Source organism: Sorghum bicolor, chromosome 1 (genome assembly GCF_000003195.3).
Source record: "Sorghum bicolor cultivar BTx623 chromosome 1, Sorghum_bicolor_NCBIv3, whole genome shotgun sequence".
NCBI classification, from domain to species: domain Eukaryota; kingdom Viridiplantae; phylum Streptophyta; class Magnoliopsida; order Poales; family Poaceae; genus Sorghum; species Sorghum bicolor.
Window position 1 is genome coordinate 58765552 of NC_012870.2, and position 60948 is coordinate 58826499.

The window sequence follows — 60948 nt, forward strand, 5'->3', positions numbered from 1 at the left end:
ACTCATAGGAATAGATATTTTGGGTAGAAAGATCTTTAAATAATGCACCATCTATTTCTAGTTTCTTGCTCGCTAAAGATAAAAAGCGTGGATATATAGCTCTCTAAAGTGTTACAAGATATAGAGAAGCTGTTGGAAGAGAGAAAGTTATAAAGATCAAATTTTATTTAAATTAAAAGAAAAATGAGAGTGAGTTTAAGAAAGACGGAGACGATGCAACTGGGTCATGCGGCCCACCGCACTTTCCAGGTGACGACAGTTCGGCCCATGACCCCTAGCCCATACACAATCAGACCGAGTTCCTTCTAACCCATCACGGCACTTCGACGGGCCACACACACTTTTCCTTTGAGGACCACTCCTCCTCCTTGCACTGTAGAGTCCAAAACCCTACGATCCGCGCCACCATGCCGCGCCTCGCCGCCGCCGCCGCCGTATCACGCCGCGCCGGCGAGGCCCTGCGCCGCGGCGCGCTTGGGAGACTGCGGCTTCTCTCCTCCCTCCAACCGTCGAACGCCGCCTCCAGCGACGAGGTAACCAAGCGCCTGGTCCGCCGATCCCACCGTCGTGGCATCCTCCTTCGGCATCGGAGGCGCGGGGGTTCCGTCGCTGACACCGTATTTTGCGCAGGTGCTCGTGGAAGGAAAGGCTACTGCGCGCGCCGCCGTGCTCAACCGCCCCGGCTACCTCAATGCCCTCACCACCACCATGGTTCGTCCCCATTTCCTCGCGTTGGTGCGCAGTTTTGTTTTGGTGGTGATTGGAAGGCTCTTTGTTCGACGAGATGCTTTACATAGTTGTGTGGTGATGGGGTTTGGGCTCACAGCTCACTGAGCTGTAGGTGTATTGTTTGATGAAATGAGTCGGTGATCATGCTCCATAGCAGTTTGGTGAATTATGCTCTCTTTTAGTCCCCTGCTATCTTTTTGCGGAGCATGTGTATAATGTAATGCCCACACAGTCATTTATGCGTGCTGGGCGCCTTGGTGTTGGGACTTGGGTGAACTATCCTTTTCTTCAACAAAGGCGGAGCTTCCACAGATTGATTCTGTCCCTTCCTTGCAGTGCAAATGATTTTTAGCCTTAGTTTATTCGTGTGTTGATATTGCTGACTTCATTTGTTTTTTCTGTCCATGGCTGTATGGATTATAGCTTACAGATTTACATTGGAAACAGTTGATCTGATTCTTGGTGAAATGTGTGTCTTGATAGGGAGCTAGGCTTAATAAATTTTATGAATCATGGGAGGACAACCCAGACATTGGCTTTGTCATGATGAAGGTATGGTGCTTCATCATTTCAGTTCTGCTAATATTGCTGACCAAATATAAATTGAGTTGTTCATTGCATGAAGGGCAGCGGCCGAGCATTCTGTGCTGGTGGGGATGTTGTTAGATTACGTGAACTTATCAGTGAAGGTGGGTGGTTAGGCCTTGCATAGCATATAGTTTGTATCCCATTGCGAACTGTTGATAGTAATCATTCCGTTATATTTCTGTCACCTGCTTATCCTTTTTAGTAAACTGTCTGTCAATGCTTGTTTTTGCTTTCACAAAACAACAGCAAGTTATTATGATGACACAATTTGTCAAAACAACTCTCCATTTGCTTGCTTGCTGAATCTGCTTTATTTGTCTCTAGAAAAGGTCGATGGAAAGAACGAAAATCAAAGGTTTTTTTTTATCCAATTTATTGTACAAGAAGTTCCTTAAATTTGGATGGTCCGCTGTAAACTTGTGCATTGTAAAAATGTTTTGTGCTGTTCAAGTTTACCTTAAATTTAATATTTTTCCTTATCAGGCAAGCTGGAGGAATGCAAGGATTTTTTCAAGACTTTGTACATGTTCATTTATTTTCTGGGCACATACTTGAAACCACATGTAAAGTATATTGATCCAGAACTATTTTCTTGTTACAATTCATTGTAATATTTTTGATTTTACATCTGAGATTGCATTTATCTGCTAATATAGATTGCCATTCTTGATGGTGTTACTATGGGTGGTGGTGGAGGTGTTTCCATTCCTGGAACGTTCCGCATTGCAACTGATAGAACAGTATGTCAATATATTTTTACTCATTCGCTTATATTTTCCATAGATTTCTGTGGCGAGCTTATGCTATTTTCCTCTTTGTGCTTCCTCTATTTCTTGCATAGTTTGCAGTCAGGTATTTGACATGTTTTTTTAATTTGCCGATTTTAGGTCTTTGCAACTCCAGAAGTTCATATTGGATTCCATCCTGATGCTGCAGCCTCATTTTATTTGTCGCATCTAACTGGTCATGTTGGTTAGTGCTCTTATGTGGAATTACATCTTGTCCCTGCTACTTTATTGGTGGTTGTGCTGTCCATTGCAGAATAGGAATATGTAATCAGTCTGCTAGTTTTCACACTGGGAGCCTTGCAGGGGAATATGTGGCCTTGACTGGTGAAAAGCTCAATGGAACAGATATGATTGCTCTTGGCCTTGCTACACACTATTCCATGAGTGGCGTAAGATTCTTTTACTATATATTTCATGTTTGAAGTCCAGATATTTCTACTGCGGTATTTTAAATTAACTTATGAACATTTTGTGTTTGTTTTTTGGGACAGCATCTGGATCTGATCGATGAACGACTTGCAAAGTTAGTAACTGATGATCCATCAGTTATTGATTCTTCCCTTGCACAATATGGAGACATGGTTTATCCAGACAAAGAAAGCATTGTTCATAGGTAATCTATTTTACCAAACATTGCTCATCAAACACTTTACCATGTGTCATCTCCAAAATCCGTTTTTGGGGTTTTTTTGGATACATAATTATTAATTACACACCCTGTAGAAAAAGGCAGAAATGTTAGGTTTATCCATTTATGAACAAGAATTGAAAGCATTGCTTGTTCTTTCCTGGAATAGATTTGAGCATGGCGGGCTTTGATCTGTCTTCCTTTCCTTCGTGCCATTACTTTTGGGCATGTCAGTTTATTTTCTTCATAAAAATGTTATATTGGTTGGATTTATATATGCGCTTGAGATGGTGAAATCTTGGTGCTGCATTATCTGCTCTTTAAAAAATAATCGACTGTTTCTTCTTTTTAGTTAAGAGTAGGTATTGGCCCATGTGTTGCTATGGGCACATAATAAAATTTAAACGATACTAATATTTTTTTTAAGTTTAAATCCTAACAAACAATAATTTGCTCATCCCTTGCCTCTTTATTTTGTAGCCCATTGCCTCTTTCTTTCTATAGAATCAATCGGTGGTGGCTGTATAAGCATGGGAAATGATGTCTAAATGCCCTGCCTCTTTTCTTCTGAACCTCTTTTCCCCTTTGGTCTTCCACTTTTGCATTTCAGGAAGCAATCTGCTCCGTAATATGGCCACTGTTATCTTGCCTGAAAGTAAATGTAAGGAACAAGTGTTGTAAGCACAAACATCTATACTTGATGATGAAATTAACTTGGCCACTATTGTCTTGCCTAAGTAACGTAAAGAACAAATATTGTAAGCACAGACATCTGTACCTGATGATGAAATTCACTAAAATCACTGCATGATCCAGAGCACTCACGGGAACCTAATTTCATATCAACAATATGAGACACCCGATGATATGAAGTCCATAAACTAAAGCACGGGCTAATAATCTGAGATAACAGGTGATAGTGTGGACTCTGGTTCAGACCAACTGCAAGACGAGAGCTTCAGTTTGTGGTGAAGCCACTGCCACCATCTGTGCTGGTGTCCAGGTCTTTCACCGCGACCACATCACAGTGTACACGAACACACGGACAGCCCAGAGCAGTGGATTCGGGTATGAGAAATAGCTCTCTGCCGGTGAGCAGGCCAGCCCGCTCCCTCTGCTCGTACTCATGCCTCCACTACCCCCGTGCTTAGCTCGCGCAGCTCTGCCACCAGGGTCGCGCACCTCACATCCCTGGCCTGATCTGTGGCCATCAAGCATCTTGCCGCAAGTCCAGTATCCGTGCCACCTCGGTGTGCGCTCCTCCACAACATGTGGCACAGCGCTCCGCCACAACACGGGGCACAGCGCTGTGCCGCAACACGTGGCGCAGCGCTCCCGGCAACCTCCAGACACAGATCCATGTCCACCACCACTGGCCTCTGCACCATGGCATCCTCACATCCAACATCCATTAACCTCGCTAGAGGCATTGGAGAGATCATCGCCGTCCACTCATTGCCATCCACTCCTGCCAAGAGCACACATAAACGGCTGAATACATTTACACAGTTCATCAGTAAGGCATGTGCAAAAGAAGAGCACCTTATGAAACTTTTTTTTTTCACCGAGTGTGTCAAGGGTCACACATTTTGAAGTAGGCAAGATGTGCTGTAAGGATCAAGAGTCTACCTTCATATTGCGGATTGCGTATATCATCTTGATTGTCATCCTCATTTTTCCATTTCTGTTACCTTAGGCTGGAGGTGATTGATAAATGCTTCAGTCACGACACAGTTGAAGAGATTGTTGATGCGTTGGTGAGTGATGATTCAGCTGCTTTTTACTATCCTAACATACATCATTGTTTGTTTGATTTGATAATGAGTGTAATATGAGATATTATTCATTCATGTATGCCATCTGTGGCTTGTTTTGTGACCTTTTGCTATCATCTCACTATTTACCGTGAAACTTTCATGAATCTTATAGTTAACCTATGATGAAACTTACCATAACTCCTTGCTCCTTGATACATTTTCATCATTGCAATTTTGCTGCCCTGAATGGTGCATGATTTAGTTTGTTGAGTTCAGTGTTTTTTTTTGCTTTTGTGACTGAAAGTTCTGTTCAATTTTCATACGATTTAAAACTGAGTACTGTCATAATCAGGAAAGTGAAGCAGCTAGCTCAAATGAAGAATGGTGTACCTTGGCACTGAAACGATTGAAAGAGGCCTCTCCGTTAGCTTTGAAAGTCTCACTGCGATCGGTAAGTAGAAGTTCTACAACCTCAGTTGTTTGTCCTTGTGCTGTTGACTGAGATTGTTTCTGGCCATGATGTAGATACGCGAGGGTAGATATCAGACACTCGATGAGTGCCTTGTCCGTGAGTACCGCATGTCCATGAATGGAATCTCAAAGCAATTTTCTCATGAATTCTGTGAGGTATGTTCTTAATGCTGCATTCTTTCCAGAAGTTCAGAGAATATCTGTAAACTATTATGCTCGATGAAGTGATCGTTGTTGCCACAAACTTTTAAAACTTGAAAGTGAATACTATCAAACTTAGTGATTTGGAAATTGAGAGGTTCCTGTCACTAAATTTGTGAAATTCTGGTTATAGAAGTGAACTTTGATCATTTTATTTTATTTTGCTGTTGCTGGTTAAAAGATTGCATCTTTTGTTATATACTACTCCCTCCGTTCCTAAAAGAATGCAATTCTGGAACACTATCATATTTTAGTATACAAGTTTGACCAATTATAGATAAAAAAGTATAAATATACTCCCTCCGTCCCTGAAAGAATCAATTTCTAGAGTTGTCCTAAGTCAAACTTTTTAAACTTTGACCAAATTTCTAGAAAAAAATGCTAAGATTTATAGTATCAAATTAGTATTATTAGATTCATCATAAAATATATTTTCATATAATGTGTATTTTATATTATAGATGTTGTTACTCTTTTCTATAAAGTTAGTCAAACTTTAAAAAGTTTGACTGGCACGGATCCTAGGAATTGATTCTTTCAGGGACGGAGGGAGTACCAAATAAATACCATTAGATTAATTATGAAATATATTTTCATAATAAATTGATTTGGAGCCATAAATGTGAATATTATTTACTAAAAACTTGGTCAAACGTAAAAAATTTAAACTGACAGGCATACCATAGTCATATTCTTTTAGGGACATAGTTAGTAGTTCTTATTTTCTCATCCCTGTGTAGGGTGTCAGAGCACGACTAGTCGAGAAGGACTTCACTCCTAAGGTAATTATTTTACTGTTTTGTTTGATCGGTTCTTAGTACTAGGTAAAACAATTCTGTTCTTTGTGATCTATATAAGTTGATTTATATGTATTTGTTGTCTCAGTGGGATCCTCCTGCCCTTGAATATGTTACAAATGACATGGTTGACGCTTACTTCGCACCTCTTGGTGATTTGGAGCCTGAGTTGAAGCTACCTACAGAATCGCGAGAGGCATTTGTATGATAAAAAAAAAATCATTCCAAGGTCCCAACCTGATAAACGTGTTATAATTTGTGTAGCCATTATTTTTGGCAGCACAACCAGCCCTGTTGGACCAACTACCCATGTGCTATATACACGTTTTGGCGTATTCAATTTTGAGCGCTAAAGGGAACTTTCAGTATTTGTCATGAGTTAGCTTTTCACCTTAAGACCTTGTTCGCTTCATTCCTAAACATGATTGAGGGGGATCGAGGAGGATTTTGACCTGTAGGTGATTTAATCCCCCTCAATCCCTCCGAACGAACAGGGGTTGCAAGTGCTTTCCATGAGAGCATCTCTATCAGGTTACTTATCCATCATCCTTTTTTTTTTTGAAACGGAATCCATCATCCTTTAAACATACATCTAAGTGATGTCTTATTATTAGTAGTGTACGTATATTTTTCCTTCCCCTATCCAACAAACTACCAAAACCCAATATCCTATACCCCCTCTTAGTATTAACACATAGGACCCATTCCTCTCACTTCTACGGACGTGGTGCGACTTGACGCCTCTTTCGTTTTTCCCCGTGCGGTGCACCCACCTCTCCTTTCTATGACTCCCTGAACGCCGCATGGGAAATTTTGATATTAACCCTGAGTTTGCAAGTCCCTCAACATTATTTGACACCTAATTTGTAAGCCTTTTGAAATTAAACCATGTGCACGCAAATTATTGGATATGAGTGTTTACTAGCAAAAATGTCCGTGAGTTATAACTGGACGCATGCTTTATTGTATGATTCTCGTGCTATAGTAATAAACTATCTATTTTTATTAAATTTATTAATTGGACTTGATCCAACCTTATGTAAATCAAATAAATTGTAAGGTTATTGAATTTATTAATTAGGCTTTACCCAAACTTAAGTAAATCAAATAAATTCTAAGGCCCGCCGCACTTGCTTGAATCTTTAGTTGGTGGAGACACGAGAAGATGGGTGAGTGAATCACTCGAATTACGGAAACCCGGCCCATCCCCTTTGACTCCTAACCAAATAACCCTAGATCAAAAGTTGTTCTATCCTATCCCCGTCATCCTCCTATTCAAATACATGGTTAGTTGCTAGAGCTTTAGGAGAAATGCCAATCTTCTCACATCAGTAAACAAGGAATGGATGTGCTTTCGAGACAGCTAATAACAAAGGAACCATTTGATAGGGCTTCTACCTGGCTCCGGCTCATCCAGAGGAGCCTTACCAAACATTTTGTAGGAAAATATGTTTTTAGTGAAAAACAGAGATTTTAGAACCATTTTGGAGGAGCCACCCCTCAAGAGGAGCCCTGTTATACACTCTCAAAGTATCTTGCATCCTATAGGGGCAAATATTGTAAATTTAGAATATTTATGGGAATATAGCCGTTGGGAAATAAGATATCACAACATTAGGACAAATATTGATTTGTCGACATTCATATTTATGGGAATATTTATTTGGCATAATTTATGGGAATATTTATGGGACATTAGGGCATTCATATTTATGGGACAAATATTAGGACAAACATTAGGACAAATATTTTATGGGAATATTTATTTGGCATAATTAACATTGGAGGAGAAGAAATGGACTGCACAAGACAAAAGTATATTTGTAGGGCATTTCATTTCACTAGTCAAAGGTTATGTAGAGAAGTGCATGGCCAGATTTAGGGTAGATGGCCATACTATCAACAGAGGCTAACTTGTTTGCATCAGTCATCTAGTGCCACTCGAGTGATCTAACCTTGCATACGTTGCTAGGATCGAGTGACATGGTAAAAAGAGTGAAAATCCTTTGGAAAAAATGTTTGTGAAAAGCTAACATATGTGCACAAGGTGTTGTTCACTTGGTGTTGGCATATTTACAAAGGAAAAGAAGTTGAAAGGAAGGGAGGTTCTTCTAGGGTCATCGGACCTTGGCCAAGGGGTGTTAAACCATTGGTGGTCGGGTTTGACAGAAAACCCTAGGTCTCGGGCAATAGTAGGGTGCCAGACCCTAGTGAGGGGAGGCGTTGGACCATTGGCCATGGGTTCGACAACTAACCCTAGACAGACTATGTTTTAGGCAAGCATCAGACTCGGCACTGGATGGGCGTTGGACCTTGGCCATGGGTTCGATAGTAGGAATTTGTAAGAGTCGGACCATGCCATTGGTCCAATGAAGAGCGTTGACCTAGGTATGAAAAGTTTTGGAGATCTCATGAGCTCTCAGTGTTGTTTTTGGAGGGCATCAAACCATGGACAATGTTTGGTCTAACAACCATCACACTAAGAGAATTATATGGCACACGTAGGTTACCCTTGAGATGTAACAGTTGTCTTCAAAGGAGCATGCCATGTGGCATGATCCTAGGGCATCGGACCCTTGGACAATGGTCCAATAGTCCTAACTAGGGTTCGGTCTGATGGTCGGTTGGCAGTTGTTGGCCAATGGCTCTCTTGGGTTTGTGGCTATAAATTGGGTGTGTGGCCAACCTTGGCCTGCTACTGAACACCTTGTGACTTTGTGGCTTTGCGTAGGTGTGCTTGTAAGCCCTCTAAATCACTTGTGTGCATTATGATTGCATCTGATTGCGAGTGAGTGATTCTAGTCCATTGCATTGAGAAATTGCAAGTGTTGGCACTAGGTGAACAAGTTGGAAGCTAGTGATAATTGTTGCTCTTAGAGGTTGCCACCTCCTAGATGGCTTGGTGGCATGTCTTCATCCTAAAGCCCACAAAAAGCATGTACTTTGCTCCGAAGAAGAGCTTTGTGAGGGGTGTTGTACTCGCCCTATAGGAGATGTGAAGAGAAACTCTAGTAGAGCGAGATATGAAGAACATCAAGTGGTCTGACCATGTAAAGTGCTAGAGCTTGTGGTAAGCAATCCACATGGGAGTGACTTGTTGGTCATCACCACTAGCAAGAGGACGAACAACAACCTTGAGCTTGTCTTAATGGGGATTAAGTGTGGTTAGCAAACCACCAAACCTTAGCATAAAAATCATCATCTCATCATCTTCCCATTACCTTCTCGTTGCTTTGCAATATCCATACACAAGCTTATTCATTTTGTTTGCATATTGTGCTTGTGTGGTTTCTTTTGTAATAACTAGTTAGCTTGAGTAGTTTGCTGCTTCTTTGCTTGTGTAGCTTAGTAGTAGCTCCCTCATATAACTAGTTAGCTTGAGTAGCCTTGCTAGTTACATTGCTTAGTTTCTGTAGCTAAGTAATTGTTGAGCTCTCTAGTTTGGCTTGTGTAGCCTTGCTAGTTGAGAACTACTAGTTGGCTTAGGCTTTGTGTGTTTTTCTCACTAGCATGTGTAGCAAATCCCTGATTATTTAAGTACTAGTTGCATAGGTTTGTATGACCTTGCTAACTAGCCTGGCACCTTGGTTGCTTAACTTGGATCTTTTTAAGATGCTTGAGAATATAGATAGAGGGGTGTAGTCTTAGCTAGACAAAAAAAATTTTATCCACACTTATTTTGGTTTGTCGATGTGATTATTTTTTAAAAAGGACTATTCGCCCCCGTCTAGTCCACCATCTCAACACCATACTAGTACATTGATGGTTCATATGCCCAAGTAACATTGATGTTCACCTTGATATAGACATAGACGTCAAAGTGATGTGGAACCCGCACTACACACAGTCAGGTCATGCTGTAGGGCAGTGATGATGATGACCAATACACAAACAGATCATTGACCAATACAATGTTATTTAGTGTACCTCAAGAAACGATGATGAACTGGACTATAACTACCGACCATTTATTATCGAGGCCAAAAACCAGTTGTGATGGGGGATTATGAATCGACTATGATAGGACTGCCAAAGTAGTGGGGAGGAGAAGGGGGTACAACCAACTAAGTGGGCTAGGTTACCAAGCTCCTCTAATTTGATTACCCCTTGATTTATTTTTGTTACCTAAAACATACATATGTGTTTGTCACACACACCTCGAGAGAAGAAGAATAAACATTAGGACAATGTAGTGTGGTTGAACATATGGAAATGGAGAAGAATAAATAAATTTACATTTGTAAATGTTTTATTTATTACCATAAATGATTCTCGGACTAGGACTGGCAGAAGCCATTGAATTAGCATTGATGTGCTAACTAAAAGGTATCATGAAGCATAAGCCATCTCTATAGGTGTTCGATGCACTGACCCTTGAGTTATTTTCCTTGCTTCAACTAGTATCTTGTTCACCTTCTCTTTGAATGCATCGTCCACTACTTCAAGACACTTTTGGAACACTTGGATCTCAACTAAACCCAATTTCAAGACATTAGCATTCAACCACTACATCAGGTCTTCGCCCATTTTCTTCACAAAAGCCTCTTGCTACATCTCCTTAATTTTTCTTCTTTTTAGACTTAAGAGACTATTATAGCTCTAAGTAATCCATGTTTAGGCTATTGACAATATCCGTTACTGCACCTAGTACTCCAAGTTCAGCCCTCCTCTTCTTTGCTTACCTCTCATTTTATTTCTATTACCAAAAACATGCACATGTGTTTACACACACACACGCACTCTAGGAGAAGAAGAATAAATATTAGGACAATGTAGTGTGGTTGAACATATAAAAATAGAGAATAAATAAATTTACATTTATAAAGTTTTATTTCTTACCATTAACGAATTCATTGCTCAAACTAGGACCTATGGAAGCCATTAAGTCAGCATTGATGTGCTGACCAAACTGGTACCGTGAAGCATAAGCTATCTCCATAGGTGGTTGAACACTGACCCTTAAGTTATTTTCCTTGCTTGAACTAGTATCTTGTTCACCATCTCTTTGACTAAATCGTCCACTATTTCTAGCCACTTTTGGTACTCTTGTAGGTCAACTAAACCCAATTCTATGACATTAGCATTCAACAACCGCATCATGTGCTTGCCCATTTGCTTCTCAATAGCCTCTTGAAACCTCTTCTTTTTCTTCTTTTCGTAGTCTAGATACTGCTGCAGCTCTAAGTACTCCTTGTTGAACCTATGAACATCATCCATTACTGCCCCTAGTACTCCAAGTTCAACCCACTTCTTCTTAGTTTACTCCTCATTTTATTTCTATTACTCAAAATTTGCATATGTGTGTGTACATAAACACAAACACAAACACACAAGAGAAGAAGAATAAACATTAGAACAATGTTTTGTGATTGAACATATGGAAATAGAGAATAAAGAAATTTGCATTTATAGAAGTTTTATTTGTTACCATCAATGAATCCATTGCTCGAACTAGGACCTATGGAAGCCATTGAATCAACATTGATGTGCCGACCAAACTGGTACCACAAAGCATAAGCTACTCCATAGGTCGTTGAGACACCAACCCTAGAGTTAATTTCCTTGCTTCAACTATTATCTTGTTCACCTTCTCTTTGACTAAACCGACCACTACTTCCACCCACTTTTGGAAGTCTTGCAGCTCAACTAAATCAAATTCCAACATAGTAGCATTCAACCACTACATCATTTGTTTGCCCATTTGTTTCTCAATAGCTCTTGCACCGTCTTCTTAAATTTTCTTCTTTTTAGAGGCTAGAGACAGTTTTGGCTCCAAGTACTCCATGTTCAGCCTATCGACAGTACCAGTTACTACCCTAGTACTCCAAGTTTATCCCTCTTCTTCTTTGCTTGCCCATTATTTTATGTCTATTACCTAACACTTACATATATGTGTGTACACACACACTAGGAGAAGAAGAATAAACATTAAGACATGGAAGTGTGGTTGAACATATGGAAATATAGAATAAAGAAATTTAGATTTGTAAAAGTTTCATTTGTTAACATCAATGAATCCATTGCTTGAATTAGCACCTATGGAAGCCATTGAAATAATATTGATATGCTGACCAAACTAGTACCATGATGGATAAGCTATCTCCATACTCCCTCCGTCCCAAAATAACTGTCGTTCTCGCTTTCCGAGAAATAACTTTGATTAAATATATATTAAAAAATATTTATATTTATGTTACATAATTAGTATCATTAGAAAGATCTTTCAATCTAGTTTTTTAACAAATTTATTTGAAGATACAAATATTGCACATATTTTCTACAAATCAAGTCAAACTTACAACACGGAAACTGAAAACGACACTTAATTTGGGATAGAGGGAGTGGATGGTTGAGGCACTAACCCTTGAGTTATTTTCCTTGCTTCAACTAGTACCTTGTTTATCTTCTCTCTGCATCATCCATTGTTTCCAGCAACTTTTGGAACTCTTTAAATTCAACAAAACACAATTCCACGTAGTTGTTGACCGTCCTTAAGTACTAAATTTAACCATCAAGTAAACATGGAAAAGGATCAATATGCACCAAACATCTAGAATTAGGGTTTTATTTGACAGAATTCCACAAGCTTTGGTGTTTATCTATTTCTGCAGGGGGTTATCAGAAAATATAGAGAGAAGGCCCACATGTCATGTTTACAACGAGATAATTACGTGCCGCATAATTTTCCTCAATCTAGAAGAGTCCAGAAGCCACGGGAACGAACGGAAAGACGATCGGGCTCGGGAGCAGGGCGCCCGCCCTCCCCCCTTGGGCGCCTGCCCTGAGTTGGAGTCCAAACAGGACCCGTCTTGCGGATCGTGCTCCACCGACCTAAAGGATCAAGGAAAACCGTGCGATCAATGTCGGTTTGATCCGACGACCCAAATTCACTTGAAAGGACTATATAATCAAGGCCTCTCCACCCCTGGGGGGAGAGAGAGGAGAAGAGGAGAAATCATTATCAGAGGTAGCCATCAAAGTTAGGGTTTAGAACTTCTCTCCCACAGAGAATTAGAATTAGCTACTCCCTAATCCTTCAAGTTTAGAGGATTGATTAGATATCAATTAGAGAAGTAGAGCATTACGCTCTGGATTCGGATCTTTAGTAATAAAGATTGGTATTATTCATATCTTTCTCTAATACTTTGTTCTAATTGCATTATGTCTCTATTTATTATGCTCTTAGTTTGCTCTAGTTCTATATTTGATATAGTTATGATTGATAATGAGTTTATGTATAAGTTTGCAAAGCGCTTAGCTCTTGACGCGCGGGAGTTAAGTGGTAGATCACATGTGGGCGTGGTGCTTAGATGTTATTTACCTGCAAATGTATCCTATTGGCCGGGTTGTGTGGTAGTTCGCGATAGTGACAGCTTCGTTGATTCTTATGTAGTCCACCCTCCGTTGATAGGACAGGCATAATTTGTATTGCGGAGTAAGTCTTACGATGCTCTGATTTACTTTAGCAATGTTCCTTATACATGAATGAAGAGTCTTCTATGATATATATGATCTTGTAGATAACTAGAGTAGATTGTGACTTAGTAGATAATTTAGAATCCATTCTCTAGCTAATCCGACATCACCTTACATATATGAGGAGTAGTCTATTTTCTAATCACTGTGTTATTTACCCAAGAACTTATAATTCATTATCATTATCTTTATGGTTTACCCCCTGCCAAAGTAAGTGATTGTGTGACGAGTTCCTCATTAGTAATCATGTTCTTGCAAGTTTATCTCTAGTCTATGCCTTGATAGGTTTATCCTTATCTTCATTTAATCCTTTTTCTCCTGAGCAAAATTATAAATAACGATACCTGGAATACTTATCCTGGTGAAATGCTACAATGAGGTGTTTTATCTGTGCGCTTGCGGATAGAATAGATTATTTTCTAGAGAGCCTTTACATTTATAAATACCTTTGTACACTCTGGCACCATGCTGGGAATGACAACCTAGTATCAAGTGGTGTTAGCTAGTGTCAACAAGCATTTCTGGCGCCGTTGCCGGGGAGTCATAAGGGAATAGAAGGGAAACACATAGGAACGGTAAGGAAAGTCAGGAAATCAGTCAAGGTTATTCACATAAAATATTAGACTAGACTATCGAGAAATAATTGCATAAAATAGCTACTAAGTGAGAAATCATAACAAGGCACCTCTGCTTTGGCAGGTTCACCCTGTTGTTTTTCTATGTTTACATTTTTATATAGGGTATATCAGGATTGACTTTGGGTACATTCAACTCTTCATCATCAGAACCAAAGCAATCAAGAGAAGAAGAAGCTAGCTACCAATTGCTGAAGCTATGGCACAGAAGACCCTACAAGAATTCTCTGCTCCAAGTCTTAAGAACATTCCAACTTGTCCAAGATTTGCAGTAGAAAAAGGAGCACCCGAGTTCGAGCTCAAGTCAAGCCTCATCAATTTGCTACAAGCTACACAATTCAGTGGAAAGGCACATGAAGATGCTAGTGCACACTTGCAGAATTTCTTAGAGATTGGAAGCACAATCCACATCAATGGAGTCGACAAAGACGTCATACTGCTTCACCTTTTTCTATTCTCACTAGAAGGGAAAGCGATGAAGTGGTTCTACACTCATCAAGATAACATCAACAACTGGACGAACTTGTCAGATGCCTTTCTATCAAAGTTTTTCCCTATAGGCAAAACAACTGCCTTAAGAGGAAATATTGTTAGTTTCGAACAGCAGAAGACAGAAACCATTTCAGAAGCATGGGAGCGTTTTCAAGGATACATATCAGATTGTCCTCACCATGGAATGACCACATGGTTACTTATGCAAACCTTCTACCATGGATTAACCCAGAAGGCTCATGAGTGCCTAGATGCATCTGCTAAAGGATCATTCTTGGAGCTTACAATTGGACAAGCAGAGATACTTTTGGATAAGATAGCAGAAAACCAAAGTTGGTTCCAAGATAAAGCTCAACAATGTCATCAAACTGAAGAAATACCAAAAGAAGTAAATGCACTATCAACCAAGATGGAAAATTTGCTCCATTGGATTGACCAGAGGGCCAAGTTCAAAGAAGATCAAAGGGCCATTGAGACAGCATACAAATATCAGCCTACCTCGAATCAACCCAATAGCAAAGGTATGAATTCAGGTAATATTTTCAAGCAACTTTCATTAAAAGAGATAATTGCTCAACAAACCAAAACTAATGATGAAGTTAAACAAAGGCTAGATACAATGAATCATCTCTAAAAGATATACACAATAAAATGGATTTTCTATTAACTGCTTTTGATGAGCAAAACACTCTCAATAAAAGGGTAGAGCTTAAATTAATAAAGCTAGCTGCTGCACTGCCTGTTGCTACTAACATTGAGCAGGTAAAGAACATAACTACTGGAGGAGGCAAAGCCACCAGGGATCCCCCATACCCAAAAGAGAAACAAAGAACATCAACAACAGTGCAACCAGCAGTGATAGAAGAAGGAAGCCCAGTTGAAGCAGAAGACCTACTACAACCACCAAGAACTGGAGAAATGAGGAAATATTTTTACGACACCAACTATTTGCCATTTCCCAGAAGAAACTGAGGACTGCAGTCGGATGAGCAGTTTGGTAAGTTTGTAGAGGTCATTCAGAAATTATATGTCAACATACCTCTACTTGATGCCATACAGGTACCTACATATGCAAAGTACATCAGAGATATTCTTAACAAGAAGAGACCACTGCCCACCACTGGGGTTATCAAGCTGACAGAAGAATGTAGTGCGGCCATCCTCAATAAACCACCAAAGAAGAAGGAAAATCCTAGATGTCCCACTATTGATTGCTCAATCGGAAACCAACACTTCAACAATGCACTTTGTGATCTCAGAGCAAGTGTCAGTGTGATACCATCATCAGTCTACAAAAAGCTTGAGCATACGACCCTAGAACCAACATCAATGTGCCTGCAACTAGCAGATCAATCAGTTCGACACCCGTTGGGCATCGCCAAAAACATTCCAGTCAAGATCAAAGATTTCCTGGTGCCAGTAGACTTCGTGGTACTAGACATGAGTCCTGACTCAAAAGTGTCCATTATCCTTGGAAGGCCATTTCTGAGCACTGCCAATGCCCACATTGATGTCGGAAAGGGAGAAATCTTGTTCAACATAAACGGATAAGAAGAACACTTCACATTCAAGCCCAGACCAGAGAGAGACTCTATAGTGAAGGAAGTTTATGAAGAAGAACCACTGGAGACACCATCTCCGGAGGAAGGTAATTCAGAAGATTAAAAGATTTGTAGGTCCAGCTTGGGGGACCTAAAAATCCCAAACTCTCGCCGGGAGGTAAATCGGTATTTATCCGCATTATTAATTCTCTCATAATTAATTCTTGCATTAGTCATATTTATTCGTATAATTATTACAATAATAAAAATCCCCATATAAATAATATTTATGGTGTGTAACAACCCATATTTATTAATTATTGTGGAGGCACAAAAATATTTTTCCATTATCATTTCAAATAAGTTCCAATTCTCATAGATTTTCCTGCATTATATTTAATTATAGCATCCTTCTAGAAGCATGACCCACACTCCTTGGGTCCCACATGTCATACACCACACCTCACATACATCCCATCACATTATTTGATCCACCAACATAACTCCACTCACCAGCACTTTTTCACCGACCAACCACCACCCATGATCTATTATTTTGCGTAAGAGTTAAGCAAAGGAGGGAGTGGAGAAAGGGCAGCCAGGATGGGCACCACAAGTGGGCACCCGCCCACCTACAAAGGGCGCCCGCCCTATCTCCTCTTCCTCCTATAAATTGCCACCTCCTGCCTCCATCTCCATCACACAAGCCTCCCAGAAAACCACACAAGTTTCAGTTTCCAGAGTAGGAGCTCTTGTAGTGAAGTAAGAAGGGAGTAGAGAGGAAGAGAAGAGTGGGAAAGAAGTTGGTAGTTTTTGAGTGAGAGAGTGAGTTTCACCTAGTAAGTAGTGATCCCGCAGTCCAAAGTGGAAGTAAAAGTTGTTTAGGGGGAGGTGCTGCCAAAATAAAAACTTGTCTTGAACGACTAACCCCTGGACTACTAACATTTCGGACAGCTGACCACTAACATTTTCTCTCACATTTTCCACTAGTTGTGTGTGTGTGTGTCAATTTTTGTTTACTGGATGTTCAAGAAGGTGAAGAACGCAGGGAAGGCCCTCAAGAACATAGGTACGAGGAGTTCATCCCGACACTCCTCGCACCCGTCAGAGATGAGCGTCGACCCAACGCCTACACAAGCTTCGTCATCTTCATCTAATCAGCAAGTCAAGGTCCTCCTCAAGACAGGAGACCTTGGACTGAAGACCCGCAGGGAGAAGGAAGTTTTTCAGCGGCTAAAGAACAAGGATTTCATTCACACCCCCACTCTTGATCCTATCCTGCTACAAGAAACAGGTATGGATACTGAATTTGACTTAATTTTCCAAATGTTAGGTTGGACAAATTTTTGGAACATAACTGAGCTGGGTTCCCATCTTCTCACCCTTGAATTTCTTTGCACTTTACAATATTATGATGGGGAATTGTTTTCCGGATGTTCAAATAGGACATTATGTTGTCTTGGAGAGAATTGAGTGACCATCTCGGTTTCTCTTCAAGATGCATCTTGAACATTGACTCCGACCTACTTAACTTTGAGAGACACCAGTTCTGAAGAGAGATATCTAGAGATAATTTTTATAGTCAAGCCCGAACCAGTGACATGGAACACGCCACTCTTAGGATGTTCCACAAATGGCTTGGGTACAATCTTTTCTATCGTGACGATATTCGAAAAGTAAGAGTAGGAGATTTGCAACTTTTATATGCTGCTATAAATAAAGTACCCACTTCACCTGTTACACTTTTGGTTTCTCATTGGCTTAGTATACCTAGTCTTCAGGGACCAGTAGGATGTACTTCACTTATCACTCGTCTAGCCTCTAATCTTCATTTACTAGAAAACTCGTCATTGGAATTCATTGATGAGTTACGAATTTATCATGGCTATGACACATTTAGGCAAGCTCGGATGTTGAAAAAAGAGGGAAACGTAATGTATATGGTATATGATAATAAAGGCAAGATTCGGTTACCTAACCCGAACCTTGGCCTCTATGTTGTTCAAAATTTTTTGATTGAGATTGCAGTAACACCGGTAAACCAGAGAGCTCCACAGCGAGTGGCATCTGAAAGGATGACCACCCATCGAGAACGCACCTGGTATGGACCTGATCCCGGACCAGAAGAAGCAGCGCACCTGCATTATTGCGACTACAACCCCCGAGTCCTTCGAGACCCATGGGTTCGACATGCGCAACCACAAGAGCCAACACAGGAGACATGGCCGGAGGGCCAAGATCACCAGTGGAGAAACCCACCTTTTCAAACGTGCAGGTACTCCACTGATCTATATGGAGCTTCAGGGTCCAGACCTCCACCCCAATTCGATGTAGGACGATACTCCGACGCCTCCTACGCTTTCACGAACGACTACTACCAAGAGGCCGACACTTTCTTCACCCGTACCGACAACACCCTCCTCAACATCCAGAATACGCAAGCAGAACATGGAAGACTCCTGGAATAGCAACAAAAATGGAACCAGGACCACACCACTGCAGTACAAGAACTAAGACAAGACACCACAACAATGAACGACAACATCACCACCATGATGCGATTCTAGAACCTCGGGTAAGACCGACATCCACATCCAGCTTGGGGGAGTTCCTCCCCAATTTATCAAGTAAGTCTTTGTTTGCTTTTCTTATTTATTCTTTTCTATTTTAGTATTTTATCTTAAAGAGAAAAACTTAGAAAACCCAATAAATATTTTCTTGCTTTAATTTACTGCATTTTATAAACACGAAAACAAAATAAAAAGAGTGTGTAGATAAGTGTGCTTTATTTTGTCTGCTAAGTGTTAATCTCTAGAAAAATAAAAAGACCAAAAAGATGCCTCATGGAAATGATGAACAGTTGCTCTGTTTGCTTACTTTCAAGTACCTAGCTTTTTTATTAGAGTTCTTCCCGGAATTATTAAAACTGAAATTACTATCTATGGGAAGCATAGAACTAAAGTCTAGGTAAGAGAAAGGCATGATATAAAGTTTGAGCTGCTGTTTATCTTGTTCCTACTACACTAAATTCTGGAGATTTATTTTGAAAACTTACAAATCACATGATGAGTTCCTAGCATTACAAACTACCTACCACAGCCATACTTGCTATAACATCTTTTACTTATATTCACATTGAGTTTGATCGAGCTGTGTAGACCCTTAGGAGCTTTTCATGTGGTTAAATTAAGATATTCACTTGCACACATCTACTACACCATCCACCATCATTCATTAAAATTGCTAAAAATATTATCACTCACTGTCCCAAATATTGTTATTCTCTCTCTCTAAAAGATTCAATGCAGAAGAGGCATGGGTTATGTAAAAATATGCGAGGAAATAAAAAGGGGCAAGTGCCCGGAACCTTGGAAAAGAAAAAAAAGAGTGAGACGAGAGGTAAAAATGGACAACTGTCCGGAGTAGAATTAGGGGTACAAAGATGCCCACTTGAGCGGAAAAAATGGACAAGTGTCCGACAGTAGAATTAGGGGTATCTACTACCCACCTGAAAAAAAAGAGAGAGAAAAGATAGCCCATGTTCTCCCAAAGCAAAGATCAAAGAAGAGGAGAGATAGCAATATGAGGAGCAATGAGAAGTAAGTTTATTATCACTTATACATTTTTACCATCACTATCATTTACCCCACCACACATGCACATCTTGATTTAATTATATGCTGAGTTTCTTTGGATCTATGGCTCGATTAGACAACATATATATGAGCTGTTTTTCACTCCTACGAGCTCCACTTAAATATTTCATTAGCTATAGGTAAGTGACATTTTGGTAAGGATCCACAAATACCACATATAGAGAGACTTGAGAGAACCATTGCTGGGAACTCTAAGTTTTATTTTGAAAACTTATGAAAAACTCTGGAACAAAGGTGAAGTATAGACAGGAGGAATAGTGCTTGACTTAATTATTTTGTCATTCGATTACTTAAGACTTAAGTGCAGGTACTAAGCTCCATGACACTTCACTCTAATCTGGAAGAATTTTTATATGAAAGCATGTGTGCCTATCAGGAAAGAAAACATTGAAACAACTCCTGATCCATCTGAGTTTAGCTGTTTGCTCAGGGACAAGCAAAGGGTAAGCTTGGGGGAGTTTGTTGACGGTCCTTAAGTACTAAATTTAACCATCAACTAAACATGGAAAAGGATCAATATGCACCAAACATCTAGAATTAGGGTTTTATCTGACAGAATTCCACGAGCTTTGGTGTTTATCTATTTCTGTAGGGGGTTATCAGAAAATATGGAGAGAAGGCCCACATGTCATGTTTACAACGAGATAATTACGTGATGCGCAATTTTTCTCAATCTAGAAGAGTCCAGAAGCCACGGGAACGAACGGGAAGACGATCGGGCTCGGGGGCAGGGCGCCCGCCCTCCCCCCTTGGGCGCCCGCCCTGAGTTGGAGTCCAAACAGGACCCGTCTTGCGGATCGTGCTCCACCGACCTAAAGGATCAAGGAAAACCGTGCGATCAATGTCGGTTTGATCCGACGACCCAAATTCACTTGAAAGGACTATATAATCAAGGCCTCTCCACCCCTAGGGGGAGAGAGAGGAGAAGGGGAGAAATCATTATCAGAGGTAGCCATCAAAGTTAGGGTTTAGAACTTCTCTCCCACAGAGAATTAGAATTAGCTACTCCCTAATCCTTCAAGTTTAGAGGATTGATTAGATAGCAATTAGAGAAGTAGAGCATTACGCTCTGGATTCAGATCTTCAGTAATAAAGATTGGTATTATTCATATCTTTCTCTAATACTTTGTTCTAATTGCATTATGTCTCTATTTATTATGCTCTTAGTTTGCTCTAGTTCTATATTTGATATAGTTATGATTGATAATGAGTTTATGTATAAGTTTGCAAAGCGCTTAGCTCTTGACGCGCGGGAGTTAAGTGGTAGATCACATGTGGGCGTGGTGCTTAGATGTTATTTACCTGCAAATGTATCCTATTGGCCGGGTTGTGTGGTAGTTCGCGATAGTGACAGCTTCGTTGATTCTTATGTAGTCCACCCTCCGTTGATAGGACAGACATAATTTGTATTGCGGAGTAAGTCTTACGATGCTCTGATTTACTTTAGCAATGTTCCTTATACATGAATGAAGAGTCTTCTATGCTATATATGATCTTGTAGATAACTAGAGTAGATTGTGACTTAGTAGATAATTTAGAATCCATTCTCTAGCTAATCCGACATCACCTTACATATATGAGGAGTAGTCTATTTTCTAATCGCTGTGTTATTTACCCAAGAACTTATAATTCATTATCATTATCTTTATGGTTTACCCCCTGCCAAAGTAAGTGATTGTGTGACGAGTTCCTCATTAGTAATCATGTTCTTGCAAGTTTATCTCTAGTCTATGCCTTGATAGGTTTATCCTTATCTTCATTTAATCCTTTTTCTCCTGAGCAAAATTATAAATAACGATACCTGGAATACTTATCCTGGTGAAATGCTACAATGAGGTGTTTTATCTGTGCGCTTGCGGATAGAATAGATTATTTTCTAGAGAGCCTTTACATTTATAAATACCTTTGTACACTCTGGCACCATGCTGGGGATGACAACCTAGTATCAAGTGGTGTTAGCTAGTGTCAAGAGTCGTTAGCATTTAACCACTGCATCATGTGTTCGCCCATTTTCTTCTCAATAGCCTCTTATAACATCTCCTTAAATTCTCTTCTTTTTAGAGTCTAGAGACTATTGCAGCTCTAACTACTCCATGTTCAGCCTATCAATAGTATCCATTACTACCCCTAGTTGTCCATGTTTGACCCTCTTCTTCTTCTTCTTTTCTTACCCCTCATTTTATTTCTATTACCTAAAACTTGCATGTATGTGTAGACGCACACACACTGGGAGAGAACAAGAATAAACATTAGGACATTATAGTGTGGTTGAAAATATGGAGATAGAGAATAAAGAAATTTAGATTTATAAAAGTTTTATTTGTTAACATCAATGAATCTATTGGTCAAATTAGTACCTATGGAAGCCATTGAATTAGTCATGATGTGCTGACCAAACTAGTACCACGAAGCATAAGCTATATCCGTAGGTGGTTGAGGCACTGACCCTTGAATTATTTATCATGCTTTCATGTAGTATCTTGTTCACCTTCTCTTTTATTACACCATACACAGCTTCTAGCCACTTTTTGGAACTCTTATATAAATTCAATTCAAAGTCAACATTCAACCACTACATCATGTGTTCACACATTTCCTTCTCAATAGCCTCTTGCAACCTCTCTTTTTTGTTACTTTTGGAGTCTAGAGATTGTTGCAGCTCTAAGTAGTCCGTGTTCAGCCTATGGACAGTATCCAATACTACTCCTAGTACTCCTAGTTTATCCCTCCTCTTCTTTGCTTACACCTTATTTTATTTATATTACCTAAAGCTTTTATATGTGTGTTTACACAAACACACACACATAAATCGAGAGAGGAAGAATAAACATCAGAACAATATAGTGTGGTTGAACATATGGAGATAGTGAATAAAGAAATATACATTTATAAAAGCTTTATTTGTTATCATCATTGAATCCATTGCTCAAACTAGGACCTGTGGATGCCACTAATTAGCATGGATGTGCTAACCAAACTAGTACCATGAAGCATAAGCTATCTCCATAGGTGGTTGAGGCACTGATCCTTGAGTTATATTTCTTTCTTCAACTAGTATCTTATTCAGCTTCTCTTTAATTGCACCGTCCACTGCTTCCTACTTTTGGAACTCTTATAACTCAACTAAATCCAATTCAAAGACGTTAGTATTCAACCACTGCATCATGTGTTCACACATTTCCCTCTCAATAGCCTCTTGCAACCTCTCTTTTTTCTTCTTTTTAGAGTTTAGAGACTATTGCAGCTCTTAGTACTCCATGTTCAGCATATGGATAGCATCCAATACTACCCCTAATACTCCTAGTTTAGCCCTCGTTTTCTTTGCTTACCCCTCATTTTATTTGTATTACCTAAAGCTTTTATATGTGTGTTTATACACACACACACATAAACCAAGATAGAAAGAATAAACATTAGGACAATGTAGTGTGGTTAAACATATGAAAATAGAGAATAAAGAAATTTACATTTATAAAAAGCTTTATTTGTTACCATAATTGAATCTATTGCTCAAACTAGGACATGTGGATGCCATTGAATTAGTACTGATGTGCTGACCAGACTAGTACAACGAAGCATAAGCTATGGTTGAGGCACTAACCTTTGAGTTATTTTTCTTGCTTCAACTAGTATCTTGTTCACCTTCTCTTTAACTACACCATCCACTGTTTCAAGCCACTTTTGAAACTCTTGTAGCTCAACCAAACTCAATTCCTTAAAATTAGCATTCAATCACTACACAACGTGTTCATCCATTTCCTTCTCAAAGCCTCTTGCAACCTCTCATTTTTCTTCTTTTTAGAGTCTAGAGACTATTACAGCTCTAAGTATTCTATCTTTGGCCCATAAACTGTATACATTCCTGCCCTAGTACTCCAAGTTTGGCCCTCCTCTTCTTTGCTTACCCCTCATTTTATTTTTATTACTCAAAACTTGCATATGTGTGTACACACACACAAGAGAGAAAAAGAATAAAAATAAAGACAATGTTGTGTGGTTGACATATGGAAATAAAAATAAAAAAAATCATTTGTAATAAATTTATTTGTTAGTATCAATGAATCCATTATCCGAATTAGGACCTGTGGAAGCCACTGAATCAACATTGATATGCTGTCCAAACTGGTGCTGCGAAGGATAAGCTATCTCCATAGGTGGTTGAGACATGAACCCTTTAGTTATTTTCCTTGCTTCAACTGGTATTTTGTTCACCTTTTCTTTGATTGCACCATCCATTGTTTTGAGCAACTTTTCAAACTATTGCAGCTCAACAAAACTCAATTCTAATATGTTAGGATTTAATCACTACATCATGTATTAGCCCATTTGCTTGTCAATAGCCTCTTGCAACGTCTTCTTAAATTTTCTTCTTTTTAGAGTCTAGAGAGTGTTGCAGCTCTAACTACTCCACGTTCAGGCTATCAATATTATTCATTACTACCCCTAGTTGTCCATGTTCAACCCTCTTCTTCTTTGCTTACCCCTCATTTTATTTCTATTACCTAAAACGTGCATATGTGTGCACACACACATACTGGGAGAAGAAGAATAAACATTAGGACATTGTAGTATGGTTGAACATATGAAGATAGAGAATGAAGAAATTTTGATTTATAGAAGTTTTATTTGGTAACATCAATTAATCTATTGGTCGAATTAGCACCTATGGAAGCCATTGAATTAGTCATGATGTGCTGACCAAACTAGTATCGTGAAGCATAAGCTATCTCCATAGGTGTCTGAGGCACTGAGTTTTGAGTTGGTTTTCTTTTTTTAACTAGTATCTTATTCACCTTCTCTTTGATTGCACCATCCAGTGCTTCTAGCCACTTTTGGAACTCGTATAGCTCAACAAAATCCAATTCAAAGATGTTAGTATTCAACCACTGCATCATGTGTTCACACATTCACTCTCAATAGCCTTTTGCATCCTCTCTTTTTTCTTGTTTTTGAAGTCTCAAGAGTATTACGGCTCTAAGTACTCCGTCTTCAGCCTATGGACAATATCCAATACTACACCTACTACTCCTAGTTTAGCCCTCCTCTTCTTTGCTTACCACTTGTTTTATTTGTATTACCTAAAGCTTTCATATGTGTGTTTATACACACACACACAAACCGAGAGAGAGGAAAAAATAAACATTAGGAGAATGTAGTGTGGTTGAACATATGGAAATAGAGAATAAAAAAATTTACATTTATAAAAGCTTTATTTGTTAGCATCATTGAATCAATTGCTCGAACTAGGACTTGTGGAAGCCATTGAATTAGCATTGATGTGCTGACCAGACTGGTAGTACGAAGCAGAAGCTATCTTGGTTGAGGCACCGATCCTTGAGTTATTTTTCTTGCTTCAACTAGTATCCTCTTCACCTTCTCTTTGACTGGACCATCCACTATTTTCAACCACTTTTGGAACTGTTGCAGCTCAATTAAACCCAATTCCATGACATCATCATTCAACCATTGCATAATGTGCTTGCCCATTGCCTTCTCAATAGCCTCTTGCAACCTCTTATTTTTCTTCTATTTAGATCTAGAGACTATTGCAACTCTAAGTATTCCATGTTTGGACCATGCACTATATACATTCCTTTCGCTAGTACTCCAAGGTCAATCCTCCTCTTCTTTGCTTACCCCTCATTTTATTTCTATTACTTAAAACTTGTATATGTGTGTGTACAAACACATACAAGAGAAGAACAATAAAAATTAGAACAATGTTGTGTGATTGACATATGGAAATAAAGAATAAAAAAATTCATTTATAATAATTTTATTTGTTACCATCAATGAATCCATTGCTCGAACTAGAGCCTATGGAAGCCATTGAATCTGCATTGATGTGCTGTCCAAATTGGTACTGTGAAGCATATGCTATCTCCATAGGTGGTTGAGGCACTAACCCTTTAGTTATTTTCATTGCTTCAACTAGTTTCTTGTTCACCTTCTCTTTGACTGCACCATCCATTGTTTTGAGCAACTTTTTAAACTATTGCAGCTCAACAAAACTCAATTCTAATATGTTAGGATTTAACCACTGCATCATGTGTTCACCCATTTTCTTGTCAATAGCCTCTTGCAACGTCTCCTTAAAATTTCTTATTTTTAGTCTAGAGACAGTTGTAGCTCTAACTACTCCTTGTCCATTACTGCCTTAGTTGTCCAATTACCTAAAACTTGTATATGTGTGTGTAGACACACACACACACACACACACACACAAGGTGACTAGGAGAAGAAGAATAAACATTAGGACATTGTAGTGTGGTTGAACATATGAAGATAGAGAATAAAGAAATTTTGATTTATAGAAGTTTTATTTGGTAACATCAATGAATTTGTTGGTCTAGTTAGCACCTATGGAAGCCATTGAATTATTTATGATGTGCTGACCAAACTAGTACCACAAAACTTAAGCTATCTCCATAGGTGGTTGAGGCACTGACTTTTGAGTTGTTTTTCTTGCTTCAACTAGTATCTTATTCACCTTCTCTTTGATTGCACCATCTAGTGCTTCTAGACACTTTTGGAACTTATATAGCTCAATGAAATCCAATTCAAAGATGTTAGTATTCAATCACTCCATCATGTGTTCGCATATTTCCCTCTCAATAGCCTTTTGCAACCTCTCTTTTTTCTTATTTTTGAAGTCTTGAGACTATTGCGGCTCTAAGTACTCCGTCTTCAGCCTATGAACAATATCCAATACTACCCCTACTACTCCTTGTCGAGCCCTCCTCTTCTTTGCTCACCGCTCATTTTATTTGTATTACATAAAGCTTTTATATGTGTGTTTTATACAGACACAAACACACACAGAAGTCGAGAGAGGAAAAATAAACATTAGGACAATGTAGTGTAGTTGAACATACGAAAATAGAGAATAGAAAATTTAAATTTATAAAATCTTTATTGTTAGCATCATTGAATCCATTGCTCGAATTAGGACTTGCGGAAGCCATTGAATTAGCATTGATGTGCTAACCAAACTGGTAGTACGAAGCAGAAGCTATAGGTGGTTGAGGCACCAATCCTTGAGTTATTTTTCTTGCTTCAACAAGTATCCTCTTCACATTCTCTTTTACTGCACCATCCACTATTTCCAACCACTTTTGGAACTGTTGCAGCTCAATTAAACCCAATTCCATGACATTAGCATTCAACCATTGCATAATGTGCTCGCCCATTGCCTTCTCAATAGCCTCCAGCAACCTCTCATTTTTCTTCTTTTCAGATTCTAGAGACTATTGTAGCTCTAGGTATTTCATGTTCGGCCCATGCACTATATACATTCCTTTTGCTAGTACTCCAAGGTCAATCCTCCTCTTCTTTGCTTACCCCTCGTTTTATTTCTATTATTCAAAACTTGTATATGTGTGTGTACACACACACACGAGAGAGAAGAATAAAAATTAGGACAATATTGTGTGGTTGACATATGGAAATAAAGAATAAAAATTCATTTATAATAATTTTATTTGTAACCATCAATGAATCCATTGCTCGAACTAGAACATGTGAAAGCCATTGAGTCAGCATTAGTGTGCTGTCCAAACTGGTATTATGAAGCATATGCTATCTCCATAGGTGGTTGAGGCACTTCCTCTTGAGTTATTTTTATTGCTTCAATTGTATCTTGTTCACCTTCTCTTTGACTACGCCATGCATTGTCTCTAGCCACTTTTGAAACTGTTATAGCTCAATAAAACTCAATTTCTAATATGTTAGGATTTAACCACTGCATCATGTGTTTGCCAATTTCCTTGTCAATAGCCTCTTGCAACGTCTCCTTAAATTTTCTTCTTTTCAGAGTATAGAGACTGTTGCAGCTCTAAGTACTCCATGTTCATTCTATTGACAATATTATAGCCTCTTGTACTCGATGTTCAACCTATGGATGGTGTTCGTTACCCACATGCATAAATGGTAGCCTGTACTTTCTGAAGATATGCTTGGTGAAATGATTATTGTAGCACCCGGTTTTAAGGAAAAAATCAGATACACACTATATATGAGTCCAGGAAATCAAATCTCACATATAGCCACAAATAAGGGTAATATCAGAAGACAAATGCTGAACTATAACGTACTTAGCATAAAGATATAACCTTAGATAGCAAACATCGGATAGACAATTTGGATCTTCAGGTAAAGACCGCACTTCACAGGGACAACTGACTGGTTGATCACAAGCCTAACTCTTTCAGACTAGCAATCTGATACCCATCCATGAATTTTCCAAAGTATTGAAAAGTAAAGCAAGCGTAAGTACATATCGTTCTCAGCAACATAATATGGGGTTTATGAGGCTCAAATAGGCAAGACATGGGTTTGACTGCATGTAGCTTTTAGTTGTCATAGTTTTAGCATATGAGTAGCATCAAGTTGTTGTAATCCCAAAGTAAACCCATGATCGGATAAAATGAATAATGAATAGCATAAATAATATAATAGTCATTAGTGACTATCTATTCCGTAAGGGTTCCAAGGCCGCTCGTGACCCTGAGCGTGGCTGTTATAGTAGTTTTACACTCTGCAGAGTTTGTACGCTTTCACCATGAGCCATGATTTACCCTTTCACCCAAGGTGATCGGCCTCTTGATCCACTACCAAGGAAGGTCGATAGGGTTCACTATTAAGTCTTTTAAAGGTTTGTCTAACAAGTTGGGGCCTCTAGGTTACCAATTGCCAAGGGAATATAGAGCCCCCCTTCCGAATGGTCGGTTGGGGAAAGATGAGTGATTTTTGTAATTTTTAGATTTTTAGAAGATCATTTTCAGTTCAAAAACAATTTTAGAAAAAACTAAAATCATTTTGAATCCTCAAAAAATATTTTCTAAAATTCTAAAAATTGAAGAAAAACTTCGAGACATATATTGGGAGATGATGAATCTATATATGTTATTTGGACCCCTTGAAAAAGGATTTTAGAGCATAAAAGTATTAGATTAAGCTCTAGCAAAAATAGGTAAAGGCTCTGAAGAAGTCCGGTAAATTCCATGCAGGATTGGATGATGCCCAAACATGTTTTTTCAAACCTTCCACACCCAAAAGCACCAAAATCAAGCAACAACCAAGCACCATATCAACAAAAGCCCATCAAATTAATTCGCAAAAATTTGAAAATTCATATTTTTCCTATAACTAAATTTGCACTAGCTCAAACTAAATTTGGTAAATTTTATCCAAATCTTAAAACCATTCATTTTATTTAGTGTTTCTATTCACAACCCAAAATTAGAAATCTTGGAGTGTGACACCCACAAACACAAACACACACATTAATGGGTTTGTATAATTGTAGGTGTGCTTTTTCTTGAGTTGAGAGGAAGGAAAACGAATTTAGATGCATCCTGAGAATTGCCTCTTTACTCATCCATGACGGTCTTAAATGTTGCAGCCTCAAAATCACATAAGACACATAACATGCGATAGGCATCAGGCTCTAGTAGGATATCACTCAAGTCATGAAGAAACTAACAAGAACACCATCAATAAGGAAACATGTGTCATATCACTATTTGTCTATCTCTGTATTGGCTATAGAGAGATAGAGATGATAGGGAATGTGTTGATGGCAAAATCCACTTGACAACACGAGAACATGGTGTATAGGCGCCATTGTACACATTCGGTGTTTGGCACACAATAGAGAACTATTGCTCCATGGAGGTAAAGATGTCTTTGTGGTTTGCTACAAAATACACACTCAAAACAATGGATCTAGGAAGAGAAAAAAAATATAATGTGTTTGCAGAAAACCGTAAGCAAGGATAATTGTTGTCAAAAGGCAAAGAAAGAAAGGAGGAACAAGATACTCCCCTATCTCTATTACAACAAGCTAAGGACATGTATTTAGCCTCTACTGTGTTTACCCTTTTTGTTTCCTTGAGATCTCCTTTGGCCCTGAAAGTTGAAGCTTTTTTTTTCTCCTTTAGCGGGTTGTGAAATAGTTCTTGTGAAAAAACACTAGCCAAGGAGGGGTCTAAATAGCCTGCTAGTGCATGCACACACAACTGAATGTGAAGTTACATATTACATACTATTTGCTTTAGTAAAGGTATAGACACACATTCACAGGTTTGTTCCCCTCTCAAGCCAAATATGCTACTAAAATATTGGACAAGGCCAATATGTCATCATGCAATCCTTGCCAAACTCCACTCGAGGTTCATTCCATGTTGTCCACCAAAGATGGACCACCGGTTGCTGATCTTACTCTATATCGCAGTCTCGCTGGTGCTTTACAATACTTGACATTGACATGGCTCATGCCATTCAACAAGTTTGCTTATATATGCATGACCCTTGTGAGTCTTATTTTGCTCTCATCAAACGTACTTTGCGGTATATCAAAGGCACTATGGAGTATGGTGGTACTCTCTCTCACAGCCGGTCGCATGATTTGCTCCAGTGGCGGAGTGTGGGGACAAATTAGAGAGGGGGGGGGAGGGGGGCTAATTTCAGGCTAAATTGAATATCATGCATATGTATATTTGTGATCCAAAATCTATATCCAAATGAGAGTAGCTGCGTGTGCAACTGCTGGCTATTGCAGTACCTCGACTCATCGAGTAGGAGGGCAAGAGACGTAGCTGCAAGGGCTCTACTAGCTAACTAGCTGCTACTACTACTACCATGTGTTGTGCACAAGGTGCATGCACTTATCCTCGATTGAGAAAGCCTGACAAAAAATGTGAAAGAATAGAAGCTTGGTCATGCAGAAAGGTCATAAGATGTGAGTGAGAATGACAATATATGCAGAGCTGCAGGTGCGCTAGTATGCTACATGCATGTCTTCACATGTGCATGTGCGCTAGAAGCATACAAAATATAGCATAATCCTTTGAAAATTATGGCATAGAAGGGGGGGGGGGGGCAAGCCCAATTTCGCCCTAACGTAGCTCTGGCCGTGATTTGATCGTCTACTTAGATGCCGATTGGGCAAGCTACCTGGATACCCGCCGCTCTACTTCTGGATATTGTGTGTTTCTTGGCGATAATCCAAGCGCCAACACACACTTTCTCGCAGTCTAGCAGACTAGCACTGAGGTTGAATACAAGGAAGTCGCTAATGCTGTGGTTGAGGCTCGATGGATTCATCAATTCTTGGGTGAGCTTTGTCGCCTGTTAACACGTGCTACTCTTATATTTGTGACAATATCAATGCGGTGTATTTGTTAACAAACTCAGTTTATCACCAAAGACCAAACATGTGGAAATCAGTCTCTATTTTGTCCAAGAGCATGTGGCCCTTGGAGCTTTGCGGCTTCTTCATGTTGCTACATCTCTTCAATATGCCGATATATTTACTAAGGGTTGTCAATTGTTATCTTCATCAACTTCTGATCTAATCTCAATGTTTGCTCCTCTTCCGGTTGAGACTACTGGGGGATATTAGAATATGAATAGCCAAAAAGTCTTGTATAGTCTAAAATAAAGAGTCTCAAATAGTTCACTTGAGCTTAGGAACCGAATTTGTCGTCAGCAGTGTTTTTTGCTCATAGTAAATTAGCCAACAATACTTTCTATCACACCTTAACAGAGTACTTTCTTTCTGCCATGGCTTATCAACCAACAGTATTTTTTGTCAAAAGCAGTGATTATCTGTCAATCACTAGCGCCCCCTCTGCCGGTATATCTAGCGCTCCCATCGGATCTGACTAGAGCAGATCTTGAGCGTGGGTTGGTGGCTCAGGGCTTGCAGGAGGCGTTGGCCGTCGCCGGCGTAGAGCAGTAGTCGTAGGCGGATCTGCATCTTCAAGCTCTCCTCCGGTCGATTCGTGTGAGTCTTCGACCTCTGCTCAGGTCGATTCATGCCGGCGAGGGGCTCAGTGCTCGGCTCACGACGCGAAATTACGAGCGGCAGCAGCAAACCGGGCTTTCAAGCCCGGCTCTCCTCGTGAGCTGCCTTAGGGCTCGTTCGTTTAACTATTGTTCCCGATGGATTCATTCCTGATGATAAAAATAGTATAAATTTACACAATGTTCCTGGCTGGAATCATTTCAGACCTGCATTCCATGAGAAACGAACGGGGCTTTAGCGGGCCACGTGACAGTGACGAAGGGTCGCAGTCGCTGCTGGACGGACTACAGACAGAGAGGCGAAGCATGCAATTGAATTTTCGCTAGCGGAAAGTTATCATCTAATCTCCAACCCTCCTTCCTACGGCTGGATCTGAAAATTGACGACCTGAACCCCTGAACGGTGCCGGTAGCAATTGCAGGTCTCACTCACATGCTAAATCCAGCAACCAAACACGAAGGAATATATGTGATCTGGACAGAACATGCAAGCGAATAATACATAGAGTCGTACCAACCCTACACAGTTCAACGAATTAATCACTGGGTTCACGGGCATGCTCACGTCCAAAATCCCAGCGACATTTTATAAGCGCTAAGCGGAATGATCCAGACGGGGCCAGCTCGAGCACCACATGGCGTCGCTCCATCTCGCATCTATAAATACCATTGGCCATGCACACCCGCACTCCCACACAGCAATACAGCACACTAGCAGCAGCAGCAGCAGCTCGAGCTAGCTTAGCTACTACGTGTGTGCAATCAGCTCGATCGCCATGGCTGCAAGAGCGGCGCTCATCCTGGCTGTCAGCCTGGTCCTTGCTGCAGTGGCGAGCGCGACCTACTGCCCGCCGCCACCGGCCCCAAAGCCGCCGACGCCCACGCCCAGCGGGCACCACTGCCCCAGGGACTCTCTGAAGCTGGGCGTGTGCGCCAACGTGCTGGGCCTGGTGAAGGCCAAGATCGGCTCGCCGCCGTACCAGCCGTGCTGCTCGCTGCTGGATGGGCTCGTCGACCTGGAGGCCGCCGTCTGCCTCTGCACCGCTATCAAGGCCAACATCCTCGGCATCAACCTGAACCTCCCCATCGACCTCAGCCTCATCCTCAACAACTGTGGCAAGAACTGCCCCAACGATTTCCACTGCGCATAGATGATCAATTGATCGTCATCCATCGCTGGCCGCAGTTCATCAATCATCATTCCGTGGCATGATATGATACGATGCTTTGCTTAATTTGTGGTTGAGATCTTCCTGTCAGTTCCAGCTTAATTATTTATTTTGATTATTTGTCTCTTTATACGTGTGCATGTATATGCCTTGCCTGGGGTGATCAGTTAATTACTGATCGCTGTTACAATGTATTCTTGATTTGTTCTCATGAGTCATGATCTGTTTGTAATGGTTCGGTCAATAAATGAAGAAGTAGTTTCTTTTTGATAAAATTGAGTATGTAATTCATTTGATAAATTGCTAATAACGCTAAGAGCAATGGTCATAGTTTTAAACCTACAAAAAGCTGTTGTAACACGTGATGAGATAGTGATATATAGATGGCCCGGTACCCATTTATATATATATATATATATATATATATATATATATATATATATATATATATATATATATATATATATATATATATATATATCTTGGTCTCTTTTCTTGAGATATCAATAATCATGCCACAATATTAACCTATAGATCATAACATTAGAAATCAGTGAGACAGTGATGAATAATACTTCTGCATATATGAAAGAAAACTCCTCTGTGCATATATATATATGAAAGAAAAACCCCTCTGTGCATCTTGATGAATGGCACGTGTCCCTTGTGAATCATTCCCACTATCTTGTTTGATGCACAACTCATGTGTATTGGAGTGGATTTGAGTCGAAGTGTAATTTCTGCTCCAATGCACATTGATTAAGGTGGATTAGATACGTACAAGTGCATCCAAAAGAGGCCTAAGGGTTTGTTTTGTTCAGTTAGCCTCCACTTTGAGAGGATTAGAAGGGATTAAGGAAGATTTTGACTTCTGCTAGGGGATGGAATCCTCAATTCCTTGCAATCCCCCTGGATTGAAGGCTAAACGAAACTTTAGTCTTGTTGGAATTAGCATGGCATTTTAGATCAAGCAGAAAATTTTGATTAATATGAGGTCTTAAATCAGGCGAGTGATGTTTAGCTTTACTATTTTGTTTACTCTCCCTCTGTTTTTATTTATGTGTCGTATTAGGTTTGTTCTAAGTCAAACATTTTTATCATTAACCATCGATTTCCAAAAAAACAATTATAGAGATTCATGATATAAGATATATGTTTTTAGATTCACTATGAAAAACACTTTCATTATACACAGTCTATAGATTGTAAAACTATAAAAAATTTTCGAAATGGATGGTCAACGATAGCAATGCTTGATCTTAGGACAAACCTAATAATCTGATATGTAAAAAAAGGGAGTATGTATATACATTCGACAAAAATTAATCACTGCAACGTTGAAGATTACAACTGTGACAAATAATGGTGCCGGTACAGATCATGGGGGAATTAAATGAATGTTTCATTTCCTTCAGAATATCCGCTTACAGACCAAACACGCACCAGTACATAGAAGACCCGATCATCGATGTGATACGAATATGTGCTCACGAGTCATGACCACGTAAGCTTCAACCGATGCCCCTAGATTCCGCACCCGTGAACCAGATAACGCGTAGTGCCTCGCGTCCCACTTGTTGCGCTGCTGCTCCCTTGGCCCTTGCGCGCGAACGTCCAACACAAACAACCCATTACGACATGCAATCATATATCCAATAATATTAATACGATAAGCACATACTGATTCGGCCAACCAGTTTATATATATGCCTATGGAGAGTTGGGTTGCTTGATGGTTTATCCTAAGCTTGGCTCGAACGTAGCCATGACCAGATTTAGCAAGGTCCAGTGTATGTGAGGTTACTGTGATGAGTTTGGACTGGCTTGCCAAGACTAGCTCTGTTTGCATTGTTGGTTCGTTATGATTATGATGAGCTTAGACTAGCTTGCCAAGACTATATGTTTGGTTGTTTTTCTTGAGCTATATGCCTATATATGAGATAATCACTTCTTGATCCTATCTCTCTCTTGAGAATCAAGCACCAAATTAATCTCGTTCTTCTTCCAATTAATAGTACAGAAACGATTTTTTAATGATGCCTATTTTTTTTACTGGCAGCAGAAGCAAGTAGAAACAGACGTGCACGTGTGTGCCCATGGCTATAAACGACCAGTGCAGATACACCTAAACTAATGGTAGGCTTAAGAAAACCACTAATGTAAATCCTTGATTTACACTGGTAGTTCACTTAACTATATACTGCCAATGTAAATTGAGTGTACACTAGCGGTTAGCTTAAATGGCCACCGGTGTAAATCTAGGATGTACAATTTTATACACGATTTTTCTTTAAGGCTACCCACTACCATCAGTGTGGATATATTTATACTGGCAATTTTACTGCTTATATGGAACATGTCTACACACGCGTAACACCTCACTTACACTTCTGTGCTCGCTGCGTGTAAAAGGGTTAACCCAGAGACTTATAAGTTAGCCCTCACCATCCTAAACTTCCAAGATGGTAACTAACCCATGAACAACAACTGGGGTGTTACGTTCAACCCCCCTCCCCTTAAATAAGGGTGCCCTCCCACTTGGTACACCCCCTCCACTGGCACATGCAGCAAGGATTGATGCTCCAAACATCATTTGTAACACCCTACATCCAAAACTGCTTATATGTCTTAGCTCCGCATCCTCCCCTTAAATAACGATGCCCTCCCACTTGGTACACCCCCTCCACTGGCACATGCAGCAAGGATTGATGCTCCAAACATCATTTGTAACACCCTACATCCAAAACTACTTATATGTCTTAGCTACGCATGTTGAACGGGCCTGCATACACCTAGCACCTCACTTATATTTTCGTCCTCGCTTTGTGTAAAAGGTTTAACCTAGATGTGCTACGTTTGTAACGACAAGGGTTATAAGCTAGCCCTCACCCTCCTAAACTTCCAAGGTGGTACCAAACCTAACAACAACAACTCCACATGTGCCATATATGGGCCAATTTTATAACTACTATAGGCTTCTAACGGGTTGAGGTGTTACAACATAGACCAAGCCACCTTCGATTGTTGGCATCCTTGAATGTCCAAAAATGCAAAATGCAAGGGGGAGATTTTGGTCCCCATTTCTTCAAAGGCAATTGCTCAAAATGTTAGTTAATGCCTGTCCTATGTCTTTCTGAATGAATGCTCCATAATTGGTGACCTCATTAGGTCTTGGTTTGCATTGTTTGTGTATGGAGAGAGAGAAATCATTGTGTTTAGGTGTTCTAACACCGTATTAGTTATTGTATTAGGTAGCTTCACATATTTCTTTCATTATATATCAACTTCATAACCTTTGGACCCATAGATTTTCATGATTTATTTAAATCTAGATTTTCATGATCTAGATCTAGATGGTGAATTTATTTATTAAAATATATTAATTAATTATTCATATGTTCAACTACACATTAGTATATGTTTATTCAAATGACTAAATTAAGAAAAAGACATGCATATTTCTAGGAAAAAATATTTTCTAAATTGTGTGAAATAATATTCACTAAATCTCGACTAGATTATAAATTTATTTCTTAATATGGTTTAATTAATTATTCACACCTATATGTTAAATTATGTGTTACTGATTATACTGTTTGTTAAGAATGTTTTTTGAGACAATTGAGCAAATATTTCTTTTAAAAAATATGGAGGCCTCTTTCTTATTGTAATGTTATTTTATGATTTGATTTAATTAATAATTATCGGTGGAATCTTTTGTCGTTTAAGATGGAAAGGACAAGGATGTGTAACTTATCAAGAATTGATCCATCATTTCGATTGGATGTTTATGAAAATGTTGTTGTATTTGCTGACACATAATAGATCTTTTTCATTTAGTTTGCCTAGGTTTCATGAAGGGTTATATGATGATTTGGACCAAACATGGAAAGGGTAGTTCCGCATCTTGTGCAATTGGCAACCCAGACAACACCGTTGTCCAGGGACCAAATATGGAACTTGAGGGGCCAAATGAGGCTATTGAGAGACAACACCACTGCCCACAAATGGATCATGTTATCAAGGTGGTGATGAAGATGACGATTACCATGTCAACAATAAAGAACAAGTGTGGAGTTCTTTGCAGCATTGTTGTAGTGTTGTTAGAAGTCCTCATCATTCATTGTGAAAGGTATGCCCTAAATACGACAACAAAGAAACATTTGTATCAAGAGTCCAAGGGTTGTACCAAAGAGTGGATGGTATTGAGATTTATTCTTCGGTTGTTGACGTTGAAAGCTTGATAAAGTTGGTCTGATGCTAGTTTCATTGAGTTGTTGCGTCTTCTGGCAAACCTCATTTCAAAAGAGAAAAGTTCCTACTAGTAGCTACCATGCAAAGAAGCTTACGAGTTCACTGACTATGGGTGTCCAAAGACCCACGCATGTAGGAACCAATATATCCCATTCCACGATAAAGATTAAGAAGACTTGCAGAGCTGCCCAAATTGCGATTCTAGTATGTACAAGACTAATAAAGATTGTTCGGAGAAAGAGAATGGAGGCTATGTTTTGAAAGGGAAGAAGAAAAACAAGACTAAAAAGAGTTCAAAATGCATTAGCACCAAAGAAAAGAAAAGAAATAAGTTGACTTGTATGCACAAAGAAGGATTCCTGCTTTGGTGATGTGGTACATCCTCATGATTGATCGCTTGAGGAGCGTTATTGATAAAAATGACATGTTTTTACAACATGAAAACAACCATTAATATTCATGAAATTAAAAGGAAATGAGCATGATATGATCATATTTTGTCTAAATAACAAAAATCCCACTTGTATTGGAGTTGTATCTATGTAGGAATGGAAATCGAGCAAAATGGGTCCAGGGAATCCACCCCATATGATTGGGTGACCCTAGGTTTGGTCAAGCAACCCCCTAGTGGGCCTACTACCGCAAATCTAGGTGGCAATGCAAGTAAATCAGTGACAAACATTTATAGTCCTTGGATGTGAAATGTGCTTTTCTCTGGATGGCTCATATGCATCTCTCAAGGACTAAAGGTCCTACATCTCATGTATCAAGGATCCCAAGTGACCAAGCTCAGTGCAAAAATCCCCATATTAAGAGTGGACCCTCCTCTCCTCCAAAGGAGGAGGAGGAGGCCCCACACGGCATCAGGGGGTCGACCAACCCTCATATGCGTCACTTGACCCCTAGGATTACTCTACCAGCTCTCTTGGTAAACATGCACAAGCACAACTTGGGATAATCAAAACCATTGACATTACATTGATTTAATCCTATGAATGAGGTGGAGATCACTTGGATCCATGGGCCTACATTAAAATCACTATATATGGGGGGTACCCTCACTTCCAAGAGATGAACACCACTCTAAGTAAAGAGCTCCACTTCTACCTTCGTATTTAGTAGGACAGTCTACTGTGGGAATTAAGTTAGTAGTGAGTTATTCTTGGGTTTCCCAAATTAATCTTCTAGAAGTCTGATATACCTCTTGTATATTTTCCCTTTTTAGTAAGACTTTATTCTATTTTATAGGACTTATCTTCATCTCTACTTGCCCAAGTGATTTACTTTATGCAACATACTTTTGGTTGTGTTGTAGTGGTTATTAACAAAATCACAATTGTATGCTTCCTAACATAGTAGTATGAAACTTTTGCACTCGATCGTTGCCCTTTACTTGGAGCTCTAGTTGATCTGTGTGTATACAACTAGAGTGTAGTGAGATATAGTGCAGACGTGGTATCTAGACTATGCACTTACCTGTGGTTGTGGCTTGCCCTATTGACTATTTGTGGTAGTCAATAGGTGGTGACAACCCTACTGTTGATGGTCACTGACACCCGTTTTGACCATCAACATTCCACCCAAAAGCATGATGAAGTGAGGTTAATCGTCATCATGTGAAGAATTTTGTTTGCAATTCACCTAGTTTCACTTATGCTTGTAGAATTATTTGTATGCAAGAAATATAGCAAAAATAGGATAAAACGGTGACAAATGTGGAACAAGGGAGCAAGTGGACGTGACAAGAGGCCTTGGGCCCAGCTAGCAACACCGCCTAGCCCCACATGGGTGTCGCTTGGCCCCCCAGGTAGCCCTACGACACCACCGATTTGTGGGAGCTGCTATAGAGCCAATGACAAGCATCCATTCAAGTCAGTTTGATCAACAAACAAGATTTGTTCATGGTGGATTCATGGGCCCATGTCATAGACTTGGGAGCCTTCCACCGACTTACCTGCATAATTTTGAATGTGCTAGCTTCACAACCGCCACTGGGAGCCAACCAGAGCCAAAGGTTGCAAAGGCAGTGCATCCGAGGGCTAGGCGACGCCCTATCTAGGGTGCCTGGTGCCCTAACTAGGCTACCTGGCACCCAAGTCACTCCACCAACCTCCTAGCTGCCTATAAATACCCCTACCCTCACTCTACACTATAAATAGTGGGTGTGGAGCTTAGTGAAGAAGTGCCTCAATCATTTCTAAGCTCTGCAAGCTTCTCTTTAGCTTCCTAGCTTAGCTTAGATATAGAGTAGTAGTCTAGTAGTGGAGTAGAGCAAGAGTGGAGCTTCTCTCGAAGCCCAAAAGAGCCTTTTAGGTCTAGTAAAGCTCTTTTGTAATGATACACACTCTAAATTTGCTAAGTAACCAAGGATGTAAGGTTCGCATTGAGTACCTATGAATGATTTTTTTTCATGAGCAGCAAGCACAACACATGGCCGGTAATCTTGGCCATCTACAACCTTCGTACATGATGTCAAAAATGAAGGTACCTATCGCTAACCGTTCTTAGATCTGGACCTACACAACCTGGTGTTGATATGGATGTATTTTTAGAGCCTTTGATGGATGAAATGGAAAACTATGGGAAGGGGTGTCAAAATGTGGGAAGAATTTTGGAAGCTAGACTTCACACTAAAAGCAATTATTTTTGTTACCATCAATGATTACTAGCTCTCTTTTCATTGTTTGGCCAATTCAAAGGTAAGGCTAGATGTGTAGTATGCCTAGATGGAAGTTTATGTTGTTTCTTGCTAGATCTAACAAATTAGTGTACCTGAGACATAGCGCTTCCAACAGAAAGGACACACATACCACTTGAGAAGAATGAATAGGTACTTCGACAATACCAATGAAGTCAACTCTCTTGCACCATTAGGTACTCCTCTCATTCTAAATTATAAGTCACTTTGACTTTTTTGATGCATCTGTTTTGCTTTGCATCTAGACATAATATTATGTCTAGATACATAGCAACATGAATGAACCAAAAAAGTTAGAGTGACTTATAATTTAAAACAGAGGGAGTAACAAACACTTCTTAGTGAGAAAAGCTTGAAGGAAGAACTTAGAATGAAGCTATTTATGAACATGACACTCTGCAATAACTTATATGTGCTATTATGAGACATTGGCTAAGTTCCTCCATATATGGGACTACTAGAGTGCCTATTTATAACGAGAAGCAATGGGGTAGCTCGATTCAACAGGGGAGAATCGAATAGGGGTAAGTGGATCCAACAACATAGGTCACTACTTGATCAATCCACAACTAGAAGTGGTATGGTGTTGCCACTGTCAGGTCAATCCACAACCTACCATTGGCATAATTTTACCTGGTGAAGGACCAAAACAACAAAGGAGGGGTAGGGTGGGGCGAGGAATGGGAGCTAATTAAAATTCTTCACAAGAACTTGGCCAAATGCCTCATCCAACCTAAAGCACCTCTGAGCTAGATGGAACCAACACAACATGTGCAACTCATCTTGATAGCAAAATTTCATAAAGATAAAAAAATCAAGAACTATTTTCCAAAAGATGAAGAAACCGTAGGGAGTGGGGATATTTGGTAAAAGCCATCAATTAGAGGTGCTTGTGAGGGAATCCAACAAGTTGATGATAGGGCTACCTCCTCACATGTCCTACCACTAATTTTCCCCAAAGATCTTCAAAAAAAATGCAACCAAAAGTGAGGAACAATTTTCCAAGAAAAATCCCAAAAACTTAGAAAAAGAAAAATGAAGGAGGAGCAAGATGAACTCGAGAATTTAAAAAATTATTCTATTAACCAACCATATATGAATTCACCTGTACAAATTAGGTCAATCCACCTCCACTCATCCTCCCACTTGATTCAAAAAAATAGAGCATTAGGAGATAAAATCTCTCTACGCTAGCCACTCTCAGCACATGGCTAACCTAGAGCAAATAAGACTCGGGTTTTAAAAGCTAACACCAACCATCTCCAATATATATAGGTATGTGACTTTTTAGACTATAAACCTTTGGCCAATGGGCCTGCTGACTAAGGCTCCCCACCATGCCTTATGTATGCACTGATATTCATCGAGTAATACATCAAGTATTCCCCAATTCATATGCTCTCATATCTGATTACTAAACTAGCCCTAGTACTAGAATTGAACTAGATACACACACACCAAGGAGAAGCTATCTAAAATTTTCCACCCTCATCCAACAAAACCCATGTCTTCATGATTTTGCTTTCCTTGACCCAAGCTTTGTGATGATGCCTCTTGTCTACCGATATGTCACTTCTCAGTTTTCAGGCCTAAACTGGCAAACTTGTCACCCATGCTTTTGAGGCAGAAACCGTCAAACCCTTTGGAGTCGTGCAGCCTCTATGTAACCTCCCCGATGTTGACGCGTGTCTCGCTTGTCCTTGACCTGACTAGTCACCAAGTACTCTGCTCGCCTACCTTGACTTGGTCCAATTGCCACCTTGAGTTTAGTCAACACTGTCCTCACATGTACCCATGCTTGTCCCCATGCTCACATGCTAGTCATCCATGGTCCATTCTCTAGCCTTCGGTCCTCGGTCTAGGCCTTCAGTCCTCGGTCTAGGCCTTCAGTCCTCGGTCTAAGTCTTCTCATACACCTGTCACCACTCTGTTATCTCCACAGCACTCCTCGCTTGGCATTCTCGATTGCTATCGACCGCCATGACACGCTCAACACTTGCACGTCACAAACCAAGAGAAAAGTTGCACAAGCATCACTCACACTTTGTTTGGTCCAAGTGTCCAACACACACAATAAAACCAAAACTCGATCATCTCCTTGACAATCACTCCCCACTCACAACATGGGTACAGGCAGAGCTCCCCATACGGTAAGGTGGGGCAGCTGCCCCACCTACTGCTGGCCGAGAGCCTCTAGTACCCCTATGTTCTTCATTACCTCCGGCATCTCCGAGCCATGGTGTCCGATGGCGCGGCCAAACCATGGAGCCAGGGAACGTGTTCACGTGGAGAAGAAATAAAGATAGGGCTTGAGCAAGGCCTAAGCTAAGGCTAAGGCCCAATAGCCCATCAATGGGGCAGCTCAAGTGGCAAGCACTCGATAGCTAGCTTTTGTGGTCGCTCTCAAACCCACGATTCCGCATCACCACCGTCACACGAGAACCACTAATGTCTACCATTTTGCGCCGCTGCCGGCCATAGCACGTCGTTGCCACCGGCAGCCCTATCTGCAGCCCAAAGGGTGCCCGCGCCCCTAGTTTGTGTTGTAGCTCCTGCTTGCTACTACCAGCTCGCTATGGCGGCGTCACCGCGTCAGCCTGTAGGCTGCAGGTGAGCACATGGATGAGGCAACGCCACTGATTTCCAGGCACCGGGCAACATTATTAAAAAAAATTGTTCATAGTTCGCCCCACCTACGTTTCCAGGCGAGCTCCGCCACTGATATCAACTAGGTGTTCTCACCAGAGGTTTTAGATTGGCCTAGCAGTGATATTCTCACTATCACTGTAGGTCATGGTTCTACCAGGGATCATGACTCTAGACAGCAGTTAGAGGGCGCTTCACTGCTGGGTCACAAGGATCCATTATTATTATCTGGGTCCTAAGCTCATGACCTGACAGTGAAGCTAGATCACTGCAGACTCTAGCATACTCGGTATATATTGATGCCGCCAACAGGAATTGTGGGTGTTCTGACGGTGTGAAATGAACCCATACATGAACTTTTGTCCGATCTGGGCCACCAGCTAGCAGGTCTGATTTCAGTGGTAGTTAGACATTGTGATTTGGTCATCGTATCGTAGAGAAGAGATATCTATATCTAATCTAATCCTGTAATTTTTAAAGGGAGTGCTGACAGATGAAGCCTGGCGATCAGTTTCCGGATGATGGCGCCGATATTCCCTCCTCGCCTGCCGCGTTAGCGCTACTAGCCAGTCCAAGTGCTCACACCAAGTTGTCAGATTTTAAGCCCGTACTTGTGCTAACCGTACTCACACATCACGACGTGTTAATTACCGCCTTTCTTGTACTTCGTTAGGAACTCTGTTTTGTTCATTAGCGAATTAGAGGTGCCAAAAAAACAGCACCAGCAGCACATCGTGAACTATGCTTATCGTCCACACCACGACGCGTTAACCACCGAATTATTGTACTTCGCTACAAGCTCTGCTTCGTCCGTTAGCAAAAGCAAACACAGAGAACTGCAAAATATCAAGCATGAGCTATGCAAGGTTGCCCTGCGATCAACCAGACGTCACGGGTGATATTATGAGAATACACCGTCACATGCAACCCAGCTGGAGAGTAGTGGGACTGCCGACTGCTCCATACATGCGACTGCCGACCGGCTGAGGATTCAGTGATTTCAGGAGTCACATTTCTTCAGCCGTTCGCAACTAAATGTATATTGTCACTGGAGAACTTCCAGCCGATCACGTCGGTGTTCTTCTCCCGCGAATGGAAGAATAGCAACAAACTAAGAAATTCCAAGGTAGTGAAAATGGCATGGAAGCGAGCTCATCGCCTCAGCAATCTTGGTGGGCTGATGAATTTTCAACCTTCAGCGTTTTTCTAGAGCACTTGGTCGCTGTAGCTAGATACTCACTCCATTCCAAATTTTAATCATTCTAAGAATCTTAGAGAGTCAAAATAACCTAAGTTCGACCAAATTTATATAATAAAATAATTATTATTATGATACCAACTAAGTATCATTAGATTCTTTCTTAATTATATAGTATACTCACTTTATGTTACAAATCTTAGTATTTTTCTCTATAATTTTGATCAAACTTCAAAATCTTTTGACTCTCCAACATTCTTGGAATGACTTATAATTTGGAATATAGGGAGTAGATGATACTTCTAAGTTCTAACAATAAGCCTTGGTCTAGGGTGAAGGTACTACCATGAACAAAGTCAGATTGTCGCCTCTTCAATGCAGTCACAGATATTACAGTTGGCGATGGATCAAAATAAAGCATCCTTTTGTTTCGGTCTGCTTGGATGGCGAATGCTCAGAGGACCCGGTGCCCTTGATTTTTTGAAATCAGTGGAAGAACATAACGGTGCAACAAGCTTTATTCGGAAATAACTTGGTACAGGACATTAATCATTTGGCATTTAATAGCATACACCACTTCACAAAATTTCAGCTTTGGCAAGGAGTACCGGATATGAAAATTAAACCTAGAAACTCAGTACCAAATTACATGGAAGCTCACTGCATCCATGGTATACACAAGTCGCTCAGTGTACTTGGCATAATTTATAGGTGCCGCAAAAACTGACTTCGACAAGTTAACTTGGAAAACTTGGACACCTCTAACTTGCAAGTTCTTTGCATGGTTACCCATACAAAACCGACTTTGGATGTCTGATTAACAGCTCGCGGTTGGTCCAATCAACAATACTCAATCTATCTATCTATCCTCTCCGCAGAACTACGAGAGAATCAGGCGTGTTTAGTTTCCCTCTAATAAACTTTACCGCCCGTCACATCGAATGTTTGGACACATACATAAAGTACTAAATATAGACTATTTACGAAACTAAAAATACAGCTAGAGAGTAATTTGCGAGACGAATTTTTTAAGCCTAATTAGTCTATGATTGGACAATAATTTTCAAATAAGAAAAAATGCTACAGTACCAATTAAACTTTACCAACCCCACCCAAACACCCCCTCAGTCATCCACCTTTTTGCCCACCATAGATATTCACAACGGATATGGGAAGTAATACATTCATGGTGCACGGTGGTAGCACAATATAGACTCGATGCTGCTGTGGTGGCACATGGTGAGGATGTCAGTTTTTTTCATGTAAAGCACTAAGACCGTTGACGCTCCTTGTAAGTCGAAGTTATGGGGAAAGCCAACACGTATGTCTATTTTGTTGTAGTTAGTAGTATGTCTTTTTTTGTATTTTGGCACTTTTCTCTTCTCATGAATATATTTTTCTGGCAGAACCTCAAAAGTACTCCCAGCGATTTTTTTTTTAAAAAAAGTGTTCATTTGTATGCAACCACGCTACTCTAATAATATACAGTGCTTACATGTAACTGTGTATGCAACAATGTTACTCTAAGAGTATAGGGTTACATGTAATTGACTGCATTAGAGCTTAAGTTGATCACACATTCAAGGAACACCGAAACATGTGAAAGAAGAGTGTCTCCTATGGTTAACAACTGCAGCACCACAGCATGCCCCCCCCACGAACCCCCAAACCCTAGCCGCCGTTGGCGGTCCCCTACACACCGCCATCGGCGGCGGGGCCCGTGCCCGCACCGGCACCCGCCGTCCCCTCTTCTCCCTCTCCCCCTCTACATCCAACACCTCCAGCCTTCACCTCCCTCGTGTAGATTGCGGTGAGGAGCGCGTCAAGCCACCCTAGGTGGCCCCATCCCCCCGCCACCATCGGCGACCACTCTTAAGGCCGCATCCACCTTCCCCTCTCCTCCCTCCCCTTCCCCTGCCCCCTCCCCTCCTCTCCCTCGTGCGGGATTTAGCTTTAGGAAGCGTGGCACACGGCCGCTGCCACCACCATCAGCATCTCCACGGCACAGCCAAGTGGCTGCCCCTACTGTCGGTGCCCCACCCCCCTCTACGCTGCCACGCAAATCCAATGTACCGCCGCCCTCTTCATCGCTGGGGCCGGCTCCCACAGCCGAGGTGACCACCTAGCATAGGTCCTGGGCACCCCAACAACCAGATGGCGCATGGAGTTCTACCCTCGACGACCACCACCACTTTACGTCGCCTTTTGGGCCCAAGCCCGGGACTTTTGGGCCTACCATGGCGACATCGGACACCTCAAGCTCCTCAACTCTCTCATTGATAGGGCTCTGTTCACCTATGGAGGACGCAGGAAGTGTCATCAATGGGTGGACGAGGATGAAGACAACAACGGCAAGGATTCTGACAACGACCCCTAGCAACCATACTAGATGTTGTTCATCGGCCAACCAAACCAGTAGTTGCATCCCTGCGACACGCCTAAACTAGTTTGGTTATGGTTATGGGATGTGGCGTTGCAGACACAGGATGGCAAGGACCTAGGTGAAGATGGAGGAAGTGCAGCTGGGCGTGTGCCTAGATAGAGTGCAGTCTGCATGCTCGAACTATGGAAGGCCATGTCCCCACCTGCCAACGCCTTGGTCACCACGGATGGGTTTCCATCCCTAGCACTGATGATGGCGGGAGATCCTCCACTGGTAGGAGACGCGACCGACTACTGCCTCGGCTGCGAAGTAACTTGTACAGGCCTAGAGATCCCTATGGAGCTTCACAGCTGATGTTTCAACCGCCTTTCCTACTCGCATCAAGTAGCGACATGCCATTTGCCACATTGTTGTCTCCATTGCCACGGCTTCCGCCACCTTGCCAGAAAATGCAAGCAGCCTAGGAAAGTTGCAACATTGATGACAACGAGTGGCGGCTGGCCATGCCACTCCACTTACGGTGGCAACCCACGGGCCTCCTAGGACCCGCCACATGGCGGCTCAGATGGGGCCATGCAGGGTGACACGGGGGGCATCGATGGAAGTCAACAACGATGATGGCAACGCTGGAGTTAGCCAGCGAGGGTCATCAAATTGGACACATCTGCTGGTTGCGCCGACAATGCCGCTACCACTGTTGTTGCATTGTGCATTCCTAAGCCAGATCCGCTGGTGTTGGAGTTGTGCGTGTGTTCGGGGACCCGCCGGGTCAACCCTATGTTGGACGAGCTTGCCGCCTCGCTTGTCATGAGCCTACCAGAAGCACCAACACCTAGGGTCTTGTCAGCGTCGGCTATGGTCTCTCAAGATGCATACGCCTCTAGGCCGGTGGACACTCGCTATCTGGCGAAGGCTACCGGTGGACGTCGGTCTCACCTCCAATGTCGCCAGTGAAGGAGTCACCACAAGTCATGCCGCTAGTTAAGACACGCCTTGACCTAGCGCTAGTCGTTGTAGCCACCTCGGGAGATGCGACAGTTGTAGATGCCACAGATGCTATCAATCGCACTCCATCCCCTCAGACAACATCTGCCATTACACGCTTCAAGTGCTTCACTGAGCAAATCACAAAGCTGATGCAGCCGCCACGTACTCCTGGAGCTACCCGATGTCATAGCCCATGGTAAACGTATGCCACCCGCGCTCCATAAGAGGAGTAGGCCATAGCGGCATAGAGCATATCACATATCTTGGCATCCAAATGAGGTGAGCACCTTGCCTTGAAGCGTCTGGGACTAACCAGTGGGATGTTGTCTCCTTTGACATGAACCTTAAAGGTATGCGATGGAACCTTCAATGGGACCTGATAATATGCAGGCGCTATGCGAGTTGTTCCTACTAGACGGCGACATGGGTCCGCGCAAGCAGCGCCACCGCCACTCGGTAGCCCGGGCATAGGCTCCCAACCGACATTGTAGTTCAAGCTGATTAGTGTCCAATGTAACAGTATAACTCTCAGTACGCTAGGTAAGGTCCGAGCGTCCATGTACATCTTTTCTGATCACCTCCCTCTAAGGCGTGTTGTATTAAATTTTTCCTCTATTTTAATACAAAGACACACAAACCTTTTGTGTGATCGAGAGGAAAAAAAGAGTCTCCTAGAGATCTTCTCACTGGTCAATAACATACTTTTAAAATTAAACCTGAGATTTACCAAAATTTAATGCCTATAATATATTTTCTTAGATACCTCATAAGTTGCAATAAGTGGTACCTCCTTTTATATCCCCTTATTTAGGACGGTAGAGAACGTGCCTCTACTCTACTCGTATGATGCACACTGATAAGGCAATTACCAGATGGCAAGAGTCCTGACCCACCACGAGCTAGCTATAGCTCTTGTGACGTGAATTTATCATGACTGTTCAACTTGCTTCTGTATTTCCACATGGAGGAAAATTGTCATATCTCCCCCTAACAACTGGCGCGTCCAGAGACAACCAAGCAAGGATCAAATCGATTGAATCACACATGCTTTGCAGCATTCATGTACGCATGCTGCCAAGCACGAAAGCATCTCCCTCCACACCATCGATTAGCTATAAAAACCATGCCAAACACCCTGTGAAAACCATCCCAAAGCACAAGAGCACGCAGTGCAGCACAGCTTCCTGCTCACACCGCCGTAGTAGTAATAATCCATCACCAATGGCTCCCAAGGCTGCTCTCTTCCTTGCCCTCGGCCTCCTCTTGGCTGCCTCCGCGCACGGCTGCGAACCCTCTTGCTCAGGCCCCGTCGTCCCGACACCGCCGGTCGTGCCAACGCCGCCGACCCACAGCCATGGTGGGCGCTGCCCGATCGACGCGCTCAAGCTCAGCGTGTGCGCCAACGTGCTGGGCCTCGTCAAGGTCGGCTTGCCCCCGCAGCAGGAATGCTGCCCGCTGCTGGAGGGGCTGGTGGACCTCGACGCCGCATTGTGCCTCTGCACTGCCATCAAGGCCAATGTCCTCGGCATCCACCTCAACGTGCCCGTTAGCCTGAGTCTCATCCTCAATAACTGCGGCAAGATTTGCCCGGAGGACTTCACTTGCTACTAACTAATTATAAGCTGATGAGCTGATGGACGCTCCATCTCGCGATTCCGGCCGGTTGTTACTTGATCATCATCGGTTCCAATGGCCGACATGTTGGGCTGTTGCACGATAGAATAAGTTTGTTACAAATTCTTTTTCCTGTACCATTATTATTCATTGTATTGATGATGTGGATTTATATTTCCATTTTTAATTATCAATAAGAATATTCATGTTTTTATTTTGAGAAAGAGAGAATAAACTATATCAATTCTATGTTCCACCGTGATCTGGCGACGTGATCTGGCGAAGTGGCCATGTCGCCCTAAATTCTGAGAGGCTGACGCGTGTCCATAATATTCAGGTTCAGGGAAACAAAGATATATATACAAGGACTATTTTCAAAACTATAGAAAGCTACTCACTCTGTTCTAAATCATAATTTATTTTAGTTTTTCTACATACATATGCTATGTCTAGATACTAAGAAAAGACTTATAATGTAAATGGGACTGTGGTGCGATACCCACCATGGTTCGAACCCTAGTGATCACACCTTTTTTTGGAGTTTTTTCAGGAATTTTAGAGTACAGCGTGCGCGCGCATTCAGTGGTACTGTTCAGTGACAAGGACTATTTTAAAAACTATACAAAGCTACTCACTCTATTCCAAAACATAACTCGTTTTAGTTTTTCCACATACATAGCTTCATATACCTTGATATATGCTATATCTAGATACCAAGAAAAGACTTAGTGTAAATGGGCCTGTGGTGCGATACCCACGGGGTTCGAACCCGGTGGTCGCACCTTGTTCTAGAATTTTTCTGGAAATTTTAGGGTACATGTACGCGTGCACGAGCGTTCAGTGATATTGTGCGCTTTCCACGCACCAAAGACGACATGCCTCCCAATCTGACATGCCTTCCAATCTCTTCTTTGTGTGTGTAAAGACGCGCACACGTGTGGTATAAGTGTGTGGAGTGTGTACGTCAAGTTATACCCAATAAAAAAAATTTATAGTTTGGAACAAATAAAACATGTACCAATATTTGGTACCTTGACTAAACTTTAGCACTTCACCTATTACAATTATTTAATTTATAACAAGGCGGAGCTAATAAAACAATCACTAGCTTCGTGGATAAAAATGTATTTAGCCTTTTCTAATTTAATCCTAATTTCAACTAACTAATTCTTTTTAATTAAAATATAATAGCTTTGTCAACTTCGAGATCTATCGGCCCAGTCTTATGAAGTGCTCATAAGGTGAATGTGCATGCATGTTTGTGCAGTGTAATTTGCAAAATAAAACCTTGTTCTTATACATATTATGTAGGCTCTTTATTTAGACATTTCTCTTTCTAATCTGTATAGAAACCAACAGCTAATCACATGTATTCCTTAACCAAACTATTGATAATTTAATTTATTTTCTTTATTGAAGAAATAAAAGATACTAGAGTTGTTTGAAATTCATATGAATGAGTACTTCTAAATTTGAGAAAATCAAGGTCTCCATGACTCCATGGTATTCTAAGTACCAATACATGTAAATTTGAGAAAATCAAGGTCTCCGTGGTATTCTAAGTACCATAATATAACTTTTTATAGCTAGAAATACTGCAATAAATATTTCTAAATTGTAGGAGGTTAATAGAGGCAGAGACATCACAACTCACCTGCCTCTGATCCAATGCCTCTGTTATTCCGAGTTTTTAGAGACTATGTGGTATACCTGTCTTTGGTAATAAAAAATATGCTACACAGGGCGTCTATTTGGTAGATGCCAAGACATCGACCTTCAATCAGAAAGTACACATTCAACCACTTATTGAATGCATTGGACGGAGACGGAGACTGTCAGGATGGAAAGGCAAGATGCTAAACAGAACACGCATGTTAACCTTGGTCACCACGGTGTGTTATCTGCAATGCCGACCTGTCACCGTACAGTCTTCCCGCTAGCGAATAGCGATATGGGCAAGTAAGAAAATTGACAAAAAAAAAATCATTTCTCTGGAAAGGAGAGTGTCAGATATATGAGCCTAGGGTATCTGCACCGCTCATATATTCAACCACGCATATCGACCAGACTGAAGACGTTAAGGAATGAGGCCCAAGAAAGCCAAAATAACTCACCAGCTTGAAGATCAGGTCATATCGAGGACATCCAGAGCCGTCATATCTCGAAGATAGACTAGAATCATTTTGTTGCATATTCTATCTAACATCTAGGAAACCAATCTTTTAAGCTGATCGTTGTTATAACCCTACCCCTGACCTATACAAAGAGTGGTAGGGGCCCTCAATCGGGATCCCATCTTCTACATTCTAGTATGCATAGCTACACGCAATAGCCCCTATAATCGAGCATTCAGAGAAGAAGCATCATCCCCAACTAGACTAGGGGCCGGTATAAATCTTATGTCTCGTGTGCTACCATGTGATTTATCTTACGTGAATAGCTGCTAAGTATTGCTAGAACTAATTCTTCCGACATAGAGAAAAATGCAAATGGGAGCAATTGCTTGGTCAATTGGCCAACCTTTTTATACCAAAGAATTGGGAGGAATGGGGTGTCAGACCTCAAAAGATTTTGGAGAGCTCTTTGGGTCCATACAAAAAACAGGACGGTCCGCCCTACAAAAGAGACGGCCCGCCCTGCACAATAGAAATTGGATCAGATCACCACGGACATGAATCAAAACATCCATACAAATCCATGAATTCAATGGACTTTGGGTCAAACTACAAAATGTTCAACTGCAGCCTAACATGGAAGACTCAATTACTTGGAAGTGGACAACTGAAGGATACAATTCCGAGGAACACATCACAAATTTCAGCAGAACCACATCTAGAAGGCGCAAGCAGAGAATGAATGCAAAGTTCATGCATAGATCCTCATGCATGAAATAATTCTAACGGCAGGTAATCTGCAGAAGCAAAGGATGGCCGCATTAGGAGCACTGTATCCTATGCAATGGACCAGTGAATTTCACTGGGTTACACCTCTCTTTACTATGCCCCTTTGCACACTAGTTGAAATCTGCACATCTGTGACGGAAACACAAATGACAAATCCAAAACTGTCATAGAAGATCGCTTTCTATGATGAATATTTTTGTTTCGTCATGGATCATTGGTGATGATCCTCCGGCCCTTCGTATCTATGACGAAAGCCAATGTCGTCACAAAAAATGTCAAGAACATCGCAGGGTTTATCTCCTTTAGAACTATGGTAAATAGAACTCCATCATTGAACTAATTACACATATGTGAAGGATAGTTTTCAAACTGTGACGAACAACACTTCATCATAAATCTTCGTATAGTCCTTTCTCCATCCGACGTCTACCTGTGGGACCCAAGATCTCTCATTTGTGATGAATGGTTTTACAACTATAACGAACACCGCTTTGTCATAAAGTCTCAATGTGTACATGTGGGACCCTTCTCCATCCGATATGTACCTATGGGACCTGTAGTTACTCATCCATGTTTCTTACAATTCATTATAAATTCTCCGCTCTATTCTTTCTCCATCGACGTGTACCTATGGGACCTTTCTCCATATGACGTGTACCTATGGGATGTAGCAGTTTAATCTATAAGACCTAGCGGCATATACGTGTCACATTTACCATGGGTCCCACAGGGACGCATGGGACCTGATAGCTTGTGTGTCACTTGTGAAAGTGGTTGTCGTCAAGGTTTAATTTTTCTCAAAAAGAAGTCGGGTACCTGGGAGTCAAACCTAGGATCTAGGCCAAGGAATGGAACAGCCTGCCATTGCGCTAGACGCCTGGATGTGTTGATATCTATTTAGAGTCATTATTGTGTTCTATTCTATGTGGATGCCCTACAGGTTGACCTAAATTGGATATCCCCTACAAGTGGAAACAAATTTGGGCCTGTTGGACTTGCGGCGACGGCGACGACAGTAGAGGATCCCCAATGTTCTATGGTGGCTCAGGTGTCCTTTTGGTGGCTAGGCGGGGGGGCTTTCCTGGTGGAGCACGGTGGCATTAGCATCCGCGTCGGTTGTGTGCCGCGGCAGAGGTGATAGATCCGATCTACAGGTCTCATTTCTCGTCTTTCTCTATTCACTTTGTTATTTTGGTCCTTACATCAACATGAGGTATACAAGAAACATTCTAGTGTTGGAGATCTAGTTAGGCCAATGATGATGAAAAGAACTAGGAGGTTGCACTAGTTGGTTTTCTGTTGATGTCTTAGTTTTCTACATATGTTCAATGTTCTTACTGTAAATACTTATGTGCAACTAGACCTATATATTAATTGTCAAGTGCTTGCTTGATTATACCTATGTGTCTAGGCAAACAAACATGACCTTTGCATGTACCTTAAATTATTTTTTATGTCTGACGCTTGCTTGATTCTATGTTTTTGTTCGGCCATATTTTTGTGTCAATGATGTCCACATGGCTGTTGGATGTATTAGGCCACATCAATGCTTTGTGTCCATCATTCACATGATTGAGGCCACTATGTTCAAATCGCACATGTTGCTAATTAGGCTTGAATAAAAAACTCGTAATTCGCTAACTCGCTCGATTAGGTCGTTAGTGGCTCGGCTCAAGCTTGGCTAGTTTGAATTTTTTTTTTTAAATAAGTTGAGCCAACACTTTAGCTCGGTTAACTCGATCTAGCTCGTGAGCCATTCACGAGCCAAAACGAGTCAAGGTAAATCAGATGACAGCAACTTAAATCAGCCCTATATATGTCATAGTCCATTAGCCCAATATGATAAAACCCTATCCCCCAACTCCCACGCTCCTACCCCGAGGCTGTAGACTTCCCCCATTCATCATTCCGCGCTGACATAGGTGTAAACACATGTATGTGTAATTAAGTCGTCTGGTGTCTACTACTTGCTAGGGCCTTACAATCGCAGCTTTGCGTACTCCCTTACAAGCATTAGCTTTTTTTTTTTTGTTGATTTTCCCAAAACAGCATCAAATAATATGCCTTCTTATTTATTTTGCTTTCCCAAATTAGAACTGTCTCTGTCTATTGCTAGATAAATAACCTCAGTAGGAAGAAAAAATTAAGTTAGCTCCCAAGTCAAATGAGACAGCTCGAGTGGCAAGCGAGTCTGAGTCGAGCTAAGCTTTTAGCTTGTTAGTACAACAAGTCGAACCGAGCCATAACGAGCCAAGTTATAATAAGTTCGCTTGATTTATAAGTCATGACTGAAAGTACTGTTTGTTGATTTGATATGAGAGAAAAATACTGCTGAATGGCTAGCAGATTCGACAGATAAATTTAAGCGAACAGAGCGACACTAGTACAGCTTTAAAGCTGATTAAGGTGCCCGCACCGATCAACCGGACAGGTGGCACCGGATCGGAGCCTCTATAACTGACCTGTGCCGTGATTTAAAACCGTCATCGGGTCCTGCATGATACACACGTTAGTTAAGGTCACCGCAGAATTCAAAGCTTGCATGAGAGGACATGAACATGACCTTTTCCAGCCATGAATCACCACCTCCTCCCTGTCCCTGTGGTCACCTGCCCACCTTCCATCCCTCAAGATCAAGCACTCTATCATCCATACATCATGCAATGCAAGATCAAACAAACTGGTTGTTGCGTGTATCGACCACCCGGCCGTGAAACGTTAGCGAGTACCCCTCCCACCCCTATAAATACCTCCAATACCCCGTAGCAGCTAGAACACATGCACTCGTTGTACGATACCTATATACACGCTGCTCACTCATATCGGTTATCGGACACGCACAGCACAGCAGGCATATAGCCAAACCAACACGGAAGCCTGGCCATGGCAGTGCCACGCAGGAACGGCAGTAGCGCGACGGCACTGGCCGCCGTTCTGGCGCTAGGCCACTTCCTCCTCCTCGCCACCCACTCGGTCGCCTGCGGTTCATCGTCGTGCCCGAAGCCGGCGCCGCCGCCGCCGTGCTCCCCGACGACCCCGAAAGCGCGGGGCGGCGGCGGGGCGAGGTGCCCAGTGAACGCGCTGAAGCTGGGCGCGTGCGCGAGCGTTCTTGGCGGGCTGGTGAGCCTGGAGCTCGGCCAGCAGCAGCGCCCGGCGACGTCGTCCACGCAGCCGTGCTGCCAGCTCCTGGGCGGGCTTGCCGACCTGGACGCGGCCGTGTGCCTGTGCACGGCGCTGCGGGCCAACGTGCTGGGCGTCGTGCAGCTGCGCGCCCACGTTGAGCTCAGCGTCCTCGTCAACTACTGCGGCAAGAAGCTCCCCCAGGGATTCCAGTGTGCCAGAGCTAATTAAATTAGTAAGACGTATCCACACGCCGCCGACCGCGGTTAGTTAGTTAGTTAAGGTTGCCTGTGTTAATTTGTAGTGCTAGTTCGGTCGTTAAGGCTCTGTGGACTGTCCCGTGTGATCGAGCGCAACTATGATGACGTGTCTATGCTCTGTGTTTGTGTAGGTAAGTTGTGTTGAGTCACGCTTCGTTTTGAAATTGCAATTGTGGTGACTAATCGGTCAGGCATGAGAATCCAAAGCTTGTTCAGAATAATCAGATGCATTATGAGTTCTTTGTGCTGGTGACATGCATCGCAAGTTGTCAACCGACAACTACACGAGTGAAAAATCAGCCATGCGACGTCACGTCCTCACGGGCTGAAAAACTGAAATAATTTGGGCCTCTTGGCGCCTCGTGAGCCCAGGTTCTCGGTTTGTTAGTGCACGTCCATAAATACAGCAAAATATATTCGGTGCAAATGTCCACCTCGGTGGAAACGTGAACCATCATGCCAAACCGACGTAATCACTACACTCGAATGTTTGCTGCCAGATAATTGCTACAAGACAGGTTCAGAGTGGTGCATAACGTTTCAAGATACAGATGAACAAAAGAAATTCTGGCACCGGATGGATTGTTAATACTCGAATCCGTAGCATAAGGAGCTGGTTGCATTATTGTAGGGCAAACCCATGCTTCACAGCAAATCACACAACGGTAGTTTACAACAAGGCAATCACAACAAAATAAAAACAACCATGGTAAACAAGTTTTCCCTGCTTTTCTCTGATGGAAGGAGATATAGAGCTAAATTCATCAAAGTGCCTTGTCATCAAACAGATGAATAATCTAAAATGGTCTGTCACCAAGTTCAGCTCTCAAGTTGTCGTACGGGTAGACTTTGGGAGTCTGCAAGAAACAATTGGACACGTTTAGGTTAGCTCATTCAACAAAATATGTCAAGAACAGATACAGATTCACAAGAAATAACGTGACTTCCTAATAAAATTCAGAAATCATAGGACATACACATTCTTTTTACATATTGTGAAACAGGCACACCATTGTACAGAAGGCCCTTTTTGCAGAAGAGAGTAAACAATACATTGTGGGTACTTCCTGATTTCCCTGTAAATATTGTTATACAGTGTACAACTGCTCTGCCTTATCAAAGCTCTTTGAGAAAACTCATTCTGTACAACATTTCTGAGATAACACACTACCCAGTGTTTGTAGACATTACACACCAAATAAAACAAGCTTATATATAGCTCAGTTCTCACATTCATGTGGTGTAGCCATCATTAGTTATTTAAATATTGATTCTATTTAAATCTAGTGTGACCAGTAGCACATTTAGTTTGCCACTTCCTGTCTGGACTTCAATTTTGGGTCTGGTGCACATGCTTCCCCTTTCTTGTCTCCTACTTTGTTAGCATGCTTACTGCATCTCTTTTTTTCTTCCATGTCGCATATGTCATATGTGACACTCATTGCTGACTGAGCCCCAAGCCAATGGCTGGGACCCAACTAACATAAATAACCCAGTACGTAGGCTAGATAACTAGTCCAGTTTCAAATATTCACAGCAAATCCCCTCAAAAAAAATATTCACAGCAAAAGGACTTTTGTGAACCTTCCATGCAGTTACAGAATTAGAAAAAAGTGAAGTGAGGAGGTAATTTCAGTTAGCATCTATACTTACTGTTGTCACTATGTGCTTGCAGATTAAATAATCAGGCAGTTCTATGAGGATTTAATCTAACATAAAACACGCCAGAAAGGAAACCTACAACTAACTCTCGGTTCAGCTCATAGACATATACAAAAAAATTGTTCCCTCATTTTGATAGCATGTTAATATTATATACAACTAGACTACCATGGGATTCGTGCACTGCTAAGAAAAAAAAATATTTACAATCAGAATTTCATATGGGCATTGGTATCAAGCAGACATTTTCAGGGTTGAAAGGTATAACACTGATCATCCTCAAGTTACAACAGTGTTTCCTTAGATGACTACTCAAACCAAACCACTGTGGAAAATCCCACAGCTTCTAGTGCACACACATAAATAGGACTCAAACATAGCTAATTCATAATTCCCTCCACCAATCAATCTAGGCCATATTTTTCTAGGATAAAGCCTTCTAACATAGATTTTTTTACCTTTAGTTTCTCTTGCAATATATTCTCAATTGCCACAAAATAAACATCATAAAATTCCTCTGAATACGGATCTATCCATATAGCTTTTGTCACTATAAACACATACTCCATACGTTCAAGTTATAGTACACTTTAGCTCTGTCTTAAGTCAAATGTTTCTAACTTTCACCCAGTATTTAGAAAAATGTATGAACATCTATAAGATCAAATAAATCATCTATGAAAATATATTTCATGGAGGATCTAAAGAAACTAATTCCATGTTGTAGATGTTGGTGCATTTTCTATAAACTGGTCAAAGTTTGTCATCAGTCAGCTAGGCCTTATGGACCACATCCACAGTATGAGAGGCCCATTGGAGTTAAGTTTGGATATAAGATTAGCCACCTTTCTCAGGAGTCAAGGAAATCTGTATATAGAGGGGAGTTGTATTGATTGGATTAAGCAAGAAATCACCAGAAGAGATCCTCATCTACCCCAGGCCACCGTCATCAGCATGCCTGATCTCAAGTGTTCAGTTCGACATTCATTCACCACACACCACCCACAATCCCCCAACGAGCGCATGCCCCTCTTCTAACCAGGGGCATGTCAATTGGTATCAGCTTGCCAGGGATCCTTTCCCATGGCCTCTGCTACTGGTGACCAATCAACATCATTGGAAAATTTGCGCACCAATGTGTCGGCTGGATGTGCAACGATCTAATCAATCATTGAGGAACTGAAGATGAACATGGAGCGTGGATTCATGGTGAGGCATGCAGCCACCAGATGTCATCTCCTTGGATCAGCTTGCATGTGATGAGTCCCTAGTTGCTCTCAGCCCCGACCGTGCGCAATTCAATGGCCGATCAAGCACCGCACACAGGCAGCAACTAGTCAGTAGCTTATGGCCTTGTCTAGTTCTGCTTATCATCGGATTCTGGGTGGGGAAAAAAAGCAAGAATCCCACCAAACGCCTCGATCATTTCTGCTTTTTTCTAACCATTGCTTAAGAACTTTGCACTAGCACAATCCAGAATTTTGAATCGAAAAAAACCCAATGGTACGGAGATTATAAGCAGAAACAAATAGGGCCTACATGAAATTTCCATAGACTGGTTCATCTGCAATGGCATCCCTGGCGCAAAATGTGGCATGTGCAGCGATGCTAGTAGAAGGCTGCTATGCAAACACATGTTTGTGCAATGGAATCCACAAGCTCGTGTGTTTTCCCTGGGAACCCGGAGGGGTGATTGCTGCTTGTGAGATGTTTCCACTAACAGATTTGTGCATATATGGTCAATTTCAGCAGATAAGACAGCTACAATCTCTTTACTGGGATCTGCAAGTTGAGCAATCTGGAGTACATCCTCAGCTTGGAGTCCATCTGTACTATGCGCATGGAGGAACATGTGATCTCCTGAGCAATACTACTCCTGAAGGGCATGATTGTGACATCATGGTTGGTTTGCTTCCATGGGAGCCAGGCATGCAACGTTGGCCTACAAAATTGGAATCTTGCACTTGGATGTGCAGGTTGCTGCCAGCTAGCATTCAGAAAGGGCAGATGCCTCAACAAATAAAGATAGTTCCTCATTTATTGTTAGTAGCGAATAAGACACTAAGCCGAGATGTCAAAGGCTTTTTTAGCTGATAGGCTTGTGTTGAGTCGAGTCTCAATCGTCACAGCCAGAACCACAGTATGAGAGGCCCCTTAGGGCTAGGATCAGATATAATGTCAACCACTTCTCTTAGGAGTCAATTAAATCTCACTATAGTCTATATATAAAGAGAGTTATTGTGTTAATTGGAATTAAGCGAGGAATTACCGGGAGAGATCCTCATCTACCCCTGAACTTGAACTATAATTTACAATGGAGGGACGAGGGAGTACTCCCTCAAGTCAATAATACTTGTCAAACTTGACTTTGCACAGACTTTGATGCATGTCTTTGACCACTAATTTTATCTAAAATATATTCTCAAAATCCTTCAAATTTATGAGATTTTGCAATAAGTTTTTTCGAATACAAATCTACACACATAACTCGCTTCCAAACTCATCAATTTAAAAGTTATTGATGTTTTTAGTTCGACTAATGTTTTGTCATTGCAAAATCTGATTTATTCAATGCCTTACATTGATGGACAGAGGAAGTATTAGCCATCAAGTAACAGTTCAAGTCGAAATTTGGGAATACAGATCAAGTTATTTTGGAGTATATCTCCTTAAAACAAGTTATCTTGATGGTCAGTCAGACGAAATTAAAAAACAAGTATCCACAGCCTCACCTGGCTGCTAACTTATGGGATCACCATAGCCATAGAATTGAACGCTTTAGATTATTAACCTTTAATATGCTACCATCAACAGTTCCTCCCATAAACATTTGAGTGCCAAATAAAACTTCAAGAATCAATATCCAAATTGCTAAAAAGTGAGCAACAAACGAAACCTACAAGTTTAACTATTTGATTTGGTTGATGCATGTATTACTTAATAGTACTGTTCACCTAAACCTAAACGGCCATTTATCCAATTTAAACGCCATGAAAACGCTACACTGTGGTACCCTATTTCTGTTTAATCGGAGGTTGAACCCATTTAATTGACCATTTAGCCCGAATAAAGGCTAACCGTTTAATGTCTAGGAAAACACTGCTTACGAATCTGCTTACCGAATAAAGGCTAAACAGTAGGAGCAAGAGATGGCTTTGCTTATAGTGAATCTGTTACCTCAATTCCACCAACCCATTTCCCAGTTCCTTTTCCTACAAAATGCTAGCTTACCATAGGTGGAGTGTATCTATAGGCATGCAAAATCACAGACATCTTCTATGAGGGTCCAGATTTTCAACATTTGAAAGCAATATAACCATTTTTTCTGATAGGAACTTTAAGTAATAATATCTTCTAGTAACTTAACAATAACCCAAGGAGGCAAGTATTTAAAATAGCATAGTAGAAACATAGTTACCGTAGGTGGAGTGATCTCTGTAGCACAACACAACAAACACTGAAAGCTCAAAATGCAATCAGAGAAACAGCAGTTAGCAATGCACACTCACATATGGTATCTTGGAGGCCTTGTCGTTCACAGCAGCAGCCACGCCAAGGACAGCGAAGAACCCCAGCCCTCCGCACAGCCACGCCAACGCCTCGTACTATCCATCAGCAAACACAGAACCAATCATACAGCCAAATCAAACCAATCCACACGCCTATATGACGCTGCGCTGCGCAACGTATTCGATAACTGATCAGGTCCATACTACCTTGCCGATGTGCGGGGCGAGGCGGTCGATGCAGGGTTCCGGGAAGGGCGTGCCGTTATCCCACACCAGCTCGTCGTTCACGGGCACCTGCGACCCAAACAAACAAAAAAAAATCCCCAGATCCAATCGATTTGAGACGGAAATTCACTGGGCGGGGATGAGGAGAGCACGGTTGGATTTGGATTTGGACTCGTGGTGCGGGAGACTTACGGGCTTATCGGGGACGATGTGGCGGCCGACGGGGAGGCCCATGCCGGCGCGGTGCCGGAGGGCGGAGGCCGCGGCGCGTGCGCCGCCGCCGCCCAGGATGCGGGATCCCGCCGCGGTTAGCCTCCCGGCCATCTCTCGCTCGCTCACTCTCCGATCTGTGCGAGTCGTCGGTCGTGTAATGTGGGTGCGGTTGCGCGGCTCGTCGGCGGCGGTGGAGACAGAAGGAAGCTGAGTGGGCTTTGTTCGGGGCCTCGTGTGCTGTGTATCTGGAAGCAGATTGGGCAGCCTTTGTGGATTCCACTGGGTCAGATACGTTTGCTGGGCCACACTTTCACTGGGCTTTGCATTCTCGGAAATGACGGTCACTGGGCTTCAGAACACTGCCTCTCGAAATTTTACTCTAAAAGATCCATCAAAAATACTAGGAAGAAGATTACTTTAGGTCTCTCGACTTTTGCGAAAATCTGTTTTTTATCTCTGAACTTTAAAATAAGGTAAAATATATTCCTTAACTTTTGAAATCGTTCATATTGCGTCTCTGATATGAACATTAGCGGTTTT

The 60948-nt window shown here is 41.4% G+C and overlaps 5 protein-coding genes across 5 annotated transcripts; 4 read left to right on the top strand and 1 right to left on the bottom strand.

The window, feature by feature from the left end:
- Positions 322-6355, top strand: LOC8058111 (3-hydroxyisobutyryl-CoA hydrolase-like protein 2, mitochondrial). The gene is made up of 14 exons (XM_002464921.2): positions 322-533; positions 631-711; positions 1213-1281; positions 1355-1418; positions 1801-1880; positions 1974-2057; positions 2205-2289; positions 2409-2494; positions 2597-2718; positions 4430-4490; positions 4843-4941; positions 5016-5117; positions 5903-5944; positions 6048-6355. The coding sequence occupies exons 1-14, from the start codon at positions 408-410 to the stop codon at positions 6165-6167; spliced, it is 1221 nt and encodes a 406-aa protein (XP_002464966.1). The 5' UTR covers positions 322-407; the 3' UTR covers positions 6168-6355.
- On the top strand, positions 32190-33011 carry LOC8058112 (14 kDa proline-rich protein DC2.15). Its single transcript, XM_002464922.2, has one exon. The coding sequence runs from the start codon at positions 32344-32346 to the stop codon at positions 32716-32718; it is 375 nt and encodes a 124-aa protein (XP_002464967.1). The 5' UTR covers positions 32190-32343; the 3' UTR covers positions 32719-33011.
- On the top strand, positions 48036-48740 carry LOC8058113 (cortical cell-delineating protein). The gene has a single exon (XM_002464923.2). It carries the CDS (start codon positions 48124-48126, stop codon positions 48511-48513), a length of 390 nt encoding a protein of 129 aa, XP_002464968.1. The 5' UTR covers positions 48036-48123; the 3' UTR covers positions 48514-48740.
- On the top strand, positions 54170-55020 carry LOC8058114 (putative lipid-binding protein AIR1). Its single transcript, XM_002464924.2, has one exon. It carries the CDS (start codon positions 54303-54305, stop codon positions 54768-54770), a length of 468 nt encoding a protein of 155 aa, XP_002464969.1. The 5' UTR covers positions 54170-54302; the 3' UTR covers positions 54771-55020.
- On the bottom strand, positions 55352-60615 carry LOC8058115 (NADH dehydrogenase [ubiquinone] 1 beta subcomplex subunit 8, mitochondrial). Its single transcript, XM_002467482.2, has 4 exons — positions 60388-60615; positions 60178-60264; positions 59971-60066; positions 55352-55656 (listed from the first exon to the last, which is right to left on the bottom strand). The coding sequence occupies exons 1-4, from the start codon at positions 60517-60519 to the stop codon at positions 55597-55599; spliced, it is 375 nt and encodes a 124-aa protein (XP_002467527.1). The 5' UTR covers positions 60520-60615; the 3' UTR covers positions 55352-55596.

Bases quoted from the DNA above. Each gene is read 5' to 3' on its own strand.
- LOC8058114 (XM_002464924.2), top strand. From the start codon at position 54,303: ATGGCAGTGCCACGCAGGAACGGCAGTAGCGCGACGGCACTGGCCGCC.
- LOC8058115 (XM_002467482.2), bottom strand. From the start codon at position 60,519: ATGGCCGGGAGGCTAACCGCGGCGGGATCCCGCATCCTGGGCGGCGGC. The intron at 60,265-60,387 runs GTAAGTCTCCCG...TTTGGGTCGCAG, and splicing joins ACATCGTCCCCGATAAGCCC to GTGCCCGTGAACGACGAGCT. The intron at 60,067-60,177 runs GTAGTATGGACC...GCTGATGGATAG, and splicing joins TCGCCCCGCACATCGGCAAG to TACGAGGCGTTGGCGTGGCT.
- LOC8058113 (XM_002464923.2), top strand. From the start codon at position 48,124: ATGGCTCCCAAGGCTGCTCTCTTCCTTGCCCTCGGCCTCCTCTTGGCT.
- LOC8058112 (XM_002464922.2), top strand. From the start codon at position 32,344: ATGGCTGCAAGAGCGGCGCTCATCCTGGCTGTCAGCCTGGTCCTTGCT.
- LOC8058111 (XM_002464921.2), top strand. From the start codon at position 408: ATGCCGCGCCTCGCCGCCGCCGCCGCCGTATCACGCCGCGCCGGCGAG. The intron at 712-1,212 runs GTTCGTCCCCAT...GTGTCTTGATAG, and splicing joins ATGCCCTCACCACCACCATG to GGAGCTAGGCTTAATAAATT. The intron at 4,942-5,015 runs GTAAGTAGAAGT...GCCATGATGTAG, and splicing joins TGAAAGTCTCACTGCGATCG to ATACGCGAGGGTAGATATCA.